Below are 71680 nucleotides of genomic sequence, written 5' to 3' on the forward strand. Positions count from 1 at the left end.
CAGTCACTGACCATGTCCTCTCCACGGTCCCATCAGCTGAAAGCAGTTCATGAGCAACTGGCCGCACTCTCCCAGGGCCCCATCGTCAAGCCTAAGAGGAAGAAAGAGAAGAAGGACAAGAAGAAGAAGAAGAAGCCCGAGAAGCATCGGGGAAGCCGGGTGCCAGTCGAAGAGGATATGCCCATCCGGCCGCCCAAAACGCCCAAGGTCACCAAGACGTCGAAGATGCCGAAGACACCTAAGACCAAGAGCAGCAAAGGGGGCTCCACACAGGGCAAGAGGGGCACTGGCAAGAAGAGCAACAAGAGCAAGTGAGTGCTCTCTGCTAGCAGCGCTTCAACATCTCTCTGTCATGATATGATTTATTGTCTCCATGCTATAAAAATTCCCCAAAAGTATTCCTGACATAAACAACATGTGCACCTTCAGGATTGAATCATTAAATCACACTTTCACCCTCAGGTCCTCCAAGAAGTCGCAGGCGGTGATGCTCAGCATGCACCAGATGAGCGCTGCGGCCATGCTCCCCCACTACGACTCAGAGGAGGAGGACGAGGTGTCGCCCATGAGCTACGACGAGAAGCGCCAGCTCAGCCTGGACATCAACAAGCTGCCCGGGGAGAAGCTGGGCCGCGTGGTTCATATCATCCAGGCGCGCGAGCCATCGCTGCGCGACACTGACCCAGAAGAGATCGAGATCGACTTTGAGACGCTCAAGCCATCCACGCTGCGTGAGCTGGAACGCTACGTTATGACCTGCCTCCGCAAGAAGCCTCGCAAACCCTATGGTGAGAGAGCTTTCCTATGTAGTGCCAGATCTGTTTTCAAATCTTCTCTGGTCCCTGTTATGTGTCCCTGGATGGGCGCAACCATAGGGTTTTTCTGTCACAATTTTGGTCAAATGTCATAAATATTTCCCCTGTTCCCAAGATTTCACTGGGTAGCATTATAGTGACTTAGTCTCCAGTTTATTTGGATCGGTTGGTGAATGCAGACATTGCATCATCTAACCTCCCGGTCTCCTCTCTGTTAGTAGGGAAGAAAGGTGGAGCAGGGAAGTCCCGGGAGGAGCTGGCTCTGGAGAAGCAGTTGGAACTGGAGCAGAGGTTGCTGGATGTCAGCGGGCAGCTCAACTCTGGCAAGAAGCCTCAGAAAACCAAAGGTGAGTCGGAATAAATCTGGATCACTGCCCACAGAGTAGACATGACAACTCATTTCAGAGCATGCATAGAGGTGTGAAACTACAAGCCCAAATGTATTTAAATATTACTGGCTCAGTACATTTTCACTAGCATATGGCCATGTCGACCTACATAGCATGTCATGAAAAAGTTCTGAACGAGATCAGCTCGGGTCTTTGGAAAACGTGTGGGTTATGTTAACATTATATTACAAGTATTTTATCTTGTGTGTATCGCTCAGCAGAGAAGCCCAGTGCTGTGGAGCCCCATGCCGTGGCGTCTCGCCTCAGCGCCAGCAGCTCCAGCTCAGACTCTTCTTCCTCTTCCTCATCGTCGTCCTCTGACACCAGTGACTCGGACTGAATGCTCCGGAAGGACGGGCCTGGATCCCGCGAACCCCGGATAGGACAGTGCAGAACTGCTAACAGAGCCGCAGGCGGATCAGACTATAGTCAGAACTGACCTGGAATTAAGAGAAAGCTTTCCCTGTGTTCAGAGAAGCAAAACCCAACAGAAATAGTGGATGGAGAAATATTGAGTTGTTTCATTGCTTTAGAAACCTAGAGGGTTGACAGAGAGATGATGCATCATCTCATTGGAAAAAGTGCCCACGGTAGGATCTCTACAGGCTCTAGAAAGACGGCAGGATCTCTACAGGCTCTAGAAAGACGGCAGGATCTCTACAGGCTCTAGAAAGACGGCAGGATCTCTACAGGCTCTAGAAAGCGAGACGGGTGGATGGGTCCAGAACTCTGGGATCATCTTGTACTATGTCTTTCTCGCCACACTGTGTATATACTGTGTACAAATATATAAATATCTATTTTTCTTTTATAAAGAAGAATTTTAAGGAATCCTCAAATGTGGGGAGAAAGGTGTGGAAAGGCTGGCTTTAGTCTTTCTGTATAGACGGCAAAGTGTGTGTGAGAATGTGTGGGGCACGGCCTCGCACAGTAAACACAGTCCTGCTTAGTTGTTCATCTTGTTGATGCAGGTTGTTTAAATCATTGTGCATTGTAAAGCACCGTGGCTCAGTATAAATGTATGAACTGCACACATGGAGAAACTGAAGAGCATCAAGACCGCAACATACGCATGTACTTCTACAGCTTGAGAGGGGTGTCCGTTGTACACATTTAATGAGACGTTTTGGTTTAAGCAAACTAACCTTTTCCTATTTTTTTCACTCTGTAAATGACGTGTTTCTATCTTCTTGTGACCAACCTGCAAATAAATTGTGAGGACATGTCTCCATTCAACATTTACCCACACACAAACAGATTCTTCCCTTGTTTTGTTCCGTCAATTGGATACGTCTAGGATTTGTCTAGTGAAGTCTACAGACTACTGAATGGTCACATCTCTCTTGCAAGACATTTGAACTTGCATGGGTAGTGCACAATGACTAGATTGAGACTTCACCTTTTCATTTCACTTTGTCTGGGGGAATTTTTTAAATTTGATATATATATATATACATATATATACATATACATATATATATATATATATATATATATATGTATATATATATATGAGAGAGAGAGAGAGAGAGAGAATTTATCTTAGTACGGTTCAGTGGGGTGCTGACATGCCTTCCTTGTACCCCAGATGTGATTCCCATACCGTTGCCATACCAGTGCTTTGCGGCACAGAACCACACTATTTATTTTAACTACTTGGCCTTTTAACTTTTTGGCAGCTGGATGTTTTATTCAATTTAGCTAAATCTGGTTTGGGAAGAAGATTGTAGTGACCATTTCCTTGCTCATAGTGCGATTAACAGAAGCTGTATATATGCTTCATGAGATTCGGAGGTACTAAACTGATTTAGTTAAGAACCAAGCTTTTTTTTTTATATATAATAGTTTGAGAATTTAGATTTTGTACTTGTGTTATCAGTTATTTATTTCCCGGGGATTTGAATGGAATCCTGGAATCTTTATTGCATTTACTTGAAGGCAATGGAGAAAGTTATATTGGTAATAATGACAAAAACTACAAGCAAAAATGTGTACAGCTTTAAGGAAAAAAGGCAAGACTTAGACTTTTTTTTAAAGTGTGGAGCATGTTTCTACCACTGAGGTTCCTTGTTTTGCTTTTGTTCTCTTAGTCGTTCCCCCTACAATTGAGTGGTTGTTTCTTGTGTTCGGTTTCTTTTCTAAGAAAAAATACTTTGAACTGTCCACCTCTAAAAATAAAGAGAGAGAGAAAGAGCTCTTTAACATTGACTTTGTGTCTGTTTTGATCAAGAAAATGGGTCCATGGAATGATTTGATACAGGGATGAGAAGCTTTCACTTATTAGTGACAATTGTTTTCAACAGTTCAACTTCTTACCATGAGGACATGGATCACTAGATGGCAGCAGTCAGTGAAGAACATGTGTGCCGGCCTATTCTCATATCTGTCAGAGAGCAACAGACCCATACACTATGTGGACACCTGCTCGTCAACCATCTCATTCCAAAAACATGGGCATTAATCTTGGAGTTGGTTCCCCTGCGGCTATAACAGCCTCCACTCTTCTGGGAAGGCTTTACACCACTCCGGCTGACGCTTGGCATTGTGGTCTTAGGCTTGTGTGTAGCAGTGGAGGCTGGTGGGAGGAGCTATAGGAGGATGGGCTGAAATGAATGGAAGAGCCTCCTCCCACCAGCTGCCACTGGTGTGCGGCTGCTCGGCCATGGAAACCCATTTGATGAAGCTCCCGACGAACAGTTAGTGTGCAGCTTCTGTACCATAATGTATCCATCTAAAAGACAGGGCAAATAACACAACCTCACCAAAATATTATTTTTATCATGTTAAGTACACAGTGTTATTTGGACTTATGGTTCCCGAGAACATGTTTTGAAAGGTTTTCCAAAATGTCCAAGATGGAGGGAAGTCTAGCCTGACAGACCTCATGGGTCCTTGGGGCAAATTTGTTCAGCTTAAAGAAAGACACCTACATATACATTTTTAAGCTGGGGCGACAAATATGAGGGTTTAAGTGAGACTGCTTATAACAGTGCCCCCTATAGGCCAATCAGTGCCATTCTTTTTGACCAATTTTCTCATGGCCTTTCTGTGTGCCAAATTAGAAAACAAGTTACCGATCTATGCTTGAGTTACTTAACCATGTCAAGAAAAAAATAAATAAGAAGGATTCAGACAATAACAATAGGCGTTTATGGCTTCGCATCGCTGAGAACCCTTTAAAAATCTAAAAATATTCCCGGACCATCTGCAGTATCCCAGCGGACCACTAGCCCGAGGTTGAGAAACACTGATACTGTTTCGGCCTATTGAAGTGCAATTGCTTTGTCTGAATGTTCGTTCCTATAGCTTTCCATATTAGGTCAAAATATTATTATTTCTGTATTACCTGCTGCAATTAAAATATACTGAGCAATATTAATGCTGTCTTTTTGTAGGCACTTACTTATGGTGCTTATGGTGAAATGAATGGGGTTAAACGCCAAATACGGTCTGTGGTAAACATCTTGTACAATTCGTGCTGTGATAAAGAAAAATATATTCTGTGTGTTTTTGAAGCGTTAATGCAATCAAAACAACACAGAAAATGTCATGTTAACACTGCCTGATATTATCTCATAGAACAAAACGTATAAGATATCCTCAGCCTGTGTTACTCCTAACGAACCCCATTCAACATTCATTTCCCCCTTAGGAATGGCGGAACGAACCCACGTTAGGTTAGAATGAACCAGAGGAAACTCATTCATTTTTTTAGGACGACAAACTGGCTAGTTACGGATATGAGCTCAAACAAAACCTGTCAATGTGGCGCCATCTCCTGGATCAAGAGAGAACAACTCGGTCTTCAACGACAACCATCATGGCGGCCACCACACGGCTCATATCAAGGTTGACTGTTGTCACGGGTTAGTGTCTTCTTTCACGCTTCGTCGGCCTTTATATGCAACTTAATACATATGTAAGGTAGGCCGATATATCTGCACTTCTCTGTAGGAAATTAGTGGGGCAGATATGTGTGCTTAGCTAGGCGCAATAGATTGTGTTGTTGTAGCTGACCCTTGGGCTAGTTGTTGGACTTCAATCATTTTTATTTCACTGCAGGACAATATTGTAGCTAACGGCCTTTGTAACATTGTTTCGACTAAGCTACATAACTGTTACAGTATATTATCTTCAGACATTCTTGAGCATATTTGCTTTAAAAAATACAATAATAATCTGTCCTGTGGTATCGCAACAGCCATCCAAGTCAGTTTGTTAATGAAACCTTAATGACAATATCCCAATTAAGTCAATTTAACATGCACATACATTTTCTTAAGAGTAGCCTAGGCCATTTTTATTGGACAAAAATGTGTTTGTCTTCACCTTCGCCCGATGAGACAGCTGTGTCACTCTCATTGGGTCAAACGTGAAGGCAACAATAATGTTGCCTTACAAGAATTTTCACTCAGATGAATTAATTAAAGGCACAATAGAATGAATGAATTTTTGCACTACCCATTGTCTCCAGGAGGGGGCAGCGGGATTGGCCGAGCCGTATGCCAGCGATTTGCTTCCGAGGGTGCCATAGTGGTGGTCGCTGACATCAGCGAGGAGTCAGCCAATCAGACCCTGGACAGCCTGAACCATGACCACAAAGGGCAGGACCACATGGCGTCTGCTGTGGATGTTTCTTCAAGGGAGAGTGTCGAGAAACTACTCACAAGCATACAGGTGATTGACTTATGTGCAGACACACACTCACTAATTCAGTGTGTGTGTTTGGTGTAATTGAGTTATTATCCTAAACCACAAGCTGGTGTCTCCTACTAGGAAAATGAGTCAATCATGTAACGTTTTTGGACCTTGACCTAAATTACTCCACTCAGTACTTTAGCAACAAAATCGAGAAGTTAGAAATTGCCTGAATCTGAAGAGACGTTTTGTGTGAGTGAGTCACTGAATGCCGTAAGTGATTAACTCATAGACAATGTGCTGTGATACCCTCCTGCAGTGTCGGTACTTCCAGCCTCCCTCGGTATGTGTGAATGCCGCAGGGATCACTCGGGATGAGTTCCTCCTGAAAATGGAGGACGAGGACTTTGACAAGGTTATTCAAGTCAACCTAAAGGTATTACCCTTTGTTCTTATTGTCCTGACCACAATATATTTATATCAGTGGAAGAAAAGCAGCAAGGGTTTCTCTCTCTTTTAGGCTCAGTGACTCTTTTACGCTGATGCACTGAAATCAGAGTTAAAACGTTGTTTCAATAAATAGTGCTTCCTACCCTCGTCTCCCACAAACCCCTCTCTTTCCCCTCTATCAGGGTACATTCCTCCTGACTCAGGCTGTTGGCAAGGCTCTGGTTGCCTGTGGAGCTCCTAAAGGCTCCATTATTACCGTGGGCAGCATTGTGGGCAAGGCGAGTCCGACATCTTAGCTATTGGCACCCCAGGCATTATCTTTCAAACAGACTTACATTCATTCCTGCCATTCTTTAACCTTCTCTTTGTGTTTCTGGCTGTTACCAGGTGGGCAATATTGGACAGGCAAACTACTCTGCTTCCAAAGCAGGTGTGGAGGGCCTGACCAGAACTGCAGCCAAGGAGCTGAGCAGGTGAGGCACACCTGGGTAATGTTCATTAGGGCAAACCGAAGCAAAATGTTTTGCAACAGAAACAAAAATGAGCATTTTAATATTGTACAAGTTGAGATGGTAGCGATCCTTTTTGGGCTGTTATCTTCTGTGCTGTGTCTACTGAACATGACCCTGCATTTGATTTCAACACCCCAAATTTGACCCATTCACCAATAGAGAGAAGATTAATAGGCTATAAACATTATTTAGTGAGGAGGGCCTGTCTCCTGATAGCAATGGAATTGAAGCTTACGAGTGTTTTAACAATCCATTGTTCCTACGACGTGTGTTTCCCAAAACACCAGGCAGAGAAAACATTCACTAAGTGCGTCGTTGGAGCCTGTGTCCATCTATTAGGATCTCTCGGATCAGCTTTCTCCATTCAAATCTTATTTTAACATTAGAATTAGTCCACAACACTGATGGTGGATCAGCTCCTAGAGATATATTATTACTTGGCTGCAAATATTGAGGTTTATTGTAATGCTTACCCTATAATAACTTAATCACAGATTTGACACATCATGTTGTCATACATCAGGAAATTACAGACAGTGTAGCCTACAATCATTTTTTAAAATGTTGCCTTTATTTATCTAGGCAAGTCGGTTAAGAACAAATTCTCATTTACAGTGACGGCCTACCCCGGCCAAACCCGGACGACGCTGGGCCAATTGTGCGCCGCCCTATGGGACTCTAATCAACGCCGATCTGATTCCGCCTGGATTCGAACCAGGGACTGTAGTGTCGTCTCTTGCACTTAGATGCAGTGCCTTAGAACGCTGCGTCAGTGGCAAAATAGAACTCAATTGACTGAAATAGATCGGCCCATATAGCCTTTAAGCCTACTGTATGCTTTTTTGCAGTCAGCTTGGTTTTCATTTGAATCATGTTTTTGTCTTTCACTTTGTTTGTGCCAATTGCAAAGACATTGGCAACTTTGCATTGGGCAGTCACAGAGCGACAGATAAACGCCTTGATTCTATGTTTAGCGGAGACCTTCTGTGTTTAAAAGTGACTCTGAAGGGAGCAGAAAAAAAGCATTAAACGACCACTTGCTGTTCTACGAGTGGTCTGAGGCAGTCAGACCACTAAATAAAGAGTGTTTTCAGGTGCAACTTCAGTAACGCTGGTTTTGGGAAACAGCTCGGAGTTTTAACGATGCTCCTATGAAGGTTCTTAATGAACTTAGCCTTAAGATGCGTTTGGGAAACTGGGCCCAGGTGTGGTGTGAAGTATGTATATTGCCTAAAAACCTAACATACAACTGCTCTCTTTCTCCAGATATGGGATCCGGTGTAACTGTGTGCTTCCAGGGTTTATAACCACACCCATGACTGATAAAGTACCAGAGAAAGTAATCAGTCAGGTATGACTGAGTTCTCCTTTTTTACATTAGATAGAAAGTCACCACCTCAATGTTGTTTTTGTATAAAAGTGTGTGTTTAACTTGCTGTGTTTGTGTGTGCAGCTTACGTCCATGGTGCCACTGGGGAGGTTGGGAGAGCCTGCAGGTAAGAATACTGTATACATATACACCTCTGTGCAGTAGAGCACATCACAAATGCAGAACTCCGTTCCCTTTCTAATCAAGTTATAAGACTTAACGTCGCTCTGTCTCTCTGTGTGTATAGAGGTAGCTGATGTATGTGCCTTTCTGGCTTCTGATGACTCTCGCTACATCACTGGAACCAGTATTGAAGTAACAGGTAATGGACCCACCTGAAATACATTCAAATGATTGAGTAATGTTTAACAGGAAATGCCTTTTTTTTTTTACTGCTGTCCTGTTGACAAAAAGCATTTCCTACTCACCTCCAGGAGGCCTTTTCATTGGCTGAGACAACAGTCCATCATCCTCATTAAGACCAATGAGGCAAGTTCCCATCTCGGTCCAGGAATGGAGTATTGCTTCAACGTTCACATTGTGCCTTCGCTTGTAATAACACAACTGATTGTTTTGTAAATCTAGTCAATATGTACAAGGTAAATGTGCAATAAATGAAAACCAATGTTTGTAACTTTTGAGATCTGGTGTTGCGGAGAGAGTTCACAATACAGAGAGCGGGTCAGTGTTCAGTGGTTTCCCAATGTAACCAAGTTACACCTCTAAACACTCTACATTTATGTAAAGTTACTATCATTTAACTAGTGAAACTTCTACTAGTCATTACTAACAGGGTTGGATTTAGATGTTTATGAACAGAAATGGCTGGCTTCACACATGCAAAGGTACTCTAATACAGTATGCACACAGAAAATGCGTTGGCATGTGGTTTAATTGGAGACTTCGGACAGAAAATAACAAGCCAAGAACAAACCGAGACAGTGAAACTAAAAGCAAAACAAAAACGTGGTAAAAAAAATGAAACACAAATGAAAGAGAACAGTGGACTGTAGAGCGAGAGGGAAGCAGGCATAGATCAGAATCAAACTGGAGTGAAAACACAAGAAGGGATCTTTTGGGGTGTTGTGGTGATAAATAGTGGAAATAAGGTTGGGATGTGACTGATTCTGTGTTAACTGGAGATTTGTGAATGTGGTTGTATTCAGCTGTCTGAGCCGCTGAACGCAGCAAGTCGAGAGGAATCAAATTGAAAAAAATTCTAGCTATTGTGTAGCCCCGGGCAACATGCAACACCAGCCAGTTGAGAGAGAATGAAACAGGAGAGGGACTAAGAAAAAATAACAAGGGAGTCGAGCAGCTCTTTTTAAAAAGATTATATATTACAGAAACAAACATTTAAAAAAAAAAATACTTACATAAAATACTTTCTCTTTTCAGCACCATGTTTTGTTGAAACATTTGTCTTTAACAATAAAACTAACCAACAGATGCGATTTTCACTCGAAATCACAAGGTAATTATTTTTCACCTCTGGTTTAGTTAGGTCAACCCCCACCCCCTTCTCTGCAATATCAAAAGAAAAACCAACCCCATAGCCATATTACTTACTTATAAACAAAATCGTAATAATTCTTCCCCAGGTGGTGGCTAGAATTATCCCTCCCTCCCTCCCGCTTGCTGTCCCCTGCCCACTGTGTTCTCACAACCATAGAATCCCGGTGTCTGTTTGTCGCTCACGCCATACTCCTGCAGCACAGCGCAGCTCAGCATTGGCAAACCGCAATGAAATGTAACAGCACAGTACAGTTGATTACTAAAGGGTTTACAATGAGATATGGCCACAAATGACTGGTTTTCTTTTTCACCAGAACTGTTGACATGCATAGACCAATGGGGTGCGCACAGATAACTCGGGTTAATGTTTTGTTTAATATGTATTTAATTGTTTTAACCATCAAGTGAGAACTACAGGAAATAAATACAAAATGAAATACCACATTCGACTGGCATATTTGGCTTGTCGTTGTTTGAAGCACCTTGTTTGATTTCAATAAATACAATAGAATTTCACTATGTCTGTACAAATGGATTCTAATGCACATTTCCAGTAGGAGAACTGGTGACAGCATCATGTGGCTGTGATGGAGACAAAACTTGAATTATTCACGCTGAATATATTAACGCTTTGGTATAATTAGCACCTTGCCACAGTTTTTGAAAGCATGCATTTATTCACTGTTGTACGAGAGAAACTTTTGGCCGTCATCTATTAAGCTCATACACATATTTAACCCTGATACCTTCCCTGCTTGAAAAGAGACGGAATGTCACAAATCCTGGTATGAAACCCTGTGTTCTACATAAAACAAGAATCAAATTCCAGGCATCACACCTGTAAATACTGGACTGGTTTGATGGCATTCTGGCCTATTCGCTGGTCTCGGTACGACAGTTCTGGCCTGTGTATGACAGTTGTAACAGGGATTAAAAATACATGTACCAAACATCACGTTCAGTACAATTGACCAATTTACAAGGTTAATGGCTTTTGATTCATTGGTCCTTGGAGAAGGCAAAGACACCCTTCCGTCCCATTGCATGCAACATTATTGGCCCAATAATAAACAGCCATACAGTTCAGAGACAGTACATTGCTGTTAGGACTTTATTATTACAGTACTGAGCAAAGAGATGTTCATAGTCACATCTTAGGTTAAAGCCGCGATAAAACTAGAGATCTCACCGCTTTGCTTCCACTCCACAAAGCACCGTAAAGTTTCGATTCACCCGCCTCTAGTGTGTTTGACCAGCTTTAGGATAACTAGGCTGATATAGTTGTTTGGTACAGAATTTCACTGTGGAGATGAATAGACCATGAACTTAGCTAGACAACATGGACGTCTCCGTTTCGTCAGGCCTGGTTGGCTACAGGCTCGGCTGTTTTCCGGTCCTCTGTGCTCTTCGTGGAACTCCTATTCATTCATTGGTTTCCCCTTAATGTGGTGAGGCAGCAAGTGAGGCGTAGGATGGGGCGGGGCTTAGTTGCAGAAGACGTACAAGTGTGTTGGGAAGGCAATGCAGAGAGGTAGAGTGGGTGAGACAACTGGAAAGAGAGACAGCGGGAAGAAGAGAGGAGTGAGAGGGGGGTCCGCGACGGTGGGCTCTGGTGTGCACGGAAGGAGGAGACGGCTCTTTGGGCCAGCTGTTCGTTGGAAAAGAACACGCTTTTATTCTGCAAACGGTCAGAACTCTATCTCTCGTTCTCGCAATCGATCTTTGGTCGCCTCTTCGTGAGAATGTTTGTGTTCTACTTTTCTCTCGTCGTCCATTTCTATTTGGGAGATGTTTTCCCCTGGGCATGTACTTGAGTGAGTGCATGTCTGTTTCACAACAGTATTTGTGTGTGTGTGTGTGTGTGTGTATATATAAATGGTCGGGAATGAACTTGATATCATGAAATACATTTGCAAATTACTGGACATGTACTGTATATTGGTATGTTAAGTGTGTGTGTGTGTGTGTATATGTATGTATGTGTGTGTGTTCATCAGTGTAAGTGTATATTCTATACGTGTAGGTGTTTCTCATTTCTCTGCATGGTGTTTTAGCCCAGGAAACAGACAGGTCCCACTTCAAAGCCAAATTTCTGGTTGCTCTCCCCAAAGTCTGTGATCTTGAGGTCCCGCAGAGGAAGCTGCTCCACCTGGGGCGTGTTCACCTCCACTACCGTCCTGTCGAAGCCCTTACGATACTGCAGACAGACAGAAACAGAGAGACAGGTGAGATCACTACACATGCAGCAAGGGTATCTGCCTTGGATTCATTATTATTCTTTGATTATGTGTAATGGAAAAATACAGTTCCGTAGTAATACTTTTTGTAATTATTCAATTAGCCTACATCAGATTAAAAATAGAGCAACATTCAGGGAATTCCTTTTTAAAAAGCTAATGGGGGGATGTACCCCCGGACCCCCTATAAAATCTCAGGTTTCTTAGTTTACTTTTTGAGATACTTGAGATGCGCATCCATAACTTGAATGTCCGCACACAGAGGTAAGCTAGAGATTACCTTTGGTTACCATGACTCCCTGGAAAACACTGGCAATTGTTACTGAATATGACCACACTGTTTAAATAAACCAATTAAATAAGACTCACAGAACAGCCGTCGACCAGGGCCTTGATGTATGGGCTTGTCTCGTAGCTGAGGTCCTCATCGTTGGCGCCTTGGAAGTGTAGCGCCCTCTTGTGGTCGTCATTGGCCGTGCGGTCGGCCCAGGCCACGGAGCGGTGGCAGTGGTAGGTGAGGTTTTGGCGGGCCTGGACACTCAGCAGCCGCAGGAAACCCAACTGGACCACGCCGATCGGCTCGCCATTAGAGTCCACATACGAGAGCTGGGGGGTGGGGTGGGAGAGAGGACGCCCCATGAAATAAAAACTCAGATAAAGCCAATAGATGTGAACTCTATAATAAGCATGAAAGCAGAGTGTGATGTCTCAAACCTGACATTAAATAAACATGTTGCTTAGTGACAGTGTTATGATAATGCTTTGATCATTTTCCTGATCGACCTTCATCTTTACCCATTGGTTGATATCCAGGTCAAACATAGCACACTTATGGACTATAATGAATGTCCCTCTGGGATTCTCCACGATGGTGCAATAAACCCAAACTAACCTTGCTGCCAGTTGCAAACTCACTGTACCAGGAGCCTGGTTTCTCCGTGGTCCAAGAGCTGAGCTTTACCTAAGAGAGAAATAGAGAGACAATTAGACTTATGTTTAAACATACAGCTACTTCAGGGTAGAGTTTGTGTGTGTGCATTATTGACTGACAGGCCCAGTCTCTCTTCTCACCGTGTCCACGCTCTTGCTGGGGTACAGGCAGGTCTCCCCACCGGCCGTGAAGTTACAGAACACCTTGAGAGAGTCGCGAGAGCAACCCTGGTTGGGGTCGATCCAGTACTCTCCTACAGGGGGGAGCAGAGAGACGAGGCACGGCTAAGTACCAAGGAACTCAAATTCAAATGTCTTAATGTGACTAAAATGACAATATGAAGTCGCCATTTATCTTTCTTTGCATTGATGGTGTATTAACCAAATAATTAGCATAGTACACAAATCCCCATCAAAACCCATCTGTTTAAGCTAGAGATATGTTTGTTTTGCATGGGCTGCGTATCCATTCACCGGATCCGCCGACGCCGGCCTGCCGTGTCTGGGTTGGAAGGTGGCTGAGCTACAGCAATGTTTGTCAGACCAGGAGACATCCCGAACGGTTTGGGCTGCAAACTAAGGCAGTGAGCTCCAAAAGTGTTGGGACAGTGACAAATGTTTGGTTGTTTTGGCTCTGTCAGCATTTTGGATGTGAAATTACACAATGACTAACTATGGAACATTGTTACATGTGTATTAAAGTAGTCAAATGTTTAACATTTGGTCCCATATTCCTAGTTGTATTTGCTGTTTGTTTTCGTCGTTTCCCAGATGATTTTGTGCCCAATAGAAATGAATGGTAAATAATGTATTGTGTCATTTTGGAGTCACTTTTATTGTGAATAAGATTATAATATGTTTCTAAAAACTTCTACATTCATGTGGACGATACCATGATTACAGATAGACTTGAATGAATAATGATGAGTGAGAAAGTGACAGATGCACTAATGTCATACCCTCATACCCCCTGCTAACCTCTCACCATTCCTATTACAATGGAAGTTAGCATTTTTTAGGGGGGGGTATGATATTTGTGCATCTGTAACTTTCTCACTCATCATTATTCACGTCTATCTGTAATCATGGTATCGTCCACATGAATGTAGAAGTGTTTAGAAACATATTATATTCTTATGTTAGAATTGCCACATTTCTGTGAATTGTTTTACGCCTGAAAGCCCCGTACCGTCTTTGAGCTCTGGCTGGCCGAGTTTCAGGTCCTGGCAGGTGCGTGCGGGGCTGTCCTTGGTGCCCAGAGGGAAGCGCATGGTCTCGATCTCCTGTCGCAGCGAGTTCAGTGAGCCGAAGATCTCCTCCATGCCCTCACTGCCTGTCAGGAACTCTGTGCCGGTGGCGTCGGCTGCGACCGCCTCTGCGTCTGTCTCGGACAGCATCCGGCTGGCGTCGATGGAGCGCTTGGACTTCTTGGAGATTTGGATGGGCAGCGGCTGGATGACGTCGCCTGGAGGACCCTGATTGGAGGCGGGTCACAGAGAAAGGTTATTACTGGTTGATATTCATTCATAAGATTCGTAGATTTGTTAAATTGAACTTATTTATGTTTGAACTGAAAACTGTAGATGTATGAGAGCATATGCTATGCTCTAGAATGATGTAAGCAACTAACCATAGAACTAGGCAGGACTAAACTGAAAAATGGCAGTAAAATACGACTATTTAATTCGTTTCACAGAGTAAACTGATTATGCAAAGGATGGGTACTCACTGGAGGCCCGGGGGGTCCTGAGACACCCTTCTCTCCCTTGGGACCAGCTCCTCCCTGGAACACACAGACAGGAGATAGAGATATGAACAATACTATGCACATGGGACTCAACAGGGACTATAATATGGAAGCAGATATTCCACTAGAGAGAGTGCGGAGGAGGTTGTTCTACTCACTGTAGCACCCTTAGCTCCCTTGACACCTTGGGGACCCTGGGAAAGAGGCGCAGGGAGGTCAGGGTTATCATTCAATAGACGCTAACTATTACCACTGTTATACGGCCATAGAAAAGAGGACATTTTAAATGATTAGAGAGCGACAGAATTATGCAAGACACAAAAGGCATGGATGTATTCATGCTTAAATCTCTCTATGTTACCGTCTTCTTTAAAAAAAAAATGTATATACACAATGCAGATAGAGGATGTTACGTGATATACTGATAAAAGAACCAGTAGAGGTGATGTAGAAGTGGTTACTCACAGGCATGCCAGCAGGGCCACCAGGACCGATAGGCCCAGTGCCTCCAGAGACACCCTGAAACACACATGAAATGCATCAGCACTGAACTCAACTGTTTGTCGAAGGGCGACAGAAGGGCGACAGAATACATGTTCAGGAGGGACAACAGATTATTTCGAGTGTGTGTGTGCTCAGAGGAAATGTACGCTCTCTTTCAAAGCTCTATAATGTCCGCTAAGGAGAGACAGGTGTCACTCACAGTCTCTCCCTTGTACCCGTGTGTCCCCTGTGGCCCTGGCAGTCCTCTGTCTCCCTTCTCTCCCTGCTCTCCGGGGGGCCCAATCAGACCGATCAGACCCGAGTGGCCCTTCTCTCCCTTGTCACCGCCCTCGCCGCGCAGTCCTGGCAAGCCTGGTGGTCCCTTGAAGAGAGAGAGTAAGAGTAAGATGGTACTGTAGCTAAGGAAGTGGGTATATTCACTTGAAGCATCAATATAGCACTGTATGCCTATAGATCAACACTGTGGGAGATACAATCTATTATAGATCTATTCAGGTACACATCTTATCTCACCAGTGGTCCAGGAGGTCCCTTCTGGCCGGCAAGGCCTGGAGAACCTTGTGCGCCCTGGATGAGATCATCAGAAGGAAGTTAGTGACACTCAGCCTAATGCACCAAACAGCTCAGCTACACTGTTGAGCTCATAGCTAGTAGTAGTGAACAGATGATAATAGACCCTACAGAGCAGAGGGTAAGACAGATGGACACCCGTACAGACAGACAGACTAGAACAGTAGACGGAACCACAGACTGAACAGCCCAGTCTGTCCATGGAAGCGCGGGATCATCTCGCTCACCACTGATCCAGGGAGTCCTCTCAGACCCTCCGTTCCTGGTTTCCCTGGTTGACCCTGAGGTCCGACGGGGCCTGTCTTTCCTGGAGGTCCGTTAGCACCTGGGTCTCCCTGGGGGGGAGAAAAGAGAAAGGAGAAAAAAACATTGATAAACTTCAATATTCCAAATCCCCAACGTGTGTTGCGAGTTGAGCAAATATTTGGGAAACAATTGACGGAGAAATATACATTTTGGTGTCAGGTCTGTCTGGCATGGCGTGCAAACCATCACTAGATAGATAGAAACGATCCACAGGCTAAACTGCCAGTGCCAATACATTGACCGACGACCTTTGAACTCTTACCTTAGTTCCCTTCTCTCCTTGTCGTCCCTCTGGCCCCCTCGTTCCAGCAAGACCCTAGGAAGTAAGCGATGTGTAATATTCTCAACGTTATGATGCTTTTTCACGACCGCCTATCGGCCACCTAGTAGTCTTCATTGAGTAGATATATGCACCTATCAAACAGAATACATTGGAAACAAACAGATATGTCTGTGGATGATAGTTGTGGTTTGGCCTGTTGAGCTGAACGATCTTACCCTCTTTCCAGGTCCACCAGGGGGTCCATTCTCACCCGTGGGTCCTGGAGATCCCTACAGTAGAGAGCACGATCACCATTATAATGCCGCAGTGACCTATGCAGGGTCAATAATAACTATAGAGAACTGAACCAAAATAAACATGGTTGTTCCATAATAATAATAATCTACATTCTAGACAGGCTTGAAGGGCGATCTGCTCGGAAGGACTTACAACTTTGATCCTGCAGTGCCATTTTATGTTTCAACAGGTGCTTCAACATGGGAAATACACTTTCCTAGGGCTTTAATTGAGATGGTTTATGGCTGGGACTTGCATACATATGTCCACAGTGGCCCCTTAGTCCTCTCTGACCCCATTACATTTCTCAATTCTAAATGTTTTTGGATACATCTTAAGGATGTGCTTCACATTACAAACACTACTCTTGCCGGGAGCCATTTTGAATCGGGGCGATGGTAAACGGACAACATATGACCTAATGACATCCAGTTCAATGTGCTTAATGAAGGCTACGAGGACAGTCCGGAAGATCCCATGTAGTACCTATAGTAAGTTAGGGCAACTTACAGCTTGTCCTTGTTCGCCGTCCTCTCCCCTCTCTCCCTTTGCTCCATCTTGACCCTAAAGAAGAGAAACAGAGTCATTATCAATGATGGTAATTGCTAAGGTGGTGTCAAAAGTAGATACTTTTGGGGGGTTTTAATCATGGAAAAAGATTCACAGATACACCAGCAGAGACACATCTTGCACTCACTAGGTCTGCAGTGGTATGAACCCCCGCATTGGAATATCTGTTTAACCACAACAAAACAGATCTAATGAAACGTGTGTGAAGAGTGTTTAGATACTCACTCTGGGACCTAGTTCACCAGGGGGACCGGGGTCGCCAGGGAAACCAACAGGGCCCTAGGAGAGAGACACAATGGCATTACGTTTGACTTACAAACTTTACAGACCAAGTGTGATTTTTTTTGTGACAGTGTTTTCCTATAGAGTGAGTGTTTGACATACAGGGTTTCCTTTGGGTCCGTCGTCTCCAGGGCCTCCTCTTCCACCCGCAGGGCCAGAAGCACCAGGTTGTCCCGCCTCTCCCTTGTCACCGTGCTCTCCACGTGGGCCCTGCCATTGGACAACAACACTGTCACTCACAGTACAAAACATCTATGCATAGAAATAAATATGTGCGTATGGGACAATACCTTGAGGCCCATGAGAAGAAGCAAAGAGACAGAGTAAGGATCAACCTCTCACCTTCTTTCCTGGCTCTCCTCCGATTCCAGGTGGTCCAGCTTCACCAGGCTCTCCCTGTCAACACAACGTGTTCAGTTCTCAGAACATACATGTACACACATATCATAACTACTACAACAGAACGTGGAAATCGAGTTATTGTGAAGTCATGTATACCTTATCTCCCAGGTTTCCAGGGTTGCCCAGACCACCAGGAGGACCTTGAGGACCCTGAATAAACAAACAGATACATATCATAGTGTCAACAATATAAAAACAACAAGAGTCATACCCATAACAACATATATGTCTTCAAATCAACAGGACAACTACAGTAGGTATTTATGTGGGATGGCTTCATAATATCACCAGTAGCATAAAAACTCCATTACAATGAAATCATTTGATATGATTATTCTATAGTGAGGAAAGAGTTCTGGAACGTTTTGAGAGAAGATTAGTACTCACGTCAGCACCGCTGGGACCAGCAGGGCCACGGGGTCCTGGGGGGCCAGGTGGACCCTAAAGAGACAGATAGGATGAGTTTAGCAATATCCTAGTGTGTTTCATGCGAACAATACCTCTTTCCTGAACTATTGTGATTGGCTTCATGAGATCCAATCATCTGTTGGGTTGCTCCAATTTGTCGTGGACTCTCACCATTGGTCCGACATCTCCAGTCTCTCCCTTCTCTCCTGATGGGCCTGGCAATCCCTGCAAGATACATTCACAGTTAGAGATGCCATTGACCTATCGCGTCACAATCACACGTTTATTGTACTGAGGCTAACATCATATATAGTCATAACAGAAATCAGTCATCATACCTGCAGTCCAATAGGACCTGGGGCCCCTGGGAATCCTCTGGTTCCTTCATCTCCCTTGGCTCCAAATGGCCCCTGCTGACCTCTGGCTCCTAGTTCTCCATCAGCTCCCTGAACATTGGAGATATTAGTGAAGGAGACATTTCTGAGGGGCACCATGCTATGAATTCCTATGTGTCTGATGCAATATTGATGATACACTGTACGTTGATGGAGTTAAGGGTTTCTACTTACAGCAGCGCCGGGTTGACCGAGTGGACCCATTGGCCCTGGTGGACCAGGAGGACCCTGTTGACACACAATGTTTGATTGTAGCCAAATGTATCACTGTACTTCAGCAGAGAAAATCCTATTTATAGTATATTGTTCAGACACAATAGATGTAAGGAACATAACATGATCTGTGGATTTGACACGGACAGCAAAATAATGGCGGTAATGTCACTCACATGCTCTCCTTTGCCGCCCTTTGCTCCCTTCTGGCCGTGCTCTCCAACCTCACCCTGTAATACACAATTCACCACCAAGGCTTTTGTTACGAGAGGTTTGAAATGAGCATTTTGATAAAGTTTCAAGTGGTTTGAAATGAGCATTTTGATATAGTTTCTCAAGTGGTTTGAAATTAGCATTATGATATAGTTTCAAGTGGTTTGAAATGAGCATTTTGATATAGTTTCAAGTGGTTTGAAATGAGCATTTTGATATAGTCTCTCAAGTGGTTTGAAATTAGCATTATGATATAGTTTCAAGTGGTTTGAAATTAGCATTATGATATAGTTTCAAGTGGTTTGAAATTAGCTTTATGATATAGTTTCAAGTGGTTTGAAATTAGCATTATGATATAGTTTCAAGTGGTTTGAAATTAGCAGTTTGATATAGTTTCAAGTGGTAATACAGTAGTTTGGATATGTGATAGAGACAGATGATTGTTACTAGCCTTGTCTCCGTCCTCTCCTGGAACTCCGATGGATCCGGCTGCACCTGGCAGACCCACTGGGCCCTGGACACCGTCACGCCCAGCCGGGCCAATCGGACCTTTCTCACCCTGAGAGGGAACGGGGTGGGAGAGAGAACATGTATGAGACATAGAGAATAGAGAAGAACAATGACTCAATCTGACAGCTCTGTATATTGGATATGTTTTGTAAAAGTACTCACAGGCACTCCCTTCTCTCCTGATGGTCCTGGAGGCCCCTGGGGGCCGGGTCTTCCTGGGGGTCCGATGGGACCTCCGCTGCCTGCCTGTCCTCTCTCACCTGGGGATCCCTGCACAGGTATGGTTACAGACATGATTACAGCCAAGGTGATGTGGACGTCAACAAATACTGTGCATCACATTCTCTTTTCACAATGATTCGTTTCAGATGTAATTATTGCCAGACGTACAGCTGTTCCGGGAGGTCCTGCTGGGCCTTCACTTCCTTTCAGTCCGCCACCTCCCTAAAGACCAGACAGGAACAAGTTAAACACTGCATGTGCAATCTATATTCAGTATGACATCTCGCCCTGTGATATGGAGAATAGTGTGCTATTTTAGATGCAGACAGAGTGTTGGTTAGCCTGCTCACCGGGGTGCCAGGCATTCCTCTCTCTCCAGGGAAGCCTCTCAGTCCTGAGGGCCCGTCTTTCCCGGGGCCGCCTGGGGGACCAGGGTCTCCCTTCGTTCCCTCCTTGCCAGATGGTCCGGAGAGTCCCTGCTCGCCTGGTGGTCCTGGAGGCCCGGGGTGACCGCGCTCGCCCAGAGGGCCAGTCTCTCCTGAGGAACCCTGGGACAATGAAGAAGAGGAAGTGGAGGGAAATGAGTAATGAAGATGGAAAGTGAATGGTGGATATGATCCATAAAAAATGGATTGGACACTGGACAATGTAAATAAAATAAAGTTGCATTAATCTTACCTGAGGGCCAACAACACCTGGAGGCCCGGGTGGCCCAGTCTTTCCTTGGAATCCCTGTGGAATAGAAAATGAAATGAATTGGGCCTTGAATATAGCCTTGTGTAACCCCTAATGCAATCAGCTCAGGCAATCATGTGTGTATCATGTGAGGAAGTAACAGTAGAGCATGAACAGTATAATTTGAGATCAACTACAAAAAACAAATACAAATTTAGCCAAAGGAAGACATGGCACTGTTTGTAAGATACATTTATTTCTGATAGCGTCCACATGGCCATATGTTCCGGACACGAAAACAGACTTACAACTTCTCCTCTCTGTCCAGGGTGTCCGGGCAGTCCATCCTTTCCTGGTGGTCCCTGGGTAGGAAACAGAAAGAGTTGAGGGAAAGAAGGCACTTACAGTTTCAAACTACACTAATCATTCTTAAATGATTGCTATATATAGTAGATATTGTGGCCTTACGGGAGGTCCCTTTGGCCCCGGGAAACCGTTTGCTCCTTGAGGTCCGGGCAGTCCCTGAAAGATACAATGGGAGAAGGACAGGTATAAGTCTCTCAACAACATGTATGTTATAGTGGCACGGCAAAGTGTGTATAGTAAACAAATAAATGATAACTCCAACAACCTACCCTCTCTCCTAGTGGACCAGATGGGCCGTCACTTCCTGATGTACCCTAGTGAAAAGAAATAGAAGCCCAGAATTAACACCATCACATGCAGCGAACCAATATTCCAGCTTTACTATGACGTGTCTTCCCTGTGGTGGCCAGTAGGTGAACTGACAGTGCTGTTGAGCATTAACCTCCATAAATGTATTGTTGAGATTCTAGACATTGTCTTACCTTGGCTCCTGATTTCCCAGTAGACCCTCTTGGCCCTCTCTGACCCCTGGGGCCCTGTTGGAGAGATATGGAGAATCGATTAGGAATGGTATGGGCATTTGGTTGAGTGTTTCTGATCCACTTCATGTTGGTTCATCTCAGTAAACTAACCAAACTGTTGTTTGTTCCCATTACAATATGAGCCCTGGTTTAAACAGCGATGCATAAACTATAAAGAGAGACTTTGACAATCAACAGTAATGTAAATAAGTGGAATTTAGTGGAGTTGAACTGTACCGTTGGTCCTCTTTGTCCTCTAGGTCCAGACTTTCCAATCAGACCCTGAAGAAACGCAGACTCAGTCAGACAGACACACAGGCAACATCAGCCATCAGAATCAACTTCAGTGCTGTTGACTTTGTACCTGGGTTAAATCACTCATAGAACATACTGCGACAATTTGAGTTTTCATTTGAGTTTTAATTCCCTTACCCTTGTTCCCTTCTCGCCGTTGGTTCCAGGGAATCCTGGGAAACCGAGGGAGCCCTGAAAACACATCAAGCATTTGTTACATCTAGCATCCGTATTGTCAGTCCTTTTAATAAGATAACATTTCAATTGTTACCTGCAAACAATTCGAAGGAAATCGGGGTTGCCGTTACCTTAGGTCCAAGTCTTCCAGGATAGCCAGGAAGTCCAGGAACACCAAGTTTACCCTGCAATCAGATACTGTCATTAATGACCCTCTGACGAACCTATCAAAATGACCATAAACAACAACATAGACGGAACCACCATCATGTAAAAGTTGGCCAACCAGGTAGGTGTGTTATGAGATACTTTCAAATATAGTGTCATTTTAATCAAGATAAACAAACTTCTGTTATACAGAATATGAACCCTACTCCCACCTTCTCTCCAACCAGACCGATGGGCCCAAGCTCGCCAGGGGGCCCAACACGACCCTTTGGCCCCTCAGGACCGTCCTCTCCTCTGGGGCCGGGCACTCCACCCTCTCCCTGTTAGCAGGAACACACAGGGGAATCAATCAACACTGATACATAAACCACATACCCATACATCAAATCAAATGTGAATCAATACATAAACCACATACATCAAATCAAATGTGAATCAATACATAAACCACATACCCATACATCAAATCAAATGTGAATCAATACATAAACCACATACCCATACATCAAATCAAATGTGAATCAATACATAAACCACATACATCAAATCAAATGTGAATCAATACATAAACCACATACCCATACATCAAATCAAATGTGAATCAATACATAAACCTTAAATAAAAAAATGAATTGTATGCAAATAACAAGGCAAGAAACAAGGCAAATAACTTCAAACATGTAACACGACATTGTAAAACAATACATAATAATTGAATATAATTCTTTGGAGGAATTATTTCATAAACAACATGTATCTTACTCTCTCCCCCTTGACACCAAAGTCTCCTTTAATTCCAGGGAAGCCATCTTCTCCCTAAAAAAAAAGGCAATTGTGGTTAATATTGAAAGCTGAAGGCCTTATACGTATGGTCAATCAAGTGTTTGGGATGTTGTCCCTAAAATGCACAAATCCAAATAAAGTCTTCCTAAGAACTCTTACAACATAAAGAATTATGAAAACGTTGGTGGAATAATATTTAAAGTGTAAAAAAAAAACAGTATGTACATCTTCTCACGTTTAGGTCAGAGAGAGAGAGACAATGAACTTTGACACCTGTGTGGCTTTCGTGTCTGAAAGTGTGTCACAGTACGCCCTCTAGTGATCCTAATCTAAAAGTACCGATACCAGTGGCTGATCTCCGAAACTGCATAACCATGGCTGTTGTCATTCACAAAATACATGTTAGTGGGCTGAGAGACATAACTTTACAACATTTCTAAACGTATGTCAAATCAATCGAACCCAAACACCAACGTAAATGTTTCAGAGGTGTTATAGCCCACGACATTACTGTCATCATGACACAGGACCAGCGTTGTACGTCACCTTCAAGATACCAGAATCAGTTCTCAAAGTGAGAGGCTACTTGTTTTCTTATCGAAAAGATAAGATGTTTTATTGTCACATATACTATTCGTCAATCCCTGATACATTGGATGAGGTCACCTACCTTCTCTCCTTTGTGACCCTTCAGTCCACGGATACCTTGAGTTCCCTGCAATTACAACTGGATTAGGAGGTCAGTCATTAATCAGGCATTATCGTCACAGATTAGTGACAATTATTGACGACTTTAGCCCCAAAAAACTCATCTCACCTTAATGCCACGAGGGCCAGGATAGCCAATAGTTCCCTGAGGACCGTTGGGACCCTGTATGAAGATAGGAGAGAGGGTTAATTATGCACTACCTCACACAAGACACAACGTATAAGACACAATATATAGGCAGGCATCTTGGTGGGGATTTTGGCGCGGAGGTTGACTATATTTCATGAATACTGTGCAGGAGAGAGACGATTAGAGGATCTCACCTGGTTTCCTTTGGTGCCAACAGGTCCCTCCTTTCCTGGGTGACCCTGTGAGGTGAAGAGAGTATCAGAGGTCAAGAGAGGCATTATCAAGGGCAACTTAAATTCAAGATGTGCTGATTACTTGTTCTTCCCACTTTGTTCCATGAAAATGCAATAAAGTACTTAACCTTTTTGACCAGTGGAATTCTGCGCAATGCATTATTTATTTTACCTTTATTTAACTAGGCAAGTCAGTTAAGAACAAATTCTTATTTTCAATGTCGGCCTAGGAACAGAACGACAGATTTGTACCTTGTCAGCTCGGGGATTTGAACTTGCAACCTAACCACTAGGTTACCCTGCCGTCATCTCATGTTAAAAAACCTCTGCATATTACCAATAATGTTTCCATTGCTCTATTATTAACATACAGTAAAGATGAGTCCAATATAGGTCAGTGAGTACGTGACTTACAGGGGGGCCGTCGGCTCCGGGCATTCCTGGCAGACCAGGTTTTCCTGTGGGGCCCTGGGGGAGGAGATGAGAAAGAAGTCACGAGTTTACTGGACTACTGATGACAATACTGGTAACAGTGTTATCATCACTCAGTCTAAATACACTAGGACCTAAGTTGCAAAGTACACAATACTTTGTCTCCTTGTCAATCATTTCTGGCTGAATATTCTGAATGTGACGCTTCACTAGTTGTGACAAGTTCTGGAGACTTTACTGGAGCCTGTCGGGACGGTCAATATCTTTATGAAGGTTCATTACATAGTAATTACACACACAACAGTCATGGATCACTTTGTTCTCTTACCTTATCTCCCGGGGGGCCGTGGGCTCCCTGTGGCCCTGGCATTCCCTGAAACAAACATGTCATACGGTCAGATCTGGTCAGAGATACATCGCTTGGGGCATTATTACCACAGATTACAGTTGTGTTATTAGAGGTTGCTTATTTTTCATTGGATCATCCCACATTGTAAGGAGGTCGAAAATTTGAATGTGATATCCAGTCATTTGCAAGTGTTTAAATTGGCTAAAATCTGTCCCCGATAATGTCTCTCCTGCTCTGTGACGTTTCTCACCTGTGTTCCTGAGGTACCCTGCTGCCCTGGGGGCCCTGGCTCTCCTTGGGGACCCTGAGAGAGAAAAAAAGAGAAGAGAGAAGAGGAAGGAAGGAAGAAGAGATGGTTTGAGACTTTAAGGATGGTTTGCTCTCATTGGGAATACATCAATATGTTCAACTCCACAGAGGACAAAAAGGACAGAAAAACATTCACTGACCAGGTTTCCTTTAGGACCGTGGGGACCGTCGTTTCCACGCACACCCTGAAAGAGGAAAACGAAAATAACATAAAATAGAAAAGACTGCTAGTTATCATAGCTATATGCAGGGTAAACGACCTGACCTTAAGTGGCCTTCTACAAAATGACTATCTAGATGTACTAGTGATAACAACATGATCCTGCACTTTAGGGGCTTTTTAGCTGGTGACATGAGGTTGATGTGGTCTGCTGACACTGTTGATGTGGTTCCTGGTCATATAGTTGCCTACTTTAGGGGTGCTTAGTACTTTCAGGGGTAGTATGAGGGTAAAGTTGTCATTCTGGGATGTAGTGAAACTATCCCAGTGCAGTGTTTGCTTGGTCATGGTGTCGTTTTAAGGTGCACCGTCATTGGCAGATCATTTGGCATATTTTAACCTAAAAAAGGTTTAAGTCATTTAACATATTTCAATATATTTTTTCCAAGATGTTTTACCCTAATATGACGCTTTAAGGTAAAATATCTTGAAATAAGATTAATTACTTGCATTAAGCCTTTTTAGGTTAAAATAAGTGAAATGATCTGCCAATGACATTAGATAATTTAGCTTGGTACAAAAAAAAAAGCAAGGAAAAAAGCACACATTTTAAGTTAATTATCCCTCAATATAAGATATTCAGGCTTGCTTATATTCACTTTTTGCAGTGTAGCTTCACAGCCAAGTATATTTTGAGTAAAACTGCCATTCCAGTGTGGTGCACCAATTGTGTGTACTTACAGGAGGGCCGGGGATTCCGTTCGGACCTTTAGGCCCGAGCAAACCACGAGGTCCCTAAAAACAAGAGCGAAACAACAAACGAACACAGAGAGAAAAAGCCAGGAACGGGTCAATAACAAGCCAGCTAAAACAGGTAGTCGCTATAAACAACACAATACACGCACTATTATCCCAAAAATGTGAACGGTGATGGTAGTGAGACGGAACCGATGTCAACGGTAGCGTCAGAAATACACTCACGGGTTCACCTGGAAGTCCTCTCGGTCCGATGTCTCCGTCGTCTCCCTGGAAACAACACACACAAAAGGTGAATGATAGAGACAGGATGTGAGGAAGGAGGAAGGAGTTTGAAGGATCAATGGGGTCATGTTAAAAGACCACGGTGAGAAATGTAGAAATGTAGATGCAGTGTGTGTGTGTGGTTCTAGGTTCAGTGACCACTCTACTGTAGTTCTGGGCTGATAGACTCATAGTTGTATAGATCTCTATGGAGACATGGGACTGATAGGTCAATGTCTGATGTTTCGCCAAACTACTCACCCTCTCTCCGTCCTCTCCAGGACCTCCTAGAGGTCCCAATCCTCCAGTATCACCCTAAAATGGTGGAGTAGAATAGAGAGGGAGGAAGAACAATTAAAACGACAGCATGCTTTATCACACTTCGATTCCACTCTGTTTTTCCTCTGTTTCCACTCTGTTTCCGTCGATAGGACAGAGTCTTCCTTCCTGGGCAATAACCACGAGTCATGTTGAGTCACAATAGTTCCAGATGGAGTGGCTTGGTTTTCCCAGGTCCCTTTCTGCAACACGATTTAATTTAATGTGATACTCAAACTCTCTTTGACGAGGCCTCTACCATGTGTCTACGGTGGTGTGCTGAGTTGACCTTCGACCGTGAACTCACCCTGTGTCCTTTGTCTCCGGGCAATCCAGGCAGTCCGTCGAAACCACGGTCACCCTGCGAGAGACAGACACGTCGAGTCAGGGGGTGGAGGAAACGGAAAGAATGTGTGCGGCTGTTGGATGAATCCATCGACAACACAGTACTGCGGCATGTTCAAGGCGCAGCAGTAAGCCAGAGCAAATGATATCCGCACTGAGAATGGAAAACCATTCATGTGACCTGAACAACGATTCAAAAGCAACACGCATGCAAAGTCGAGGCCATACAGACCGTTTTCAGAGAACTTACGTGAGGTCGTAGAACAGAATCGGGAAGAACAGATGATGTTTACGACAAAACAAGCAGCTGAGAGCTTACCTTAGGCCCGCCCTCTCCTGGCATGCCTCTGGCGCCATCAGCTCCAGCACGACCCTGAGGGGAGATAGAGGGAACCACACAATCACATCTATTGTCACTGCATTCGCGTTTATTGTAATCTGCATGGCTGTAGACATAGCATACCATTTAGTGTGAAGCAATGTATTGGGCATGCATACAACTAACATGCTAGTATCAACACTGGAATGTGGGCAGTGCGCGTCCGAAATGGCACCTTATTCCCTATTTAGGGCACTACTTTTGACAGGGGCCTATAAGCGAATAGCGTGCCATTTTGGGCGGATTCATAAATACAGTAATGGAGATCAGATCACTTACTCTTCTTCCTGATTTGCCGAGAGGGCCGCTCAAACCCTGTGGTCCTCTGGGGCCCTGAAAAAAAGAATAGATGTCTGTGATGAATGCCTGTCTGAATTGAGTATCGATAATAAACACATAAAGAGAAATAGTCTCTACTACTACATTACAGTTGAGGGAAAACAACCGTCTCTTCGCAACTGACCAGCACTACAGTGGTGTAAAGGTACCTGTATAAAGCCAATCTGTGGTCTGAGTCAGATATAGGGGGAATAAATGTCCACAGACGTGGTTCTGGGATGAATATCTCTTTACCTGAGGCCCAGGATCCCCACTCTCACCCTTCAGACCAGAACTTCCAGGGGTACCCTGACATAGAACAGAAACAACCATTATTGCGGAGGGACACACAGACGTCAATCAAATAGCCCAGTCACTCTGTTTACTTTATCCCCGTGATGATCTGGGGGACCATCTACACACGGTCAATATTCTTATGATATATCGACAGACTGTGATTGGAGGAAAAGGGACGGAGGAAAAGGGAGGGTACACACCAGGGGTCCTGTGCGTCCAGTGTAGCCCATTGGTCCGGGTGGTCCCTTCAGAGCCAGCTAAGAGAAAGGAGTAACAACAAGAGGCCACGTCAGCCCTTAGCCATTACTCAGACCATTTTGAACACATGAGAACTGCCCTTAAGAACACTGACCCGAAAGAGATTGCATTCAACCTGTATGTTGTCTTATGTTGTGTTCGTTAAATCATTCGGGGTGTTTTTGTAGTGCGTGCTAAAGCTGTGTGATAAACCAGTGTGACGGACAGTGTTGAACTCTCATCCCTCACCCTGGCCTGAGACAGAATGGCCTGAGCCTGGGCTTCCTGTGCTGAGACCATGGGACCCTTGTCTCCTCCACTGCTTCCAAAACGGAACTACAGAGAGAGAAAACATACAATTATTCCCAATTAAGGCAGTTTGTCATCTTCAACCTTACGACTCAGTACTGGAGTCTGAGTCGGAGAAAGAAACAAACTGATGAAGAACAGGGTAAAGATTAAGACTGGTCAAAGACAACAGAGAGAGAGAGAGAGAGAGAAAAGGTATGGAAACGAAAGGGGAAAGAAAGAACGTAAGAGGGCCGTAGGGATGATTGCCAGATGGGCATCAGTCGTTCACTCACGGGCAGCATGACAGACGTTCCGGGGGGGCCAGGGACGCCATCGGCACCGGGGATACCAGACTTTCCAGGGATTCCCTACAGGAGGAGATACCAGCAGAGCACAGTCAACCACCACAACAAGACAACTAAAGCCATAGACAAACAATACATCAAGTTTAACTTGTTCAGAAACACAGATATACATTAGATAGTAGGTAAAGTAGGACTCCCGAGTGGAGTAGCGGTCTAAGGCACTGCATCTCATGGTTCAAAATCCAGGCTGTATCACAATAGAATACCGTGATTGGGAGTCCCATAGGGTGGCACACAATTGGCCCAGTGTTGTCCGGGTTTGGCCGGGGTAGACCGTCATTGTAAATAAGAATGTGTTCTTAACTGACTTGCCTAGTTAAATAAAGGTTAAATAAAAACTCACCCTCTCGCCAGGATCACCAACAGAGCCAGGAGGGCCAGATGGGCCATTAGGTCCGGGGAGACCCTAAGGGAGAAGAAGAAAAGTTTGGGATAAGTACAGTAAATAAAGGTATTCTATTCTATGAGACGCATTTCAGTAGAAAGAGCTGGATGAAATGCACTTACTGCTGGTCCCTCTGGTCCCGGAGGTCCCTCAATCAACATACCCTGTGAAGAATGTAAAACATGGGGGACTGAGAGACAGTGGTGGTATTTCAACGTCAGACGTGGCTACTTATTTCAATCAATTCCATCCACAGGAAATTCGGGGAATCCTCGGGGAATCCTCGGGGAATCCTCGGGGAATCCTCGGGGAATCCTCGGGGAATCCTCGGGGAATCCTCGGGGAATCCTCGGGGAATCCTGGTAACTCGGTGTTCGGGACAGCTAAACTGTTTCTTGTGAAACGTACGTTGACTACTGAATGTTGTGATGCCCCCTGTAGATGTGGAAGTCACAGTGCACAGGAGTAGCTATAACAACGAAACGACAGCGTAAATGGCAACTCACAGGCTCAAGGACAGCAGGCTCTCCCTTCTCTCCTTTTACGGCACTCACTGAGGCCTGAGGAAAACACACATGTAACCCACAATACAGCACAGTCAATGCATATGCCTACAGACCCGACACACACTCCACCAAGAGCTTTTGTCAAACCTGCCGACATGGCGTGTAGCCAACAGGTTGAGGTAGAAATAGTCATAGAGGTAGAAAATAGTCCTAAAAGCAAATACACGAATAACAGTTGATTCCCACGTCACCCAAAGGTAGCTCAAAATTGTTCATTGGTACGACCCTTGGAGAAATGCGGTGTTGTAGCGTTTGTTTGTAAAAGCAAGGGAACTATTTTAGAGGTTAACCATTTCTCAAAAGGCTTCGTTTCATAGGACATTTTGTAGCTCCTTATCAAACTGGACAAATCAATGGCTCATCACCAAGTTACAGAAAACATACCTGCAAAGGATGTGTTCTGGGTTGATAATATCACATACACAACATAGTATTAATGAGAGATACATTCAGTACAGACAGAATACTGTATATACTGTGGTCTTTCCTACCAAAAGGCAAATGAGCAGAGTGGGTTTGAATCATAAAATTTTCGCCAACAATATTGCTATTTACAAGGTTGTAGAAGCAATAAAGTTCACCTGTTTTATGTCCGAAATACTATGTAATCTTAAGAGTACTCTAAAGAGACCACAGTGTCTAAGTGTATAAACAAATAATGTAAATAAGTCCAGACCCTCGTTGGGCGCCAACTTTTATCAACTCTCCTCACTAAAAAGTCTTCAGAGCATCCTTCCCTCGGGGCGACCTATAACCTCAAGCTTAATAGCAAGTCCAAATGGAGACATACACATAGACAGGCATTAAAAACAAATGAGATCCGAGCCAGATCATTTGCTGCGCTTTTAGTACCTCTTTGTGTATGCATACTAACCAGAGTATACACCGAGTATACACAAATCCTATTTCAGCTCCTGCTAGGATTGAAAGAAAGATTTGGTGGAAGCGCAGTGACTTACGCCTCCCTCGTCTGTAACAGCGGACAGGGCGGGGCCCATGTAGCCGTCAGTCTCTCCTTCGGGCAGAGGCTCGTTGTAGTCCTTGTAGGAATAGTCGTATTCCTTCAAGCCCAGGTCTCCAGTCACATACTCCTCAGTAAAGGCCTCGACCTCACCCCCTGCCTTGGCCAAATCTACCTCCTCTGCCACCAATGTCTCCTCCACCTGGGGCAGAGCGATGATGGAATGGAGGTGCCAACAGAGAGAAAAAGAGCAAAGAGAGAGATAGAGAAAGAGAGAGATAGAGAAAGAGAGAGATAGAGAAAGAGAGAGATAGAGAAAGGGAGAGATAGAGAAAGAGAGAGATAGAGAAAGGGAGAGATAGAGAAAGAGAGAGATAGAGAAAGAGAGAGATAGAGAAAGAGAGAGATAGAGAAAGAGAGAGATAGAGAAAGAGAGAGATAGAGAAAGAGAGAAGGGAGAGGAAGACAGGAAGAGGAAAAAGGTCATAGAAAAGAAATCCAAGACATTGACGAAAAGTAAAGTGACAGTAAATGATAGATGAAGAAGCAGAGAGATACCGGGAGAAAAGGAGACGGCAGAGAGTGTGATAAGTCTTACCTTTTACAAAACACAGACACTGACAGAGGGACATAGAGCATAGTGACACCTGGTGGACATCAAAGGAACAGCCAGTTCTTCCGGAAATTTCCTCACCAAAGCATGGAAAGCTTAAGGTCCATTCATGCTCCATTAATATCGCCACAATTTTCATTAAGGGCCTTCTGGGCCTTTGAAGCCATCATCTTTTACAAATGTAGGCATATTTCTGTTTATTCTTAAACTTATAATAATGGCATGTTTCCACCAAAGCTTCTAGGGTTTATCACCAGCTTGTGTGTTTGTGTCTAATGATTGAGTTAACTGAAAAGGAAGCAGAATAATTGTGGGCTAGCAATATACTAACATTATCAAAATTAAGTGTGTGAGGGAAATGTCATAATTCTTTACCTAGGCAGTTTTACATATTTTATATTTTTATTTTTATTTTATAGAGGCCATTCTACACAATGGAGATTAAAAGTTGGGTAGCAATATACTAATATTTTAGTGTAGAAGACTCACTGACACACACACACAAGAATGAGGTGAAGCCCCCCCACTTTGTGAAAACAAAAGCAGCTGCTATTATGCAAAGCTATTACTATGTTACTTTTCCCTATTCAACTTACCACTGCTGGTTATGTAAAACATTATGTAACAGGTCCAACATTGATCACATAGATAGAAATGACTGAATAGAATGCTGGCTATTGAAATTAAAGGAACCGATTTATTTCTCAATAGAAAACAAATCTCAGAAACATTTTTCCAATGATTTACCATTTCTTCTTTGAAGATAATACTTTTTTTTTTTTTAACTATTCATATTAAAATAAAGAGAACACATACAACAGAACTGTGAGGAAAGAGTCACACATTCTGGCTGATAGGGCTGAGGATAGCCACTATAATTCTCTCCACAAAATACAGTTCCGTATGTGGTCAAAGAAGAATGCATGATATCCATTCCTCCGCTGTGTATATCAAACATTCGTACGCGACTTCCATTTTCTCAAGACTGTTGTTCTTATTTCAAGACTAAATGTGTTATCAAATTAGAATATTGATATGAGAACAAACAAAAAATGATCTTGGGTTAGGGGAAAATGAGAGCCACATGAAAATGTTTGATACGCCAAAATGAATGTGATTGCATTCCTCTTTGAAAAAGTGTGGCATGTCTCATGGCTCTGGTGGCAACAAAATGGGTAGGAGTTGTTATGGTGCGTGACAACCTGTTAGACCACTTTGTTGTACTACCGGATGGCTGGGCTCACCTCCACATAGAGATTACTAGGAAGAATATAACAGTATCTAATAATTCATGTTGTATTGACTTTAGCTGGGGAGTGTTTTGAACTAGTGTGATATCGATGGCGTCTTCTCCCACTGTTTTGCTATGTGCGGTTTACCTGGCCAGTCGTCCCTTCTTGTCCAATCACCTCACTCTCTGGCTGTAGGACTGCCTCCTCGTAATAATAATCCGTCTCTGTAGGGGTGTGGCCAGCCTCAGAATTTGCAGTTTCTACATCCTGATTGGTCAGGTCAAGAAGAGGTGGGGGGGGGGGAGGACCAGGGTGGAGGTAGGCGGGTTTGAATGAGAAAGGGTGGTTAGTTTTAAGATGGTCAGTATTATGACTGATGTGTTTAAAGAAAAGATGAGACACATTACAGGGGATGTTTGTCAGGTAAAAAGGGCAAACATCAAATAGTTTTGCCAAAGAGTTCTCTGGCAAAACATGTTTTCAAAGTTTAGAAATGTCACTTTGAGCTAGAAATACATTTTAGCAGTTCAAAAAATCTTGATGACTAGAAATGTTGCCATCCGCAAGATTTAGGAACGGCCCATGCTAAAATGTATTTCTTGAATTCCTGGAAAACGTTGTCTGGAAAAAAAAAAGAGCCACAAAGCCACGATAGGTTCATTAGGTCAAGTCTGCTCTTCTGCTGATGTCAGAAGGTTGGAGAAGGCCTCAACTTGACCACTCCTGGTGAGATGGATTATCACTGTTATTAATAGTGGATGCATATTTTGTTTGGTCTCCTCTATGAAGTGGGAAAGACTTTAACCAGAGACACGGGAAAAAGTTTCAACCACAAAAAGCAACCTCACAGAACAAGTTCAACAAGTTCCAAATAACCTCAGAGCAGAGATATTCACAACAACTAAATACTTACCCGTTTTTCAAATCAGTACACACTTATCTGATAACTGTAATACATATGGCTTTGACACATATATATATATATATATATATATATATATATATTTTTTAACCATCTCAGAGCTTCATTACATTGACATACTCGCCCATCTCAATTCGACTTGCATGTTAATAGTAACTGAGCCAGAGGTCTACGACGTGCACTGAGTGGAGTTGAACTGATACCTAAGCATGTTTAGCGTGCTTAGCTTCTGTTAGACTGCTTCACTCATATTTCACTCCAATATGATCAAGACGGGGGGGACACGTCTTCGAGAGAACCCACGTTTGAGAGGAGAGAAGAGAGACAGAGAGAGAGAGAGAAACGGGAAAAGTTGTATTGTATTGTCTACAGATTGTGTGGGTACATATGTTTTATGTCTCCCTTTGTCTGTGTAAGAAACGCATGCACACAGGTCAATCCCTTCACTAGCGCGCCACTCAATGACGAAAAAAAAGACAACAACAGGCCCCGTGTGAACGCTGAGAACAAGTTCTGAGTTTCAGGAGCTTTGAAGGGGAGTTTGTCAGGAAACGGAGAGGAGACTGTACAGGTAGCCATGCGTCAATACGACAGTCTGTTACACCGCTATATCATATAGGTTCTCACCATCATATTGATCATATGATATGTAAACGGAGGAGAGGGTCCAGGTTGGTATGAGCCAACTTCCTTTCTGAGGACCAGGCAGTCCACCACCTAGCTAGGTCTTTCACACTCAATTCCATAGCTGTTAGTGGTTGAGTCGAAAAAAGGATTGCAGTCCCAACGAATGCAAATTCGTCAGCAGCGTTGAACTGTGCAGTTTTAACTTTATAGATGTTACATCCAAGATGTGTAAATTATATGAATCATTCAGACAAGTATAAAACAGTTACTTCTTATATAGATATGAGTATGAAACAAATAAGAGTCACAGCTTTTCTGTATCACTGTAATCTATGTACGTAACGTACCCATAGTGAAGGTATGTATCGTTGTATAAAAATGGTTTACCTTCTCTGCGGCTCAAAATCATTTGAGAAGTGTGGCTAAAAAAGTATAAACTCTTTACACCTAAAACGAGGCACTAAAACTATCATCCGTTTAAAGTAGAACTACAAGCCTGCTTGTTGAACAGACATTTGCAGTAAAATCTGGATGGAGAACGACCTGGTTCCCAGAAGGGATAGCTGGAAGATACAGCTCTGGACTGCCACCATGGGCTCTTTGTTTGTACCTGTTGATAACCGTTGCCCGTTTTCTTCTTCGGTTTTTCCGGCACAGGGACGACGGTGCCACTGTATGCAGTCTTGCCGAAGGGAGGCATTTTTTGGGTCATCGATTTGACGTTATTTACATCAAGCACCACCTTGGTTCTCTCTGGCTTCGGGGAAGCAGGTTCTGGGCTTGGCAGCTCTTTCTTCGGTGCAGGTTTGAGGAAGGGAGGAACTTTGATGACAACTGACTCTCTTGGTATGACTTTAGTGATCTCGGTTTTCGCTTCCTTAACCTTTGTGACCTCGGTTTTTACTACTTTAACTTTGACTTCGGTTTTTGCTACCACTACTTTGGTTTCTGCTTTTGCTGGTTTCACTTTGCTGACCACAGTTTTTTCTACTTTAACTTTAGCGACGTCTTTTTTGGGCTGGGCTTTAGTGGTTTCAGGTTTTGCTGCTTCGGTTTTGCCATTAGCTTTTTTGTCACTGGCGCTTTTGCCATTACCACTCACTTTCTTATCCTCAGGGGTTTTACCATTTCCATTACCACTCACTTTCTTATCCTCAGGGGTTTTACCATTTCCATTACCACTCACTTTCTTATCCTCAGGGGTTTTACCATTTCCATTACCACTCACTTTCTTATCCTCAGGGGTTTTACCATTTCCATTAACTTTGGCCTCACCATTTAGTTTCTTCTCAACTACAGGTTTGGCATTGACCTTGGAATTACCATTTACTTTCTTCTCAACTATAGGTTTGGCATTGCCATTGATTTTGGCCTCACCATTTACTTTCTTCTCAACTATAGGTTTGGCATTTACTTTTTTTTCGCCTTTTTTCCCAGCAGGTGTGGGCTTGGCCACTGGTGTGGCTATAGTGGGTTTGATCTTGTTCAGGAGGACTTCAATTGCAGTAGGTTTGGCTTTGGCTGGTTTGGCCGGGTAAAGCTTGGCTTTGCTGGGCTTGGTGGCAGCAGGTACGGCTTTAGCTGGTTTGGCTGTGGCCTCAAGCTTAGCATGCTCTGCTTTCGCAGGTTTGGTTGAGGCAGGTTTTGCCGACTTAACGACTACAGGTTTGGGAGCCTTAACGACTATAGGTTTGTCCGCCTTAACGACTACAGGTTTTTCTGCCTTAACGACGATAGGTTTGGCCGCCTTAACGACGATAGGTTTGGCCGCCTTAACGACTATAGGTTTGTCCGCCTTAACGACTATAGGTTTGTCTGCCTTAACGACTACAGGTTTGTCCGCCTTAACGACTATAGGTTTGTCAGCCTTAACTATCACGGGTTTGCGTTTGTCAGCATTGCCATTGGCACCCTTCTGTTGTGCATGCGTGTCGGTTGTGTTGTGTTGTAGTTTGTGAGGGTGGGTGTTGAGAGAGAGGAGAGGTAGAGAGATACATTGGGGGGTGGGAAGGGATGAAAGCACAGGGGATGGATAGATGGAGAGAGAAAGACAAAGGTGGATGTTTTGAGACAGTGATTTAAAGATGGCTTAGGCTTGGGTGATTTACTGAGACTGTTCTGGCATTACTGGATACAGCAGAAAGTGGGCAAAGGTACTTTACAGTTCCTATAAAGAAAAGTTGTTTCAATGTAGCACTGGAAAGATGGGAACTGAGCATTTTGAAGCCAATTGAAACCTTGACTAATCGGAGCAAGGTAGGAATGGTGCTATGTGCCAATGACAAGACTTAAATTACAACAGGGGACAGTGTAGAATTATATTTTTGGAAGTCAATGTAATACAATGTGTAGCCTAATACTCAGCTCGTACAGTGCAATGGATGCTGATCTCTCCAGTAATGCCATTCTCCATATTAAAAAAGCAGCATCTCTGTGCTAATGACAAATGGAGCCTGTGGCTTGCGGAGGCACTGGGGATGTAATGGTCAGGTAAAGCTGTAGCCTCTGATGCACTGAGCCGTCCAACTGCGAGAGAGCTGTGAGCTCATAGCCACAGAGAAGCAGCAGCATTGGGTGTCAGGCGAACAAAAGTTTGTTTTACTGGGGAGTGATCTGATATTTTAACAAGTGAAGAAAATACACAGATGGGAACCGATATATTAAAATTCAGGCAAATACAAAAATATGTACAGTGTGTGTGCATATATGTAGAGAATAGCTCATTGGACATGCTGTGGGAAACATGTATATTACACATAATGAGATATAGACAACAGAAAAGGGACATTGAAAAACACAGGTATTTAGACAGACAGTTAAACTGAGGCACAGCGAGATTGACAGACAAATGGACAGACAGGGGCATATTTATGCCAGATCCAGGGGAAATGCATAACCATGGATGTACAGGGGGACAGACACATTGATACCTTATATTGACCAAAAGACAGGTAGACTGATTACAAAAGTCAAATATGTGGAAGCATGCAGTAACATTTATACACATGAAAAGCAGAAATGCAGTGGTTAATCCCAGAAAGAATCAGACATGCAAATGATGTTAATACAGACACATCTGATACATGACAGCCCTTTCTCACCCACTGCTGTCTGAGTTGAATAATCCTTCCTTATCCTCAGCTAGTCATTTTGTACAATTGCTCCGTTGTTTTGTCATAACTGAAACTCAAACTGAGACTCAGACCCAGTGATATGATGTATGTCTACCTTTAATGCCTACTTTCATACAAAACATGTACTGCATTAATTAAGTTGTTATTTCCAAGTTGAGGGTAATAATCATATGAGCAATTGTAAAAAATTATATATATTTTGCTAAAGTCCATTGTTTTGTATTCATTTATTTTCCTTCCTTCTCTTGACAGTTGGTCCGGCCCAGTGTGGCCAGAGAATAAGGGAGAAAGGGGCAGTGTGGCCAGAGAATAAGGGAGAGAGGGGCAGTGTGGCCAGAGAATAAGGGAGAGAGGGGCAGTGGGACAGAGAATAAGGAGAGAGGGGCAGTGTGGCCAGAGAATAAGGGAGAGAGGGGCAGTGGGACAGAGAATAAGGGAGAGAGGGGCAGTGTGGACAGAGAATAAGGGAGAGAGGGGCAGTGTGGCCAGAGAATAAGGGAGAGAGGGGCAGTGGGACAGAGAATAAGGGAGAGAGGGGCAGTGTGGCCAGAGAATAAGGGAGAGAGGGGCAGTGGGACAGAGAATAAGGGAGAGGGGCAGTGTGGACAGAGAATAAGGGAGAGAGGGGCAGTGTGGACAGAGAATAAGGGAGAGAGGGGGAGTGGGACAGAGAATAAGGGAGAGAGGGGCAGTGTGGACAGAGAATAAGGGAGAGAGGGGCAGTGTGGACAGAGAATAAGGGAGAGAGGGGGAGTGGGACAGAGAATAAGGGAGAGAGGGGCAGTGTGGCCAGAGAATAAGGGAGAGAGGGGCAGTGTGGCCAGAGAATAAGGGAGAGAGGGGCAGTGGGACAGAGAATAAGGGAGAGAGGGGCAGTGTGGCCAGAGAATAAGGGAGAGAGGGGCAGTGTGGCCAGAGAATAAGGGAGAGAGGGGCAGTGTGGCCAGAGAATAAGGGAGAGAGGTGTGTGTGCTGTACCTGGTCCCCCAGTGCCCCCACATTGTAAACATACCTACACATACTCATATATACGACAATGACAACATGTAAATGACATTAATACAACATTAATAACACAATGTTAATACAATGTGATAGGTGAGGTGTAAAGAGGTGATGTCAGAGGACGAGTGGTCATGTGAATGACACCACGAGAAGGGTCGTATTACAGAGGAGAGTAGGGAGAAACAGAGTGGCAGGGAGAGAGGCATGGCGACCTAAACTTTATTAATATGATATTGAAAAAATGTAACACACAAATTTAACTTACAAACGGGATGTGTTACAGTAAGAAAAAATGATGTCATTCTTTTTTCATGTACTGAGCCTGAACCTTATTTGTCTTCACACCTCTTTCCCTGTGCCTCTCTCTCTCTCCCTCCTTTCCCTCTATTTTGATTCTCTTGCTCCCCTTTTTACCTGTTGAGTGGGGCCCCTTGGTCGGGGGGAGGTGAGGTGGAAAGAGGAGGGGGGGGTCTGTTGTTTCCCCATAATAATAGAGGTACTCATGGTCATCTTACTCCTCATCAAAGTACTGAGAGAGATGGGGGTGTGGCCAAGAGGGTCGTGCAGGCAGAGGAATGGAGGCAGTGGAATGAAGGACAGGAGGTGCGAAGAGTGAGTTTCAAAGGCAGAGAAAGGCAGAGGGGGTGGACAGGAAGGCATGAAAGGAGAAGTGAAGGGGGGAATATGGTGGGGATGAGCGCGTTGGAAAAGAAAAGAAAAGCAATGTTTTTCGATTCATTAGGACTCCATGTGTTGATTAATGTCTGGAGAGCTATTAATGGAAACACACGGAGGATCTTGATGAATGAGAAAACAAACACAATGAATAAAACCACACCGATTTATATTCATTCCACAGCACTCATTTCAGCAGCATTTCTAACACATGTTTTCTGTGATTGGTGCAATCCAACGTGATAATTATCCTTACACTCATGAAATTAAATGTAGAGAAGCAGGCTACTTGTATCATCCTCTTTCCCCGACCTTTCTGTCTTCCATTTTGTTCTAAAACAGCCTTTTATTCCAGTTGAGTGCATATCAACTGTGATTCAATGCTTGTGTGTCTATATTGAAATAAGTCTTGCACCAGGATTTCAACAAACACAAACAAATTAAAAACGTCATTTTTCTGATGAGTTTCTCATAAGTTTGCCTGTATTACTGACGTACTACGGCATTGTTTAATGTTGTATTGTTTGTAGTGGTAGAGAAAGGGCTCTGCTTTTATTCAATTCCCTCAGAACACACGTAGGTGAGGGGGAAAGTGGGTTGATACAAACTCATAATGCGAGAGGACAGAGCAGCACTTTGATGACTTCCTGGAGCTGTCGATGGCTGGGGAGGATGAAGCCTCACTGCCTTCAGTGAGCAGAGGGGTTTGTGTGGACATCCCTTCATATCACTGTATATTGGGGCTTGGGATAGCAGTATTGTACTGCACTATGCTATCCTGTGTTGTGTTGCACTGGGATGCGTGGTCCTGAGTTGCTTTATGCTGTGGCCATGATGTTTGAAGTAGCTGGACTGCAAAGAGAGACTCTAGTGGCGTGAGCTCCAAGTGGTAAACGTACTATAGAAAACTGTTGTGACTTGTGGTGGCGCATTGGTGAATCCTAATTCCCTTCCAGGTGGCTGTTCAGTGTCTGTGGTGTTTTGCTGTGTTACTCACGTATGTGTTGGGGTCCTGGGACTGGGTCTTGGGTAGAGGGGAGTCACAGTCGGGGCTGTAGTGTTCACAGAAGTCATAAGCAGCCTGAGGGTTGGATGCGATCAGCAGCTGTTGGATATCGCCCTGTGGGAATTAGAAAACCAACAGAAAGCCTCATTGAAATGAGAAGTAATATCACTTGAATCAGTTCCTGGGCTGAAAGCAGATCCGCTGCCTTTGAAGGGAGAAGGGTTGATCGGGTTTTTGCTGGACCAACAAGAAGAAGAAGAACATGAAGGTTAAAACGAAGAACATTGCAGTCATTGTGAGAGGTTCAGCTTGCTAATGCCATAACATGGTAGCCTATTTACTGAAGCAGATCTTAATGAAAGTGCTACCATTACAACAGACAGTAATGGCAACCGTGTCCCAGGAGCCTCCACATTCCTGGCCCCCTTTTCCTTTCAGACCACAAACCTGTAAAAAGTTGATCGGTCAAAGAAAGAAGTTAGACCCATTTTCGGTCTCTCTACCCATTCTGTTCAGGAAGGAGAGGAGACGAGAAAAGATAGCAGTCTAATAATATTGGGACAGGTATGTCTCTATGGTACTAGTGTCATGTATGTCTCTATGGCACTAGTGTCATGTATGTCTCTATGGTACTAGTGTCATGTATGTCTCTATGGTACTAGTGTCATGTATGTCTCTATGGTACTAGTGTCATGTATGTCTCTATGGTACTAGTGTCATGTATGTCTCTATGGTACTAGTGTCATGTATGTCTCTATGGTACTAGTGTCATGTATGTCTCTATGGTCTAGTGTCATGTATGTCTCTATGGTACTAGTGTCATGTATGTCTCTATGGCAATAGTGTCATGTATGTCTCTATGGTACTAGTGTCATGTATGTCTCTATGGTACTAGTGTCATGTATGTCTCTATGGTACTAGAGTCATGTATGTCTCTATGGTACTAGTGTCATGTATGTCTCTATGGTACTAGTGTCATGTATGTCTCTATGGTACTAGTGTCATGTATGTCTCTATGGTACTAGTGTCATGTATGTCTCTATGGTACTAGTGTCATGTATGTCTCTATGGTACTAGTGTCATGTATGTCTCTATGGTACTAGAGTCATGTATGTCTCTATGGTACTAGTGTCATGTATGTCTCTATGGTACTAGTGTCATGTATGTCTCTATGGTACTAGTGTCATGTATGTCTCTATGGTACTAGTGTCATGTATGTCTCTATGGTACTAGAGTCATGTATGTCTCTATGGCACTAGTGTCATGTATGTCTCTATGGTACTAGAGTCATGTATGTCTCTATGGTACTAGAGTCATGTATGTCTCTATGGTACTAGTGTCATGTATGTCTCTATGGCACTAGTGTCATGTATGTCTCTATGGTACTAGTGTCATGTATGTCTCTATGGTACTAGAGTCATGTATGTCTCTATGGCACTAGTGTCATGTATGTCTCTATGGTACTAGTGTCAGTGTCATGTATGTCATGTATGTCTCTATGGTACTAGTGTCATGTATGTCTCTATGGCACTAGTGTCATGTATGTCTCTATGGTACTAGTGTCATGTATGTCTCTATGGCACTAGAGTCATGTATGTCTCTATGGCACTAGTGTCATGTATGTCTCTATGGCAATAGTGTCATGTATGTCTCTATGGTACTAGAGTCATGTATGTCTCTATGGTACTAGAGTCATGTATGTCTCTATGGCACTAGTGTCATGTATGTCTCTATGGCAATAGTGTCATGTATGTCTCTATGGCAATAGTGTCATGTATGTCTCTATGGCAATAGTGTCATGTATGTCTCTATGGCACTAGTGTCATGTATGTCTCTATGGTACTAGTGTCATGTATGTCTCTATGGTACTAGTGTCATGTATGTCTCTATGGTACTAGTGTCATGTATGTCTCTATGGTACTAGTGTCATGTATGTCTCTATGGCACTAGTGTCATGTATGTCTCTATGGCACTAGTGTCATGTATGTCTCTATGGTACTAGTGTCATATATGTCTCTATGGTACTAGTGTCATGTATGTCTCTATGGCACTAGTGTCATGTATGTCTCTATGGCACTAGTGTCATGTATGTCTCTATGGTACTAGAGTCATGTATGTCTCTATGGTACTAGAGTCATGTATGTCTCTATGGTACTAGTGTCATGTATGTCTCTATGGTACTAGAGTCATGTATGTCTCTATGGTACTAGTGTCATGTATGTCTCTATGGCACTAGTGTCATGTATGTCTCTATGGCACTAGTGTCATGTATGTCTCTATGGCACTAGTGTCATGTATGTCTCTATGGTACTAGTGTCATGTATGTCTCTATGGTACTAGTGTCATGTATGTCTCTATGGTACTAGTGTCATGTATGTCTCTATGGTACTAGTGTCATATATGTCTCTATGGTACTAGTGTCATGTATGTCTCTATGGTACTAGTGTCATGTATGTCTCTATGGTACTAGTGTCATATATGTCTCTATGGTACTAGTGTCATGTATGTCTCTATGGTACTAGTGTCATGTATGTCTCTATGGTACTAGAGTCATGTATGTCTCTATGGCACTAGTGTCATGTATGTCTCTATGGCACTAGTGTCATGTATGTCTCTATGGTACTAGTGTCATGTATGTCTCTATGGTACTAGTGTCATATATGTCTCTATGGTACTAGTGTCATGTATGTCTCTATGGTACTAGTGTCATGTATGTCTCTATGGCAATAGTGTCATGTATGTCTCTATGGCAATAGTGTCATGTATGTCTCTATGGCACTAGTGTCATGTATGTCTCTATGGTACTAGTGTCATGTATGTCTCTATGGTACTAGAGTCATGTATGTCTCTATGGCACTAGTGTCATGTATGTCTCTATGGTACTAGTGTCATGTATGTCTCTATGGTACTAGTGTCATATATGTCTCTATGGTACTAGTGTCATGTATGTCTCTATGGCAATAGTGTCATGTATGTCTCTATGGCAATAGTGTCATGTATGTCTCTATGGCAATAGTGTCATGTATGTCTCTATGGTACTAGTGTCATGTATGTCTCTATGGTACTAGTGTCATATATGTCTCTATGGTACTAGTGTCATGTATGTCTCTATGGCAATAGAGTCATGTATGTCTCTATGGTACTAGTGTCATGTATGTCTCTATGGCACTAGTGTCATGTATGTCTCTATGGTACTAGTGTCATGTATGTCTCTATGGTACTAGTGTCATGTATGTCTCTATGGCAATAGTGTCATGTATGTCTCTATGGCACTAGTGTCATGTATGTCTCTATGGTACTAGAGTCATGTATGTCTCTAAGGCATTAGTGTCATTCATATCTCTATGGCACTAGTGACTAACTGTGTGACCTCTGACCTGGAAGACCTCATCGTCCAGCAGGCGTGCTCCGAACACAGTGATGCCCTTGGTATCCACCACGGGGCTGTTGCTGCGAGGCAGGGCCCTGGTCATGCGCTTCTTACAGTCCAGGAGCAGGGTGACGTTCTTCTTCGACACAGAGATAGCGATGCGGTGCCACCTACAGGCAGGGAGGAGGTAAAGCACAACTGTGTAATGTGCTGGAGGGGGTTGCTTAATTAATTGAAACCCCAATATGTACAGTGTAAGTTGTACGTGTGTGTGTGTGTGTGAAAAACTTATGGGACCCCCAGCCGTTCCACGTACTTGAACTGTTCCAGAGCAAGCACACCAGATTCAACTTGTCAACTAATTATCAAGCCCTTGATAAGTTGGATCGGCGACTTAGTTCAGGGCTACAACAAAATTGTGAAACTTCTGAGGGTCCTTGAGGAGAGGTTTGAAAACCACTGTTCTTGGACACTGAGGCAAAATGTGTCAAATCTCATGACAACCCTGCAAGATCTGACTAATCAACAAGATATTCATATGATGTAACGCAGTTGCATAAAACAAAAACAAGCATGCATGCAAAAACTTAAACCCGTAGTCCATCAAACAAACCCAGTACACATGCAAATACTGACACAGGCACACACACACACACACACACACACACACACACACACACACACACAGAGCCGCGGGACGCGTTGTTACTGACTTGCCGTCAGCCAGGTTGACGCCACTGAAGAGGGGGTAGTCCTCGGGGGCGGGCTTGCCGGTCTGGTCCTCGTACAGGAAGACGGGGGAGCGTCCCAGCTCCACACCCAGCTGCTGGACACCCTGCTCACTGTAGATGGACAACAGGAAGGCCTGGAGGCCCGCATGGGCCTTGACCAGGGCCATAATGGAGAAGTTCTCCGGGAAACGACCTGAAGGGGGGCATGAAGGGAGGAAAAGAGGAGAAAGAGGAATTTAGGAAAGAAAGAAGAGGGAGGCATTGAGGGAAGAAGGACATTAGACACAGGAGAGGGGTAGACGACTGATGACAAATTAGAGTTAGGGGTGTCTAAGTGTAGACAGATGCACATTTTATTGGATCTTAAAGGTGAGGGTTTGAAGGATTGAAGTGTGAACAGACATAAGAGGTGGGTGTCGAAAAAATCTAAAACCCAGACTAAGAAAATGAGCTTCTGACTTTTCAGGATATCTTTCAACCACATAAGTGCTACTTACAATCCTAGCGCGCTTCAGGGTCTCAGACGATAGTTAGTTGGCCCTTCATTTGTTTAGGCTCTTCCAAAGGCATTTACATTTCACATGCTCTTGCACGAAATAATTATATGCCTAGCGCAAAAGCAATCTAGCACTAAAGCAGCAAAGTTATGGCCCAACTAACCTCCTTATGGTAATTGTAGGATGAAAATAAACTCTAAAACCGAACAACAATGATAAGAACCACCAAAAGAGACAAAAATAGCAATCATGACACATTACAAAAATAAATTCACAGAATGCACGTGGCATAAATTGTATGCCCCAGTCTGTGTCCATTATTTCAGCAATCCATCCCATTTACAGGTAATGCCGACCACATCTTTCCAAGTCAACCTGAGAGATGAGGTATGTTGAGGCTTCAGTCCAGTTGAGGCCTGGGTCGTGTTCATTAGGGCACCCAACGGAAGGCATTTTAAAGCGCTTTGCAACGGAAAACAAAAATGAACATTTCTTATTAGGAAAGTCCATGTAGTCCCTCCCTGTTTGAATCCATTTTCTTCCGAACAGGACCCTAGTTAGACATGGATATAGAGGTACTGTACCTGAGAAGAGCTGATTGGTGGGGGCAGAGATCTGGGCCTTCTTGGTGATGCGGTAGGCGTGGTCAGCGGAGCCGGCACGGCGGGAGGTGCAGAAGCCTGGAACCTTCCGCACCCCTTCGGGGAGAGAGGGCAGCTGCAGCATCCGCAACACATCCACTGGATCTGAGAAGAGACGGAGAAAGAGAGAGAGAGAAAGGGTTAATAGACAAAACTGCATAGAGTTATGGTCGTGATCCTTTGTTACAGCTTCATGAATGGACTCTATCATGATATAGCTTTTACATTGAAACCAATTGACTAGAATCACCTTACATATAATAATATGTTTCTTTATAGGTTGTGGTCTGAGACCCACCACCACAGACAACAACCATTCCAGTAAGATTTGTAGATTCAATATTAGGCCTATATCCTACACCTACACTCATCCAGAGGTCAAAGTATCATAGACATAATTATTTCTGTAAGACAAATACATGCAAAACGTTTTTACGGCAATCGAAGGTCCCCAAGTCTAGTCCACCATCTATCTAACCTGAGGAACAGGCTCCTCTATTCAACCAGTGTCTGTCAAGCAAATATAACAAGTACCATAAATGGGATAGTGCTGAGTCATGGAAGTCTGTGCAAACAGAATAAACCGACCGCAGACATCACCGTCAATCTCACATCCTGCCTCCATACCAGGTATGACTGTCTGTCACCCATACTTTGCTTGGCTGAACCAATGGGCTGACTCCTCAGGGCCAGTTTCCCAGGCCTAAACCAATGGGCTGGCTCCTCAGGGCCAGTTTCCCAGGCCTAATCCAATGGCCTGACTCCTCAGGGCCAGTTTCCCAGGCCTAAATCAATGGGCTGACTCCTCAGGGACAGTTTCCCAGGCCTAAACCAATGGGCTGGCTCCTCAGGGCCAGTTTCCCAGGCCTAAACCAATGGGCTGACTCCTCAGGGACAGTTTCCCAGGCCTAAACCAATGGGCTGGCTCCTCAGGGACAGTTTCCCAGGCCTAAACCAATGGGCTGACTCCTCAGGGCCAGGTTCCCAGGTCTACATTAAGCCTACATCTGGACTAAAAAGCACTTTCAATAGATTCTGCATTTAGCATACCCTTTAGCTAAGACTAGGCTTAATCTGGGAAACTGGCCCTCACTCAATGTGCCACGTTGAACCTGTCTATTCTGCCCAAGTAAGAATTGGTTGGATAAGATGTGGAAATCTACAGCCTTATTCAATCAAACCAGGAAACAGAGTTTCTGAGATAAGTCAAACAACTTCTTGCGATGCAAGAAGGCATGCTTGAATTCATGTACTCAACAAAGCACTTATTACTTCCAACATGCTCTATTACCTAGCAGGATAAATCGTTTAGACTCCACCCAGTTACCAATTTAGCCGGAATGGGGCACTTGGTTGGTTCCGGAATGTGACTAAGTTCCTAGACACTCCAACAAGAGAGCAGTGTGTACAGCCTAAACAAGATAAGGTACTCCCATCTTTCTTCACTGTGTTTCAGTGGAGGGACTTTTCTCAAGGTTGTATTATTGCAGTCAAGAGTTGGTCTTGGCTGCCCTGTCTGTGTTCGAGACGCTAGGTGACACTAGTCCTAATATCCTTATGATGCCAGTCAAGCATTTTACAGGCAGGAAGTATTGGAATGACTGAATTACCACAGACCTTTAATGTTGCCATTACATTAAAAAATCAAAATAAACAGTAAGCCACATTTACTATAGCCATTTCCAGCCACTTTACCAAATAGCACTTTGAAACGAAAGAGAAAAGCAATCCTAGCCTGGAATAGGAATGTATCTTTTGATCATTGAAAAATGCCCCCAAACAAAGCACATTCATATGTAATGATATGATACTCGTATTCCCATAAGCCAGTCTGTACTTTGTATTGGAGTCTCATGGTAAAATGAACTGGACCATATGATATTATATCATTTTCATCACAATGATCCAATCCAGGCTAATTGTGTTTAGGTCACACCCTGCTAGCAACATGTTTGAAGGCCTCAGATGACAATATTTATGGTGAACTCTCAAATGGTGCGTTAATATTGACTCAGAGAATCGGGCCCACAGTCTGTTAGCAGCACACTAACTGAGAGAGAGAGAGGGAAAAGGAGGGATCAACGGTGTAGCAGAAGGGGAATTCTCTACAGACAGAGAGAGTGGGAGAGTGATACTGTAATGCCCCATTAACTCTCCAAAACAGGAACTGGGATAACGAGTCGTGGGGGAGAGAGGGAGAGAAAGAGAGAGAAGGTGGTAGAAAGAGGGAGAGAGTGAAGGAGAAAGAGAGAGGATGAGAGCGACCATGAGAGAGGGACGAGAGCGAAAGGGGACGAGAGAGGGGGGAGGAGAGAAACCGCTATAGCACGGCCTGTGTCAGACTCCACCACAGGATCACGCACACAATGAACACCTCTGTCTCGGCCCGCTCACCGCTGCTCTGCTCAATGGGCCCTTCCTGTCAGTAGGCCTTGGGAGAGGAGAACGAACCAAAATATAACTTCAGAAATACACAACCCCCCAAAAAAAAACAAACACGGGACAAGGAGCAGGAAAATATGGAGCCAGACGGGGTTAGACAAGGCAGGCACGCAGGCAAACTCCAGCTTTCTCTTTGCCTGCTTTCTTTCTTCTCTCGCCCTCCCCTTTAACCACTCACGTATGGTCACAGTGTAGAGACCACCCTGTACACAGCGTCACTAAATGGGAGTGCCGGGTGTGTCAAGGGAGTTAACACCCTGTGCTGTAAATGAGAATCATTCTGTTGTCCTTCACGTTGCTTTATTCACAGCAACATAGTAAAACAAAACGCGATGTGTTATTGTCACATTCCCCTGGATAGTGAGCTACGGTGATTATGGAATCACATTGCCCAATCGCACAGTCATTGAACTAGCCTATCCATTTTCTTTCATGGAAATAGCCTACATACATGTACAGTAGTGTGCTCCATCCATGATAAACCAGAATGTTAGAAATGGTTCATGGTGTCTTTTATATGCAGGCCTAATTATGAAGAAAAATGATTCACATATAGCATTATGCCCGATCAAAACTATTCTAAATGTAAGACAATTGGGAGATATAGTGCAACGTAATGAAGTGCAGGTAAAGAAATATGATTTGATTTGATTGATTTGAAACAGGAGCTGGGCGGCTGCTTTATTAATGTAATTAACTTAATTGACCACTAGATGGGGCTAGGTCAGACACAGAACTCTCCTGACAGCTGTCAGAAAAGAGGGTGAACAGTGACAGTACGCTCAGATAGAAAAGTACTGTGTAGAGCAGACGTGATTGTCTGTCAGGTAGAATAAGGACTCCTGTTAGCTCTATTCATTACATTTCTATCTGCAGTTGCATATCTTATTTCACCCTCAATTATTTCCAAAGGTATAATTAACGTTAAAATACAAACAATATATTGGGGGTGAAAAGCAATCTATGCCTTGATAGGATGGCATAAAACACTGATGGATATAGCCTACTGTTTCATTGTATTCGTGACAGAATGCACACTGTACAGCACACACACTGAGGCACACACACACCAATAAAACCATTCAACAGTGTTCATAACTGATCACAGTTTAAACACTGAGTCCATACATCCAGGCCAATACATCTTTGACCATAAAACAGCTAACTGACCCAAACACCAACTGTCCAAACACAGAGACTGGGAACAGACACTGTTGAAGGAGACTAGGAGACATGACAATACACACGCTGAACAGAGCCCTTTGAAACCACTGCAGACCAGATCAGTCACACTCCAGATGACCCTCTAGACTTTTGTAAACTGTCCAACGTTAAACAAGGAGGGTGAGAACCAGGACTGAGGAGCGTTCTTCACCTCACCCCGTGGGTAACCTCTTGTTTCCCGCCTCCACCCCCGCTCCTTTCACTCTTTCTTCTGGGGCCTCCTCGTAAGGCTCCAAATACCAGACAGACCCGCAGCCTGACACATTGACCTCTGACCTTTACTGCCACACCAAACAGACATTGTTAGAGAGAGAGACAGTGAGAAAAACAAAGAGAGAGAGAGAGACAACAGAAAAGAGTTGCAGACAGGATGGAATGAGAAGGAGACAAAAATAGGATGAGAAAAGAGATATAAAACATAGATGACACGGAAGACGATTCTTGCCTTCGAAAAAGGACCCAGACCAAATCCAAGTAGGTCCTCGATTTCCTCGCTTTGAACTTTCACTCTATCATTCTCTCCAGCCAACCACAACAGTTAGGCATGTGTGTTCAGCTCAGACTGGAGGTTAGGCCTATAATTTGTATCATTCTCTATAGTTATAATGTATTTATAATCATCCATCTACACAGACAGAAAATCCATTATAACCACCCGCACTATAAAAAGGAGTTATTGAGACATATGATATACATATATTTATATACAATTCCGATTTAATATGAAAGACCGCACAACTTGTCACTGAGGTAGAGATTTCAAAGTGAGGTAAAATGTTTGGAAGAGTTGCCTGGGGTTAAAGTGTTAGAGACGACTGAAGATTGACGAACTTAACCTCAAGTTGAGAAACTTCTAACGACTTCTAACCGTCAAACCATTCCACAAAACCACTGATGAAACTTTGCCGTGTCATACAATTAAAGAAACCACCTGTCGTCTGTCATGTACATACAGTGTTGGGCACGATCAGCGTTTCAAACAGCCTAGCTAACACACCTCCATGTCTGCTCCTAATATGGTCATGGGTGTCTCCAAACACGTTTCATTCGACAGAGGCGTTACTAGACAGGAGATCACATTATCAGACAATCTGTTGTAAGCCCCTGACTACAACGTAGATCTAACCTAGTAACGGCTGCACTTCCTTTTGTCTGAGGCCTGCAGCCTCTGGAGAAAAAAACATTCAGTAGAGTAGCAGATCACAATAGGTGCTATAAAGAAGATCACAAGTCAACGCCACAAAACGTGACATAGGAAAGCCCTCGTTCTTCTGCGTATGGGATCGTACCCTCAAGCAACTCCGGGTGAATGGTAGGGTAAGACAAGCAGGACAGCATGGTGGACAGTGGTGAATTGCAGCTCGTTCTGTTTAATATGAAGCTAGTGAGGAGGTGGACTAGCTATAGCCTGGTTAAAACAGACTTGAGTGCTACGTTCACTGATGTTTTACTTCGAACGCAGCGTTCAGTCTGGTTTAACCAGGCTAGGAAGATTTGAACCTAACCATTGCCCTACGCTACAAAAAGTAGCGCTACCCCCCGACCGGCAGTTCTACCGCAGAGTGCCAACGTGGACCGTGACGAATGTTCCGCCAGTTCAGTTCAGCCAGTGACTCAGTTGGGCCTAGGACAGGATTAGCCCTTAAGGGAGGATACCCGGACCACAATATGATAGGCCTTGGTGGCCTACTAAAACATACAAGCCCAAGACAGCCGCTGCCAAATAAAGAACTGAAGCAAAGTTGGAAGGCTAAGATACTGCACATGTCTTCTTGACAGTTAGGCCTAGTATCCAACAGAAGCACGAACAAGAATCCCAACTCAGGGAGTAACAACTTAGTGCCTTTCCATGTTAAACACATGGCTGAACTTGTCCCACATCCTAACCAGGGGATCCACAGCTCTGTTTTACATGTAAGTCCAAACGCAATGCCTTTTATAGATATACAACATAAACTGTTGTCACTTTGTAATGTTACATAGCTGCCATAACCATGAGTCTGACTGGTAACCAGTGTTTTACCCAATAAATGACTGAGAGTTTATACACAGAGTGTGCGACTCTCTTGATTTTTTAAAATAGAAAACAGTGAAATCAAAACCAGACTTTAGCAAAGTATACCAAAGAGCTTAAACCCCATTTACCACTGAGACTAGGAATGGTGATAAAGTCAGCCTTGTTAAATAGTGCTGTGGAACTATGCAGATTACAGAACAATAAGGTATCATCATCGTTTATGGAGACCCTTGGAAACAGCCAATCCGAATTGGGGAATTCCTTTCAGTAAAATCAACTAGCATTTTGAAATGTTTATCGGTGAACATTGTCTCGCATTCGAACATCATGTGAGGTGGGAGACGATGGCAGGCTATGATTTTTCATCTCTAAATGGCCCACTATGTTATATGAAGGGGGTCAGGGGTGATATAGGCCGTACAAGCAGCCATTTAAACACAGAAACTGTCTGGATTCCCGGTGAATTGTCCACGAAAACAACCATACATTGTGAAAATCATAGGTCTCTAAAACACTTATCGTGATCAAAAACAACACTAAAATAGCAAGAGAATTCTAGATGACTAGGTCCATAAATTCTAACTACAGTTCCGGATTAGACTGTACAATAGCAGAATGCATGATCTGTCATTTCTATTCTTACATCTCATGCATGTCCCACTAATGGACAGCTGAGGCCTTCAAAACATATATAAAATATTGCCAGTCTGAAATAATTGATACAAATCTACATGCAAAAGTACCCATCTGAGTTCCCGAACACTCCAACACACTTCCTACAACCAGGGAAATGACAGTGATTAGTCTACCAGGAACAGTAGGTTTAGACTGACACTGTATGATTACGCTTTGGCACACGTTGGCAAGTCAATTTTCAGAAAACCCTTGAGGGAAAGATGTCTAACTATCTGTCTCACAAAACCCAAATCATCTCCTCAAAAGCAGAGCGCGGAAAGTGCCTCTAGTCGGGGTCTAGTCTGATGGGCTACTGCGGTTAGTCTGATATTTATGGTGGGCGGCGACGGGAAGTGGGTAGGCCATTTTTTGACACTGCAAGATTTTTGATTTACAGCTTTACATGGTTGATACGCAGTTAGGGCCTTAGGTCGTGCACGTTTAACATCTACAGTATGGCCGCGGTCTGGGCCAAGCCCTAAGTCTACGTCTGGGTGTGCGGAGTGGGATGTGGGCAACTGGGGGGGGGGGGGGTTCATGACACATCGTGGATGACTTGATGCCCCTTTGGTTTTTCTTTGTGGGCTCTTGACCAACCCTGAACCACTCATCAACTCCAATGATAAGTGAACGGAGGAGACGGACACCTCTCATGGTACACTAACACTAGGCCCTTGTGACTGAACAGTTTCTCGTAGGTAGTGTGGTGGTCTGACGAGATCTCCACCACCGCTGCTTCCTGTTGGAGGCAGCTAAACGCGGCTACGGTACTGCTCAACTTCAGGGACAACATGCAACTGGACAAAAGCAACAAGGCAAGGAGAAAAAGAGGGAGAGGGGAAGAGAGAGTGAGAGCGAGAGCGAGAGCGAGAGAGAACAAGAAATATGTGAATAATATGTCCCACGTGGGGAAAAAATACAAGACAAAAGGACAATAAAGGAGACAGGCATCCAGTTGCAGAGTACACATAGATGAATATTCAAACGTATGTACACCCACAAGCATGCCTGTGGCATAGGCTGAGAACAAATAGCCAGGGCCCTACTAATCGGCCCCACAGTGGCTCTATTCACTACCTGCTAGGGGGAGGAAGAGTGAGAGAGCGCAGGGGAAAGAGGGTGTCAGTGAGGGAAGGTGTTTTGTTTGGAATATGTGAGACAGACCGTTCTTTGAGAATGATTGCTTTGAAATTAGGTTGAGGAACATCCATGTTAAGAAAATATTGCCCACATATTTTGTTCATTTACAAAACCCTGCTTTCATTCCTTGTACCCTCTGTGTCTGTCGTGCTATATATGCGCACTTTTTTTTTTACCCCAGATGGAAGGGAATAAACAGTAGGGGCAGACCTTCTGGAGGGAGCCACAGCACAGACCATCTCTAATTCGGGTTTTCATTGCCTGGGTGGGGACCTGTTTTAGTGTTTAGCCTATATCCACATGCCATTGGTGAACATCATAAACCAAGAAGCTATCACGCAGTAGCATGGGTAGTAGCAGGAGTTTGAATGAATGTTTAGATACGGCCTTGTCTTACAAACGTGCGCAAGGACACTTCCGCACAAGTGTGCCTAACTATGGAAAGAAGATTATACCAATCCATCGAATATTCTGTTCTTTGAGTAATTATCATAAAGAGAAAGCACTTCTGAACTTGTAAATTATCTTATGCATTTCTGCAAGCACACTCCATCCATATAGTTCATAACGCGAGAAAAAAACAGTCCAAGGTGTCAGAGACACAGAGGTGCACATTCATTTGAAAGGGGCACTTCATCACCCGAAATGTCAAAAAAAATCCACAGGGTTCACAGACGTATAAAAAAAACACAACTGTAACAAAGCGAACATACACTCCGAGAGACATACGCTTTCCCTCTCCGTACCTCTCTCTCCCCGACTCGTTCTCGCAGAAGCGCACACTCCCGTATAATAACCTATTCATAAAAAGCAAAAATGTTCAGACTTCCTCCTCCAAAATACACACAGCAGTCGGACGACGGGGAAAATGCAATCGGCTCGGCAATCTGAAATTCGTACTCGAGCCAAGGAAAACAGAAGAGTGCACACATTCTGTTACAAACCCCCATCCGTACACACCAGCATCTATTCCCACTTAAAACGCCTAGGGCATTAGAGCGTAATTAACAAAAACTGAAGAATAAAGTCGCATTCATTCAATGTCGCACCTGAAGAGAACAGCTAAGTGTTTTGAAAATGTTGGCTATATTAATATATTACATTGCCAATATATTCCAAGACGTTTCCCATGCAGGCACCACAAGCAGTGCTCTTCTTACGTGGGCCTCATACATTTGGGATAAAGCTCAATATGCAATTGCTATATAAAACTGTAGGATATTATTGTTATGCTATAATATAATTATACGAGTGCCTATTATATTAGCATAATAAGGTGTCAACTTTAATGGTTCAATTTAGGCCTATTCCAATTGTCCACGATTGTTATTAGTTACCTATGTCCAAATGAATAAATAAATAATTGATAAAAGTTCAATTCTACGGAAGTAACATTTTACTAAGAGCATAACTAGTAGAATTGTGGGAATGAATGGTACCTCTGTGTTAATTAAACATGACGGAAACATCCAAATGCGCATGTTATAATGTAGTGGTCAATCACGGAATTACCGTCCTGCCTAGAAGACATTCTTTGACACCAAATTCTTCGAAAAAACATTGACGCTGTTGAATCGTAAAATAAATAGTTATCCATGTATAATTAAAAGTATTATAATCATAACGATAACTGATTAAAAAAAGCTAAATTATTAGTAGACCTAATTAAAAGTATTGATCGGCTATTGTCGATTAGGGTATTGTTAAGCATAAGCTGTTGTTCGCTTTAAACTGCTTATTGTTCAAAAGGATGACATAAATCAATAATATGATTCAATCATGATACAGTAACTTAATAAAAACAATGGTAACTATTTTTAGAAACCGAAAAAAACAAACAATAGAGGTGACCAATGTTAAACAACGTACGTTATGGGCTATCACAAGCAGGCCTAAAGACAGGATGGAACACAAAACAGCCTTCCATTGTCACAGTACATACACTGTATTACAATGCAAAACCATCCTCACACAATAAGAGTGATGAGAGGCGATGGTGATGGGGAAGGGCGGGGTGAACTGGTTAAATATCTAATCAAGTCACCATACAATGTCCACAGTCGTTACTTTTTGACGTTGCCACTGTATATCCACATACCTACATCCAGTAGTGAAGAGAACGATAAATCAGTCGTCAACTCCAAAGTAGCCTATCTCAGTATAATGTCGGCTGCTGAACGCACCGTCCTATCCTATGGCCCCGTCTGGAATGACAAGCGCATCGATGCGCAATGGGCGCATGAGGTTGTCAAAAACGTTCAAAAACCTAACTTAATTCCTCCTGAAAAACCTTTTGCGTTTAAAGCTATTGTAAAATCTAGAATAAAACATTACATTCACAACAACTACAAAAAGCGTCTAAATATCCGAAATGGTTGAGCCGTTGGGATAACTGCAATAGGGCACTGACTGACACCTGTCAGCGCAGCGCGTTTCACTACGGCCAATTGAGGAAGAAGACAAAGAAAAAAGCCTTAAAATATTGTTTGAGAATAACATTAAATGAGTTATAAACCCTGTTCAGAATGTACTGTTTTGGGGTAATGTTGGCTAGCAGTAGGCTAAACTACCACAGGTCACCTGTAAATCTAAGATAGAAATCATGCCAAAGAGCATCACTTTTAGAAAGCAAATAGCACGGTACAGGCAGTCAGTGCTTGACAATTCTGAGATGTGGTACAATATGCATGGCATTTCAGACAAATATTTAGCTACAAAGTCTCACTGGAACGCACAAAAATAAAAGCCATCTTACCTGCCCGAGCCACGGGTAGTTGGCACAGCGCGAGCACCAGGGTTACCAAGGCAAAAGAGGAAAAGTCCAAGCGCCATGGTCTCCGCTTCTTCCGAAAGGGGCAATCTCGAATATCCATAGTTTTTTAGTTGTTTGACGCTGGACTATAAAGTAGGATATGTTCAAATTAGATATCCTCTCTCACAGAAAGTCAGTCGAAGAGAGTTTCGACTGGACCTCCTGTGAGGCAAAAAAAAGAAGAAAAAGGCTCGCCTCTGGAGACGTGTTTTACCTCTCCTTAACGCTTCTTTAATAAGTGACCTATATCTACCTATGCTATGTACAAATTTTAAATAGTAAAAGGGGTACGGGCAATAAATATTGATTTTATATCCCTAGTGCTAAAGCTCCATTGAGTCAGCGGAGTGGATATGAGTACCCACCACGGAGAGAGCAGAGAGACCTGAAATCACTCTCTCTCCTTTCTCTTTCTCTCTCCCCCTTCCTACTTTCTCCCACGAAAATTGAGGGAGCGTGTGTGTGCGTGCGGAGAGAGAGAATGACTGAGTGGCAGTGGGGAAGGAGGGAGGGAGGGAGGGAGAGATTGTGCGTAATAACGCGCGCGGCACACGTAGGTTACGTAAACCTGTGCCTTCTTATTAGGGCCAAATTGCTGTCGCGCCTTCTATTTCCTACTTTTCATCCTTGTTTTAGTATCCTTTGCACTGTGCTGCGCTCTCTCCAGGCATATGCTAGATTTGTTAAATTACGAGCGTCCGTCTGTCTGTCTGTCAGTCGGTCAAACAGATTTTTTTCAGTCCCGGTATATCCCGATAAAACAGCCGAACCTTGTAGGCCGGATGGGTCTGCAAAAACAGTGTAGGAATTGCCGCAGCCAATCATTTCGCTGTCCGAACTCGCACACGAATGTAGTCCACGCCCATATTAAGATGCCTTCGAGCTTCCCGTGCATCTGTAAAGCCTGATTGGTCAGTCCAACGTGGCGTCAGCGGCTAACCCAGGTGCGACAGTGAGAACGTTTATTGCAGAGCAGGCACATTTCTCATGATCATAACTTGAACTTGTCCATTTTCATTCCCACAGCTGTTTTATGACACTGGGGGTTTACATGAGTAGGCTAGATATAACAGGGTTCGGGTTTAGAGTTGGGGTCAGTTCCTTTTTTATTAAAAACATACATTGAATATCAATCCATCTGCTGAATTGACCACTTGAAGCCTACAGGTATGTCATGATGCATGTATGGCACCTTTATAATGTCTTATAATAATCTCATAATGATCTAGACTAAATAACAGACGTTTGAGACGGTTGAAAATGATATGCATTGAAATACATAAAACATTAAAAGCCTTGCTATAAGACATTATAAATGCTTATACATGATTATATCAAGTTATAAAGCTAGCTGGATGCTTTAAGTAAAGTTTAACCAATATTATTATTATATACCTTTAAATGTCATTTTCTGATTGCCACTGATGTTAGTGTTCCCATATTTTTTCTTAGGCAGGGCAGTGGGCCCCGAAGACAATCAAAATATAGGGCTGCCAACAACAACATTTTCTATCAATATCCATTGATCGTCAGATGGATTGACGGCTACAATGGGAAGTATTTTGTGCTAGTCATTGATGGAAATGGTCAAGTATTCCATCGTAAGTCCATTACAAATGGTTAGAGCTGGAAATCTGCGTTGCCTAGATCTGATGATATAGAACCCATGCCCAAAAGTATGTGGACACCTGCTCGTCGAACATCTCATTCCAACATCAGGGGCATTAATATGGAGTTGGTCCCACCTTTGCTGTTATAACAGCCTCCACTCTTCTGGGAAGGCTTTCCACTAGTTATTGGAACATTGCTGCTGGGACTTGCTTCCATTAAGCCACAAGAGCATTAGTGAGGTCGGGCACTGATGTTGGGAAATTAGGCCTGGCTCTCAGTCGCCGTCCCAATTCATTCCAAATGTGTTCGATGGGGTTGAGGTCAGGGCTCTGTGCAGGCCAGTCAAGTTCTTCCACACCAATCTCGACAAACAATTTCTGTATGGACCTCGCTTTGTGCACATGGGTATTGTCATGCTGAAACAGGAAAGGGCATTCCCCAAACTGTTGTCAGAAAGTTTTAAGCACAGAATCGTCTTGAATGCTATTGTATGCTGTAGCTTCAAGATTTTCCTTCACTGGAACTAAGGGGCCTAGCCCGAACAATAAAAAACAGCCCCAGACCATTATTCCTCCTCCACCAAACTTTACAGTTGGCACTATGCATTGGGGCAGGTAGCGTTCTCCTGGCATCTGCCGAACCCAGATTAGTCCGTCAGACTGCCAGATGGTGAAGCGTGATTCATCACTCCAGAGAACATGTTACCACTGCTCCAGAGTCCAATGGCAGCGAGCTTAACACCACTCCAGCCAATGCTTAGCATTGCGCATGGTGATCTTAGGCTTGTGTGCAGCTGCTCGGCCATGGAAACCCATTTCATGAAGTTCCCGAGGAAAAGTTTTTGTGCTGATTTTGATACCATAGGCCGTTTGGAACTACAGGTATACTATCGGAACTCGGTAGTGAGTGTGGCAGGGGGTGTCCACATACTTTTGTATATGTATAGTGTAGCAGAGTTCGAGATCACTGGCTGCCTCAATCACCTCCCCTGTGACCTGAAGACAGTTATTCATAGTCTGGGGTCCTGGATCGAGGTGTATTATTTCCAGTTCTGTATACTTTATTTTGTAGTAATGTATATTTCTCGTTTCTTATGTTGTTTGTTTTTTTTATTCTCATTTTTACAGTTAAGTGTATTGAGATGTTTTACATTTGATTTCAATCTGACAACAAGAGAAACGGTATTGCTGAAGAGGTATTCTTTTTCCCCCCCAAAAGTGTCACATCTGCACGTCTTTAACAAACGTAGTTTGTCAAAACTGGCGAAGTCTGCGGCCCAGCACTAAAGAAAAAGACAATCAAATATACTGTTATAATACATCTCAATCGTAAGATGTTCCGTTAATTGCATCTTGCCTCTAATAGTTTTCTTTGAATGAGGAATAACCTTTCATACAAGGTTGTTTCAAAGGGCTGCTAATACTTCTCCCTGTCTATCGTAAACTTAAACGTCCATATTATTCTCTATTTCAAAGTTATCATAAGAACAGATATACCGGTCTGGCTTTATGCTTTGTAAATTGCTGTATGGCAAAACCTGTGTTTAGTACATATCTTTGAACGCAGAGCCAGAGGGCAATAATGAAATATAATCATCCTTTGATGTTCTTTGCCTCTTTCTCACTCCCTCCCTCTCATTTCTCCCCTATTTTTTACTTTGAGTCTCTGAAGGCAAAAAAGTTTATATTTTGTGGTATTTTGACCATCCCACCTCTCAGTCCCAATCACTCGTGTCTCGACTGGATGCTAGTCTGCAATTCCGAGGACTAAGTAAGGGATCATTTAGAAGTAGAAAGGACTTAAGGTCTTTTTTTAGGGTTCTGTACACTGGCACTGTCCAGACTTTTGCATGAAAGGTCTCTTATGAAAATCATGCTCCCCTTTATAAGAAACTATAGGGAAAAGTATTTTTAAAAATACAATGAAAAGAATAATTCATCAGCCAATGTTAATACACTGCTCCACAGTCACCAACCATCAACTATTGCATCCACCAATTATGAATCAGGGATTATATGGCAACAGCGCTCAGACAATATTCATAGCTACCAGCAAGACTACTATTGGAAAACCTAAAAAAGGGACAACCAGAACTCATATGTGGATTGAAAAAAAAAAGCTTAGAGCATCTCTGTGCTTGGACAACTGAACGGAACACAATTCCTCATGCAATGGGGTAAACACAATCAAAAATCTCTCCGTGACAATGTTATGGTTTTATTTTGGACTGTAGAGCACATTGGACGCTCTGTGGTCCAAGTGTTTTTGCCCCCTAAAGCCGGAGTGTGGATGCCGCAGGCTGTGAAAAGAGACACCCTAGAGAGAGCCTTGGTATGTGTTTGTGCCATGCTCTGCTGGTACACTGTAGCCTAAAGTTTGTTTCCATATTAAAGGCCCCAAAATGCAGATTTTCCTGTGTTTTAAACCCCTTTGCACAATAGCTGATGAAACTAAGACTGTAAAAGTGTGAAATCATTTGATCAGTGTTATTTCCGGATAGTTGAAAGTACAATGTACACAAGACCTTCTAATCAGCAGGTTTGCATGGGCGGGAGTTCCGGCTTTCCATGGTGACATCACCATGCATTAAATTGGTCATTAGACCAATAACAAAGAGAGTTCCTAACTTCTTTGCCAATAACAGCTAGTTTTCCTTTTTCCCCTGCCCACTCAGACTACGCCCAGAAAAAATCCTTGCAAAATTCTTGCTTGAGAATTTCTTGTTGTTGCTAAAAAGCTATTTTTGCCCATTTGAATGGAAATCTATTACAGTAAGGTACTTGACTGTTACCCAGAAATGGTTTGATATTGATACAAAAATGGCTGCATTGGGCCTTTAAAATTGCTATAATCACAGCTTTTGTTGAACCAGTCGTTCCCAAATACACAGTGGCGGGGAAAGGAGAGGGGTGGGCAGAAAAGGACAGATAAGAATGAGAATTGGATGAAATAGTGAATGGGGAATTATGTATTGTGTGGTCATCGGCTAAGCAAGAATATCTTAGAATATCTTTAATTATGAACAACAAAAAGAAGTTGCCTAACATTGGAGAGAATACACTGGGCATTCACACACCCATAGCAACAGTAGTCATAAGCACAATCGGGTGAATATCACTCTATGAATGTACCACAGCTTATGGATGTACCAAAATGGGCGAAATGACTGACTTCACAAACCCAGAGTAAGTTTTTGGCACAATGTGAAGAAGACATTTTACCATGAGTTTTGACTGTAAAAACATTATTACAGTGTAGAATCTGCTGACAAAACAAGCAGATGCTCTTCAGAGACTAAATCTGGGCAGCAGGTTTTAGGGTTCAGTCTGAACCACCAATTACTGAATTCACCTTGAATGTCAGCCTCTTTAAATTAATAAAGCCTACTAATTTGTCTGCAGTCATTTTAGGGTTAGGACAAAGACCACAAGGCTCTGTGGTTCATCGTGGCCAGGGTTGACGTCCCACGTGCCAGATTTAACACTCAGCTAATGAAAACTAATTACATTTGATTGACTATGATGATGTCAAAGGCTGTGCTTTATCTACCAATGGGATTCTGAGTTTGTGTGCCAAATAATAATAAACCAAACGAGAGCTGGCCAGGGGAGTTGAGGGGGGTGCAAAAGAAAAGCAACGAGTGCCGTAGAGACAGACACAGCAAGTGCTTGTGGGTAGCCTGGCTATTTCCAAAACTGGAACCTTGTAATTACAATAAAGCGACCATATTCTATTGCTGACTTCCTTGAAAAGTCTGTATTTTACTGGGCAGGGCTGCAAACCGAGCACACACACCCTACTCGCCACATGACACAGAAATAGATCGGGGGGGGGAGTAAATGTAGGACGTTAGCATGGAGTGTATGTGTGTTTGACACATGCATGGCCTGGGCACACTGATAGAGGTGATGCAGGTAAAGAAGGAAATGAACGATAGAATGGGTCACTGATGACCGTGAACACACCCAACACACCTAACCACATGCATGCCTGCACTAACCACAGGCATTCAGAGAAGGAGAGAGAGAGAGACAGAGAGAGAGAGAGAGAGAGAGAGAGAGAGAGAGAGAGAGAGAGCAAGAGGAGTAAAAGAGAGGGGGTAGAGAAAGAGAGAGAGAGAGGAGTGAGAGAGAGAGAGAGAGAGAGAGAAAGAGAAAAAGAGAGAGAGAGGGAGAGAGAGGGGTAGAGAGAGAGAGAGAGAGAGAAAAAAAAGAGAGAGAGAGAGAGAGAGAGAGAGAGAGAGAGAGAGAGAAAAAGGGAGCAAGAGTGGTAGAGAGAGAGCGGGTTAGAGAGAGAGAGAGAGAAAAAAAAAGAGAGAGAGAGAGAGAGAGAGAAAAAGAGAGAGAGAGAGAGAGAGAGAAAAAGGGAGCAAGATGGGTGTGTTTATGTGTGGGGTGAGTGAAGTTTGTATGCCACCCTGTGTATGGTGTCTGTGTATGGTGTCTGCGTATGGTGTCTGTATATGATGTCTGTGTATGGTGTCTGCGTATGGTGTCTGCGTATGGTGTCTGTATATGATGTCTGTGTATGGTGTCTGTATATGATGTCTGTGTATGGTGTCTGCGTATGGTGTCTGCATATGGTGTCTGCGTATGGTGTCTGTGTATGGTGTCTGTATATGATGTCTGTGTATGGTGTCTGTGTATGGTGTCTGCGTATGGTGTCTGCATATGATGTCTGTATATGGTGTCTGCGTATGATGTCTGCGTATGGTGTCTGCATATGGTGTCTGCGTATGGTGTCTGCGTATGGTGTCTGCGTATGGTGTCTGTGTATGGTGTCTGTGTATGGTGCCTGTGTATGGTGCCTGTGTATGGTGTCTGTGTATGGTGTCTGGTGTCTGCGTATGGTGTCTGTGTATGGTGTCTGTGTATGATGTCTGCGTATGATGTCAGCATATGGTGTCTGCATATGGTGTCTGTGACAATAAAACATTTTTTTTTACTGAGTGTGATTGCCTCTATAGGCATGTCTTTATAAATGGTTATATGTATGTTCAAATACTCCAGGCCTTAACATTTCTGGGTGCGTGTGTGTAGGTGCAGCATGTTCCCCAATCCCCAGTGATAAATTTAGCAAGTTAAACACTGATTCGGATCATTTAGCACAATCACTATTAAATATCATTTGTCCATTAGCAATACTCACAGAGCCACTGATGTAACATGGAGAGTGGCAAATTGGGCCAATGACATGAACTCATTATGATATGGAGCCTACCAATATATTGGGTTATATGTGTTTATAACACCTTCAATGGGTTTCGCATCAACAAAACCCCTATTTTTAAAAAATGTGTATAATGCTTTAGTAGAAGACCCACATCAGCATACATCTAAATGTATAGAGAGCCAAAAGATGGAGGTAAGCGATATGAGGCAATTTAAGGGGGGGGGGTAAGTGAGTGAGTGAGTGAGCTGGGAGGAGAAGGGAAAGCCATGGAAAGGTACAGGCAAGAAAAATCATAGGAATGAATAGTGAAGGAGGGAAGGGGGTACAGAGGCATGCAGACGGTGAGGGGGAATGAATGAGGGCCATTGACGAAGCGAGAGAGAGAGAGAAGGATCAAACAGTATTTACACAGGGAGATTCCAGAAAAAAATTGAGGCGGGGAGGGGAGAGGCAGGCAACCGGGGGTTCACTTCAACTGACCTACTGACTAGGGAATAGGGTGGAACTTTGGGGAAACTGATAGAGAGAGGTGAGAGAGAGTTGGGGGGGGGGGGAGAGAGAGAGAGAGAGAGGTGGATTGAGGTAGACAGGTGGAGAGTGAGTGTGTTTAAGAGAGAGAATGACTAAACAACATGACCATACAGTATATTTCTGAATCAGTAAACCTACAATGGTTTCATGTTGGAATAATGATTACAATGAATTCCTTCAGTCACCTCACTGTTAAAGGGACAGTTCACTTTTTTTTGTCCAGACCCGAAACACAAGCATGAAAAGGTTCCAGATTAAATATACCATCAACCACACCCTCACGGAATGAGGAAGAATTAGGTAATTAGGTAGCATCCTCCTACATTATGGCTTTACAGTGATTGGTCTATCGTGCAGTATTTCTTGATAATATAGGTGCAAGAGTGTTGCAATGAGTGTTGCAAGTGTTTGCACTTCATTTCAAATTTAGGGGCCTGGCGGCGAATGCCGAATGACCCACTCAGAAGTGATGGTAAAACTGGCTTTTGATTGGTGGAGTGGAAAAACAAAAACAACAACAAAACACGCAAGGAGGAGACGGACAGTGAAGTGTTAAACCTCTGATCATCGATCAACAGACATTACAGCAGCCATCCTTAGAAACAAATAGAATTGTGTCTTGTTGCTGCCTGTCATTTAGTCACAGAAAGGATTATGGCTTTTGTCGTGGAAATGACCACTAAAGGACACCAAAGGCAAGCTTAAATGTATTTATGTTTATTCACGCCAGCGGAGACAGACAAAACAGCACTTCTTGTGCAGGTTAGTCAGAAGCTCTGACGAGGTATTTCCCCCTCAGCGAATACTATCACTACGGGTTACACAAAGATAGCCAAGTGCATCCTTTCTCAGCAAAAGCGTTTGCTCCCAGAAACTGGCAGCAGAGGAGGAGAACACCTGGCAACCACAGAGATTGTGGGAGTCCAGCCAATATTTCCAGTCCCGCTGAGCCGACCTTGTGAGAGCAAAGTAGACATACAATAGACATACACTCAGGTGAGCACATGATCAAGTCCATAATATCCTTATATTAGCAACAGCGATTGGTAAAAGTGAAAAATAAGTCTAAATTGTCATATACCCCAAAAAGTCTATTGTATTTCGTTGCGGTAGTGACACTGTTTCAGAAAGAATGCAGTGTTTGGTTTTCGCCAGACATAATGGGACCCGTTTCATCCAAAAAGTTGATTCAAGTTTGCCAAAAAGCACCTGGAATGACCTGGATGAAATTCCTGGAAGAATGTTCTATGGACAGATGAAACCAGCCTTACTGTCAACGTGTGGTTGACTCTACAGTCTCTCTGATGAAGAGCTATATACTGGTAGCTATTTTACAGATGAAACCAGCCTTACTGTCAACGTGTGGTTGACTTTCCAGTCTCTCTGATGAAGAGCTATATACTGGTAGCTATTTTACAGATGAAACCAGCCTTACTGTCAACATGTGGTTGACTCTACAGTCTCACTGATGAAGAGCTATATACAGTGCCTTGCGAAAGTATTCGGCCCCCTTGAACTTTGCAACCTTTTGCCACATTTCAGGCTTCAAACATAAAGATATAAAACTGTATTTTTTTGTGAAGAATCAACAACAAGTGGGACACAATCATGAAGTGGAACGACATTTATTGGATATTTCAAACTTTTTTAACAAATCAAAAACTGAAAAATTGGGCGTGCAAAATTATTCAGCCCCCTTAAGTTAATACTTTTTAGCGCCACCTTTTGCTGCGATTACAGCTGTAAGTCGCTTGGGGTATGTCTCTATCAGTTTTGCACATCGAGAGACTGAAATTTTTTCCCATTCCTCCAAAACAGCTCGAGCTCAGTGAGGTTGGATGGAGAGCATTTGTGAACAGCAGTTTTCAGTTCTTTCCACAGATTCTCGATTGGATTCAGGTCTGGACTTTGACTTGGCCATTCTAACACCTGGATATGTTTATTTTTGAACCATTCCATTGTAGATTTTGCTTTATGTTTTGGATCATTGTCTTGTTGGAAGACAAATCTCCGTCCCAGTCTCAGGTCTTTTGCAGACTCCATCAGGTTTTCTTCCAGAATGGTCCTGTATTTGGCTCCATCCATCTTCCCATCAATTTTAACCATCTTCCCTGTCCCTGCTGAAGAAAAGCAGGCCCAAACCATGATGCTGCCACCACCATGTTTGACAGTGGGGATGGTGTGTTCAGGGTGATGAGCTGTGTTGCTTTTACGCCAAACATAACGTTTTGCATTGTTGCCAAAAAGTTCAATTTTGGTTTCATCTGACCAGAGCACCTTCTTCCACATGTTTGGTGTGTCTCCCAGGTGGCTTGTGGCAAACTTTAAACGACACTTTTTATGGATATCTTTAAGAAATGGCTTTCTTCTTGCCACTCTTCCATAAAGGCCAGATTTGTGCAATATACGACTGATTGTTGTCCTATGGACAGTCTCCCACCTCAGCTGTAGATCTCTGCAGTTCATCCAGAGTGATCATGGGCCTCTTGGCTGCATCTCTGATCAGTCTTCTCCTTGTATGAGCTGAAAGTTTAGAGGGACGGCCAGGTCTTGGTAGATTTGCAGTGGTCTGATACTCCTTCCATTTCAATATTATCGCTTGCACAGTGCTCCTTGGGATGTTTAAAGCTTGGGAAATATTTTTGTATCCAAATCCGGCTTTAAACTTCTTCACAACAGTATCTCAGACCTGCCTGGTGTGTTCCTTGTTCTTCATGATGCTCTCTGCGCTTTTAACGGACCTCTGAGACTATCACAGTGCAGGTGCATTTATACGGAGACTTGATTACACAGGTGGATTGTATTTATCATCATTAGTCATTTAGGTCAACATTGGATCATTCAGAGATCCTCACTGAACTTGTGGAGAGAGTTTGCTACACTGAAAGTAAAGGGGCTGAATAATTTTGCACGCCCAATTTTTCAGTTTTCGATTTGTTAAAAAAGTTTGAAATATCCAATAAATGTCGTTCCACTTCATGATTGTGTCCCACTTGTTGTTGATTCTTCACAAAAAAATACAGTTTTATATCTTTATGTTTGAAGCCTGAAATGTGGCAAAAGGTCGCAAAGTTCAAGGGGGCCGAATACTTTCGCAAGGCACTGTACTGGTAGCTATTTTACAGATGAAACCAGCCTTACTGTCAACGTGTGGTTGACTCTACAGTCTCACTGATGAAGAGCTATATACTGGTAGCTATTTACTGGTAGCTATAACGTTTTGGAAGACGTGGGTCCCGTTATGTCTGTTGAAAACCAAACACTGCATTCCACAGTGAGTAAGAACCTGATACCAACGGTCAAGCATGGTGGTGGTAGTGTGATGCTTTGGGGATGCTTTGCTGCCTTGTAGTGCTGAGCGATTAACCAAAATGAGCAGCAGCTCTAGTGATGAGCTGGTGACTTGGAATGAAATAATAAAGTCATCAAATAAAACAAATGTAATATACACAACAATTTAAATATTGAATTAAAGTAATGCATATAAATGGTTAATAAGTGATACGCAGTAATGGGCAGTCTGTAATGTGATGCTACTGGCAGCAGAGAAGTCAGGCGCAGGAGAACGAAAACTGATTTACAACAGTTGTGTTTAATAACCATAAACCACCGTCAACAGAATAATATATTAAATGGGTCAAACAAAACCCGATCAATACCAGCCGTCGTGCACACGCACTACAACAAACAATTACGGACAAGGACATGGGGGGGAAACAGAGGGTTAAAAACACAACATGTAATTGATGGAATTGGAACCAGGTGTGATGGAAGACAAGACAAAGCCAATGGAAAATGAAAAATGGATCGGCGATGGCTAGAAGGTCGGTGACGTCGACCGCCGAACGCCGCCCGAACAAGGAGAGGGACCAACTTCGGTAGAAGTCGTGACACAGTCACTACAGACTTTTAATAATTGTTATATTATGTGATGTAATATAGCCTTCAACCCACATAATGCATAGTGCATTTAATGTTAAAAAATATATATATAAAAAATAAATCGAAACCGAAATGGAAAACAGTGATATTTAAAAAAAATAATTGAACTGAAACCGAGCAGACCACAAACAGCACTAATCACACAGCACTACTACCTTAGGACCAGGACGACTTGCCATCGTTGAAGAAACCAGAGAATTCTACAGGAGAATGTCAGGCCATCTGTCCATGAGCTCAACAACACACAATCAAGTTTACATCAGAATGGCTGAAAAGTTTTGGAATGGCCTAGTCAAAGTCCAGACCTAAACCTGATTGAGATAGGGCAGGACCAAAAACTAGAAATTAATGCTTGAAAAAACACAAATGTCGCTGAGTTAAAGCAGTTCTGCACGGAAGAGTCGGGCCTAAATTACCTCCACATCGATGTGAAAGACTGACCAACAACTTCAGCAAATGTTTGGTTGCCGTTGCAGCTACTGTAAAAGTGGCACAACCAGCTATTGAGTGTAAGGGGGCAATTACTTTTTCACACAGGGGCATTGGGTGTTGCATATCTTTGTTTATTAAATTAATCACCAGATTTGTCTTTTTCTTTGGAAGTTTCCAGCACAAGACTGCAACCAACCAGCACTAAAGCTATATATCCAAATTGTTTGTCTCGCTATAGAAGTGAAGGTTGCCTCTTAGTCATGTGATGGTACATTTGATTTATCAAAGCTTGAAAAGGGCTCTTCCCTCACTAATTAAGGTCCACCTGTCACATTATTTAGGCAACTGATTTCATTAGGGCTTTACTGGGCTGATAAGCTAGCTACATAAGCAACTAATAATTGTTTGTTTTAGTCATAGCATAAGTATGAATGTGCTCCGCCATTTATTAACAACGGCCAAATAAAACGTATCTATTGTCACACAATATACAAATAATAATGCAGACGTTGAGTAATTCACGTGTCCCTGAAGGAACTCTGCCGGTGACCCCTGCTCCACAGTCTCATGGTCAGCAGGGGCAGGTAGATCACAGTGTCATGCTAAAGTCAAAATGACCCCCATGACTCCCTTTCCCTAGCTGAAGTTTCCGGCCTGGCTGCTGTTTCATACCCTCACAACCAGCAACAAATGGCACAGCTTCCATACCTCACAATACTCGCTGCATGTCATCTGTCAACCTTCACGACGGGATTGTTTTTCAGTACGCCATCATTTCATTCTAAAACGCTCAATTAAAGTCGTTAAAAAAAACGCAAGTCTACCCCAATGATAACACAAATGACAAAAGCAACGTAACAACATAGCTATGAAAGGCTACACCCAGGCATGAACATAAATGACTCAGAATTAGGCCCTAACTCCAGTAACCAAACAGCTACCCAGACTATCTGCATTTACCCTTTTTGCACTAACGTTGTTTGACTCATCACATACGCTGCTGTTACTGTTTATTATCTATCCATTGCCTAGTACATATCTACCTCAATTACCGTGTACCCCTGCATATCGACTCGGTACTGGTACACCTTGTCTGTAGGCAAGTTATCGTTACTCATTGTGTATCTATTATTACGTGTTTTACTTTTCTATTATTTCGCTATTTTCTTTCTCTCTGCATTGTTGGGAAGGACCCATGAGTAAGCATTTCACTGTTAGTCCACACCTGTTGTTTACGAAGCACGTGATGAATACATTTTGATTTGAAGCGAGTATGTCAGGACAATAATCAAGAAAACAACTGAGGGTCACAGTTTACAGGAAAGGTACTAGGCCTGTGTTCAGTCTACCTGAGGCACTCTAAAACGTCCACTATGCTCAACAGTGGACCTCTATGGTTCTGTTCTCACTGAGGTGAACGAGGTACTCCACAATGGGACTGGTCAATATGGAATGCAATAGGGGAAGGAGAGGGAATGTACCACTGGGGTGTTGAGGGAGGGGGTGGGGTGGCAGGGGAAACAGAAGGGCCTTTTGTGAGACAGGACGCAGCATAGACAGGGCCAGAGGTACAGCAGAGCTTCGGAGGAGGGTGAGCGTAGAGTAGAAGGAGGAGAGAGACGAGAACTGTGGAGGCTTCATCCCACACAGCCGTATCCAAGACCAGCTGTACAGTGGAAGTGTTAATAATGATTATTCAGGCAAACAACATATACTGTAGGCACAATATATGCCACATATTAAACAGGCTGGTAAATTAACTTTAAGGGCCATTGTACCAAAAGTCTACCACTTCATAGTTTCCCAAGCTGCCGGAGGGGGTTGGGAAAAAGCGGCACAAATGTTAGAAAGTCTATAATTCCCCCTTCACACAAGATTTGAGGCTATACAGGCAAACCAGGATTCTAAACATTGGCGAAACAATGACAAATAAGCCACTGTGAGCAACGGCTGAGATAGTAAATAAAACCCAGACAAAATAAACACGTTTCCATGAGGAGACCGGGTGCAATTCCCACAGAAGAAAGCAAATGTACTCAGCACCACAAGCAGCCAAAGTCCATTGGTACCAACACTCCATTCTAGTCTACATGAGATTCCACCTCCCCTTTCAGTTTTGATCCTGCAAGGCCCGTTGGCAGAATTGGACAAATTAAACTATCATCTGATGATATAATTCATGAATTAGTCATAATAAGAAGCAGCAGAGACGGGCCCAGTGATCATGCTCTAAAAACAACTCCCAGATCTTGTGTCACGCCCTGACCTTAGTTATCTTAGTTTTCTTTATTATTTTGGTTAGGTCAGGGTGTGACAAGGGTGGTTGGTTTAGTTTTTGTATTGTATAGGTGTTTTCCCTGTCTAGGGTTTTTGTATATCTATGGGGTGTTGGTATGTCTAGGTAAATGTAGGTCTATGGTGGCCTGAAATGGTTCCCAATCAGAGGCAGCTGTTTATCGTTGTCTCTGATTGGGGATCCTATTTAGGTTGCCATTTTCCCTTTTGGTTTTGTGGGTTATTGTCTATGTGTAGTTGCATGTCAGCACTAGTTGTTTATAGCTTCACGTTTGTTTTGTTTAAGTGTTCTTTGTTTTAATAAAAGAAGAATGTATTCCAATCACGCTGCGCCTTGGTCTCCTCAAAATGACCATCGTGACACCATGGTTAGAATTGGTTAGATGTAAGCAATATTGAGAGGGCAAGGTGGAGCAACTACCATATTTCTCATAGCTTACCTATACAATTATTTCTATCTACATGAAGTGCATAGAGGCTATGGGTTGTTTTTGGACCGGGTCTTATCTACCTCCTAATAGGTGGCCAAGGGCAGGAATTTTTCCTCACAATCAATGCATTTTGAAGATTGGAGTCCTCCAGGGCTCAGTGCTTGGTTCCTTGCTGTTCTTTGTTTGGATTCCTACGATCACCTCATCAATGTATCGAACAAAAGAATCACCAATGATAAGCACATGTTCAACCTCAGCAACCAGGCAGAGCCCGACTATGTGATTTTAGTCATGGCACCACAGTAACAGATTAGGTCACATCCCTGACCCAACCAGGGCACGAACATCAGCTCCTTATGATTGGATAACTAACAAAACCCATCTTACCTTTGGAGCTAATCCAGCTGCTGACAGTCTGGTCCTGACAAGTTCTGACTCCCGGTTGTAGTTTGCATCAAAGTAAAGCTATCTGCAGCCCTGTACACAGTGATTGTCACACCCTGACCTGAGAGAGCCTTTTTATGTCTATATTTTGGTTTGTTCAGGGTGTGATTTGGGTGGGCATTCTATGTTCTGTTTTCTATGTTTTGTTATTTCTATGTTTTGGCCGGGTATGGTTCTCAACCAGGGACAGCTGTCTATCATTGTCTCTGATTGGGAATCATACTTAGGCAGCCTTTTTCCCTGTTGTGTTTGTGGGAAGTTATCTTTGTTAGTGGCACTAATGCCCTGTTAAGCTTCACGGTCGTTTCTTTGTTTTCTTGTTTTGTTGGCGACATTTACTATAATAAAAGGAAAATGTACGCTCACCACGCTGCGCTTTGGTCCACTTACTCCTTCCAGGAAGATGGCCGTGACAATGATCCAATCTTACAACCTAGAAAGAGTATAAAAAAATATAGACATTCATAATCACTCATTTACTAATAGTATGTACACTATATGTATTTTATGAGCGCTTATTCATTAAAGTTACCAAATAGCATGCAAATGATTGGCCTATAAAATATTTCCTCAGTGATCCACAGTGGTGAAATAATAACAAGAAATAGAGATTGGGTATAGTTTGGGGCGGCAGGTAGCCTAGTGGTTAGAGCGTTGTGCCAGTAACCGAAAGGTTGCTGGATCAAAACCCCGAGCTGACAAGGTAAATAATCTATTTTTCTGCCCAAACAAGGCAGTTAACCCACTATTCCCCAGTAGGCCGTCATTGTAAATAAGAATTTGTTCCTAACTGACTTGCCTAGTTAAATAAAATAAAAATGTTAATCATGGCTGAGAGCACAATAAAAACAATCCCAAAATGAAAGGAATGTTTGAGGTCAGAAATGTCTGCCTTTGGAAAGTCATCAAAGCGGTTCCTTGCTTGATCTCTGATTTTTGATTGGTCACATCCGGCCTATGCTAACACACAGAGAGCCAGTTAGAAGAAGAAATAACTATGATGATACAGAATAATAATCCCTCCCTTTCTTCCTTCCTGTCTGTACTCTTCCCTTCCTTTACCCATTTCACCCTTCTCACGTTCACTCCTGGCAAGGACCCCACTACTAATACTCTCGTTTTGATTGCAGTGAATGATTGGCATAGATGCCAAAACAATGTTTTTTCTCCTGTAAATGTTTTATCTACATTTTAGTCTACACTAGAATCTCATTGTTATTTTGCATAATGGGACAAAATATATCTGGGTCTCTGTTGTTTTCTGGTTTCACATTTACATTCTGCTCATTTATGCAACTTCATCACATTGGGCCTCTAAATACTGCTGGCTTTGTGTTGTGTGTACTTTTCTTTTTGGAGCAGAACGGAATTCTCTCAGATCTAGAAATATACCCTATGGGCTGTGTTCCATTCTCATTATTGCCCTCTTTAAGCTATTCTTAGTGGCCCTCGATGTCCAGTAAATGTACATCTGAGTACATTTGGCCCACAGTGCCTTCACATGCCTTTACTTTTT

The 71680-nt window shown here is 43.2% G+C and overlaps 3 protein-coding genes across 18 annotated transcripts in view; 2 read left to right on the plus strand and 1 right to left on the minus strand.

Moving 5' to 3' along the window:
- The window catches only part of LOC112229804 (bromodomain-containing protein 2), a 12582-nt gene extending 9170 nt beyond the window's left edge, over nt 1-3412 (plus strand). For 3 of the 8 annotated variants that reach the window (XM_024395868.2, XM_024395863.2, XM_024395866.2), the window contains exons 9-12: nt 37-311; nt 463-788; nt 1034-1162; nt 1423-3412. In XM_024395868.2, coding sequence (XP_024251636.1) covers nt 37-311; nt 463-788; nt 1034-1162; nt 1423-1544 — 852 coding nt within the window. In that variant the 3' untranslated portion in view covers nt 1545-3412. The remainder of the gene's footprint in view (nt 1-36; nt 312-462; nt 789-1033; nt 1163-1422) is intronic. The other 5 variants (XM_042309859.1, XM_024395867.2, XM_024395864.2 and 2 more) reach the window with 3 other exon arrangements.
- Nucleotides 3413-4928: 1516 nt separating this feature from the next.
- hsd17b8 (hydroxysteroid (17-beta) dehydrogenase 8) lies at nt 4929-10130 on the plus strand. Its single transcript, XM_024395862.2, has 9 exons — nt 4929-5070; nt 5679-5881; nt 6162-6278; nt 6475-6570; nt 6680-6765; nt 8071-8155; nt 8258-8300; nt 8421-8495; nt 8608-10130. The coding sequence occupies exons 1-9, from the start codon at nt 4968-4970 to the stop codon at nt 8625-8627; spliced, it is 828 nt and encodes a 275-aa protein (XP_024251630.1). The 5' UTR covers nt 4929-4967; the 3' UTR covers nt 8628-10130.
- LOC112233309 (collagen alpha-2(XI) chain-like) lies at nt 9493-55763 on the minus strand. Of its 9 annotated transcripts, XM_042310405.1 has the most exons (66): nt 55250-55763; nt 44940-45101; nt 43841-44051; nt 43135-43297; nt 39749-39871; nt 35189-35852; nt 34548-35146; nt 32536-32655; nt 30542-30745; nt 29523-29576; nt 29139-29180; nt 28975-29037; nt 28560-28634; nt 28225-28311; nt 27939-27995; nt 27697-27750; nt 27403-27456; nt 27064-27117; nt 26707-26760; nt 26343-26396; nt 26043-26087; nt 25803-25856; nt 25042-25086; nt 24843-24896; nt 24572-24616; nt 24226-24279; nt 23773-23817; nt 23558-23611; nt 23411-23455; nt 22720-22773; nt 22170-22277; nt 21921-21974; nt 21751-21804; nt 21556-21600; nt 21280-21333; nt 21067-21111; nt 20900-20953; nt 20740-20793; nt 20435-20488; nt 20107-20304; nt 19925-19978; nt 19697-19804; nt 19476-19583; nt 18988-19041; nt 18773-18826; nt 18542-18649; nt 18375-18428; nt 18183-18236; nt 17892-17945; nt 17736-17789; nt 17496-17603; nt 17337-17390; nt 17052-17105; nt 16481-16534; nt 16245-16298; nt 15904-16011; nt 15620-15673; nt 15306-15467; nt 15068-15121; nt 14761-14796; nt 14585-14638; nt 14045-14330; nt 12997-13109; nt 12818-12886; nt 12295-12531; nt 9493-11885 (listed from the first exon to the last, which is right to left on the minus strand). In XM_042310405.1, exons 1-66 carry the CDS (start codon nt 55365-55367, stop codon nt 11739-11741), a joined length of 6573 nt encoding a protein of 2190 aa, XP_042166339.1. In that variant the 5' UTR covers nt 55368-55763; the 3' UTR covers nt 9493-11738. The 9 variants fall into 9 exon arrangements, with proteins under 9 accessions (XP_042166339.1, XP_042166338.1, XP_042166337.1 ...); XM_042310404.1 differs by having other exon boundaries at nt 34548-35849; XM_042310403.1 differs by having other exon boundaries at nt 34548-35852.
- Nucleotides 55764-71680: the final 15917 nt, after the last annotated feature.

This window comes from Oncorhynchus tshawytscha, linkage group LG31 (assembly GCF_018296145.1).
Source record: "Oncorhynchus tshawytscha isolate Ot180627B linkage group LG31, Otsh_v2.0, whole genome shotgun sequence".
NCBI lineage: Eukaryota > Metazoa > Chordata > Actinopteri > Salmoniformes > Salmonidae > Oncorhynchus > Oncorhynchus tshawytscha.

Coding starts and splice junctions, on each gene's coding strand:
- LOC112233309 (XM_042310403.1), bottom strand. CDS start 55,367: ATGGATATTCGAGATTGCCCCTTTCGGAAGAAGCGGAGACCATGGCGC. Junction 43,298..43,840: donor GTCAACCTGGCTGACGGCAA/GTCAGTAACAAC, acceptor CCCTGCCTGTAG/GTGGCACCGCATCGCTATCT. Junction 29,038..29,138: donor CGGGACCAGAGGGACCAGCA/GTAAGTGCATTT, acceptor CTTCTCCCTTAG/GGTCTCCCCGGACCTAATGG.
- hsd17b8 (XM_024395862.2), top strand. CDS start 4,968: ATGTGGCGCCATCTCCTGGATCAAGAGAGAACAACTCGGTCTTCAACG. Junction 8,301..8,420: donor GAGGTTGGGAGAGCCTGCAG/GTAAGAATACTG, acceptor CTGTGTGTATAG/AGGTAGCTGATGTATGTGCC. Junction 8,496..8,607: donor AACCAGTATTGAAGTAACAG/GTAATGGACCCA, acceptor ACTCACCTCCAG/GAGGCCTTTTCATTGGCTGA.